Source organism: Protopterus annectens, chromosome 2.part2 (genome assembly GCF_019279795.1).
Source record: "Protopterus annectens isolate FY-2018-M chromosome 2.part2, PAN1.0, whole genome shotgun sequence".
Taxonomy (NCBI): Eukaryota; Metazoa; Chordata; order Ceratodontiformes; family Protopteridae; genus Protopterus; species Protopterus annectens.
The window spans coordinates 263189144-263261232 of NC_056730.1; positions in this window are offsets into that span (position 1 = coordinate 263189144).

Here is a 72089-nt window from a genome sequence, read left to right on the forward strand (position 1 = left end):
TTGTTTACATATACTGAATGGTGGTAAAAGCTGTTTAGCACTGCTTTATATTGCTTAACACATGGCAATCATGCCTCAGGTGGTGCTGCAGGGCTGCCTATGTCGGATGCACATACTACACTCCCTATACATGTTTGAAAACAGGTAGTGTCGAGTTAGGCATCCCTTTTACAATATGTGCGTGTCAGAGAGAGGTATCATTTCCAGAGTTCCTACTGAGCCAGTGTATGTGCTATGCGTTGCCTCTTTGCCAAGGCCAAAGCATACTGAGCACGCCTCCTTCTGCCTACTGGGGCAGGCTCAGGTTGTTCCTCCACTGAGTCACACTCTGCCTGTGATGGCCTTGGCAAAAGTGGGGGGCTGTTTCACCCTGGCCTATGCTGCTCCTGCTGCAGCTGTTTTTGCAGGATCATATTATGTAGCATAGCACATACCATGACAATTTGGGTACATGTAATTGGTGAGTACTGCAAGGCTCCACCAGATGTAGAGAGATGCAACTACATAAGAGAGATGCAACTATATAGCCAAACTGGAGGCTGAACTCTCTCAACTCAGGACTGGCAAGACCAGACAGGGGGAGAAGGTAACCACACACACAACAAACCCAGTCACACATAGACCTACCCCAACTGCAAATCAAGCACATAATAACACAAAAACATACTCGGAGGCTCTATTAAAAAACTTACCAAAACAACAGAGGCTCCCAAAGCAGACACCCAAAAATCCACCACCTCAAAACATAACACATACTTCAATAAATTGGTGTGTCAATAAATCACAGCCCTTAAGGCCAAACACTATGCCTGATACACTAGTGATAGGTGACTCTATAGTCAGACACACTGATGTCCCACTTACCAGGCTGAGCAAGGAGAGGGTAACGGTAAGCTGCCTATTGGGGGCTAGGATCCGCCATATAACACACGCACTCAGGTCACTCAAAAGCATGTATAAATATGACTCCGTCATTGTCCATGCCGGCGTGAATGACCTGAGACGTACCTCCTTGGACTACATGAAAAGAGACATTGAGGAGCTCTCTGATTATGTAGCCCAGGCTGGTATGACCCTGACCCTGAGCAGCATCCTGCCCTCACCAAGAATGATGCCACAATACAAAGACAAGATGATCAGCTTTAATAATTGGCTCAATTACTGGTGTCATTCTAGGGGGATCCAATGTCTGTCTGCTTGGGATGACATGCTGGACAAGCCACACTGCTTCGCAAGGGATGGCTTGCACCTGTCACCACTGGGCTTCCGGATATAGGCTAAGGCTCTTGCCACCCCCATAGTGCCTTTTTTAGGCAAGGCTCAAAAGACAAACCCACCTCCTTAGAAAACAAAAATGGAAAAAAATTAAGGGTAATGCTGCTCAACGCCAGAAGTCTAAATCTCAAGATGCAGGCTCTCGAAGCACTCCTCAGTATGGAGAACATCAATGTCTGCGCTGTAACCGAGACCTGGTTCAAGGCTCCTGAGAGCACCCCAGTGCTACCAGGCTTTACCTCGTATCATGCTTTTCGGCCCCAAAACCCGGGCTGAACCACAAAGGGAGGGGGAGTGTCCATATTCATCAAGGATACCCACACCTCTAGGTTAGTGGCAACTCATGAAGCATCGGAGACCATCCAGGTGCAGCTAACCATAGGCAAAACTGCGATACAACTGGCTGCATGTTACAGACCATCCTCCCAATCTCAAGAACCCCACTCAGCCTTCCTGAAGACATTGGAAGATATGAATGTCTCACCAAATACCATCATATTGGGAGACTTCAACTACCCTAACATAGACTGGGTGCACTATTCTAGCCCTAACACCCTAGCCCAAAGGTTCCTGGAATTCATAAACTCAAATGCAATGGAACAGCTAGTCACCTCTCCCACAAGAGGGGATAATATACTAGACCTGATCATCACAAACATGGGGACAAAATGCTCCACACCGGAAGTATTGCCCTCACTTGTGAGATCTGACCACAAACTAATCACCCTGGATATACATTTACCACCTCCACCCCCAGCACAAAAGACTACAGTGAGAAACTTCTCAAAAGCCGACTTTACACTTCTCAAGACTGAGATGGTATCATTTAAGCCCTCAGGGCCAATGGAAACCACATCCCACAATGCTGAATCCTACACAAATGCATTCTACGGACATCTCCAAGAATGCATGGATTGTGCAATCCCAAATAAAACCAAGACCCTCTCCACCAAAGGAAAGCGTCCTGTCTGTTGGACCCCAGCCATAAACAAATTGTATAACAAAAGGAGGAAGCTACTGCAAGACAGAGCAAAATCCCATAAAGGGAAGGAATCTCTGATAAGCACTAGTAGAAAGCTACGTTCTCGCATAAAAATATCCAAGGCCAACTTTGAGAGAAAAATTGCCAAGGACACTAAAGATAACCACAAGGCATTCTTCAGTTATGTTAGAAACCTGGGCGGAAACACTCAGATATGCTCAGAGTTAGTACACAACAACAAAAAATTTACCGAACCCACAGATATTGCCAACATTCTGGCAGACAGGTTCAGTGCAAATTTCTCCCCTCCCTCACCTCCAAAAGAAGAAATACTCATCCCAGCTGAATGTAACCTCCCTGTCATCTCTGATGTCCAGATGAGAACCGCCCTCAGCAAAGCAAAAAACACAGAATCTATGGGACCTGATGGTATCCCCGGCTGCGTGATACGTGAACTCCAAGAGGAGCTAAACCCGCATATAAAAATGTTATTTAACCTTAGCCTTACTACAGGATATGTACCTGAACACTGGTGTACAGCAACAGTGGTACCACTCCACAAGGGAGGCTCCACTGCAGACCCTGGGAACTACCGCCCCATAAGCTTGACCAGCCTAGTTTGTAAAGCTATGGAAAGAATTATTATGGAACTCATAAACAATGACATTGGGGACATACAGACACTTGATCCCACCCAGTTCGGCTTTGTAAAAGGCAGATCCTGCCGTTTGAACCTGGTTGACTTTTTCGAAACAGTCACTAGAGCCATTGATGAGGGCAAGGCAGTCCATACAGCCTACCTGGACTTGGCTAAAGCCTTCGACACAATACCCCACTCGGGGATCATAGAAAAGCTAAACAGCTTAAAAGTAAATCCATATGCCACAAGATGGGTTGCAAACTGGCTAAAGAACAGAACCTATAAAGTCAAGATTGTGGGAGCCATGTCAGACTCAAAGCCAGTCACAAGTGGTGTCCCACAGGGCTCTGTCCTGGGACCCCTCTTGTTCGGCATTTACTTCTCAGATGTGAAAGCAAACATGGGAGGGTTGTGGCTGACAAAGTTCACAGATGACTGCAAACTAGGTGCCATAGTCGATACACCAGCTGACACATACATCCTACAGAAAGGCCTCACCGAAACGGACAACTGGTTCCGGAATCACGGCCTTAAACTGAATGCCAAGAAATGTATAGTCATCCCCTTTGGGAAAAACAAAATACCCACAAATTATCACATAGACAGTAACCCACTGAGTACCGAAAAAGTAATCAGAGACCTGGGGACCCAAGTTGATAGTGACCTCTCCTTTGACACCCACGTTGCCAAAGTGGTTAGAAAGACTTTCTACCTTGCCCACCTTATCATGAAGGGGTTCACATCCAGATTAAAGGAGGTCATCGTGCTCCTGTACTCCTCCCTTATCAGGCCCATGATTGAGTACAATGCCCCATTTGGTATGTACCTCATCCGGCACTTACAACAGCCGGAGAGACCCCAGAAGTACCTCACCAAGAGGATCAAGGATTTCCAACATATGTCATATGCTGCCAGGCTAAAGAAACTCCAGCTCTATTCAGTAGCATACCGCCTGCTCAGAGGTGATCTGTGCCTGACATACAAGGCCATGTCCAACCAGGAATTGATGGACATGCTCCACCTCAAAAAAATCAAAATCCATAAGAACCACGAGAGCCAAAGATTTAAACCTCAGTACAAACATGAATAGAACATGCTGGAGGGACAGATTCATAACTCAGAGGCTTCCCATACTCTGGCACAAAATCCCAGTCCATGTTAGGCAGAGCCCCTCACTGACTCTCTTCAAGAGAAATCTTGACGAGTGGATGGGAGATCGTAGGTTTACCCCGGGGGTCACCCGTGTATCGCTACTTAACAGAGGCACAGTAAACTAATTTTAATAAGTAAGGGGGTCTTCAATGTGTCACTACTAGACAAAGGCACAGTATTCTAAATTTATTCTATACACCTTAGTACCACTACATGGGGTGGCGAAAGCCACATCTCTAGGGCTAGGCTTGCAAATGCCTCAGGACAGATAGCATAGTATTAAACTATGAAACTACTAAACTATGAAACTATGAAACTATGTGTCCAGGCACTGGAACCATGACTTGAGCAGCCCAAACACATGCTCGATTACATTTCGTGTTTGTGCGTGTGCCTCATTATAGCGTTCTTGTTCAGGTGTGTGTGCATTTCTGATGGGTGCCATCAGCCACAGCTCCAGTGCATAGCCAGCATCCCCCACTAGGTGACCATGAGGTATGTCCCCACTGGCAAATGTCTGGTACAGCTGTGTCAGATGCCAGATATGGGAATCATGGTAGCTTCCAGAGCAGCCAGCACACACATTCAGTATTATGCCCTGGGCATCACACACAACCTGGCAGTTGATGGAGGGGAAGCCCTTGCGGTTAAAGTAGACCCTACCCCGCTCACCAGCTGGTGTTTTGATGCATGTGTGCATGCAGTCTATTGCACCCACTACCTCAGGGTATTCCGCTATTTGCTGGAAGAGACGCATATTGCTGGCCAATACCTCATGGGAATTGGGGAAATATACATGATCACTGACATGTGCTGACATGGCATCCAGGAACTGGTTCAGTACCCTGGATACAGATGCCTGTGATATCCCCATCATATCACCAGTTGGTCTCTGGAAGGTACCTGTTGCTAATATTCTTAGGCCAACACATATCTTGGTTTCGACTAGGATGGGTTCCCCTCTGTTGGTTCTGTGTGTGAGGCGTGGCCTGCACAGCTCAACAATTTGCTGCATGAGGTCTCTGTCCACTCTATAGTGCTCCACTATCTCCAGCTCATGTAACCCCTGATAGGTTACCCTGGGCCTGTACACTCTTCTCTGTCTCCTCACTGTGGGTTGTCCAGCAGCATTCGCAATGTCACCACCCTCAGCATGTTGCATATGTCGCCTTATAACAGAAATGGCAGCCCCTAACATTTCTTTGTCTCAATAAAGCTTTTTCAGTTTTCACTTCTATTAGCTTACTGCAATGTTGCAGTGTCTCTCAGAGAAACATAGTGGAATGTTGTTTGCAGAGTTTTAAGTGCTGGGCTGGGCTAGGCTAGTGTACTGCCTGTATAATTGCCTGATTCTAATTGTTTTAACCTGCTAGCTCTGCTAGTACTCCCTGGTTAAATTCCTACTATTAATTGTGCTTCCTTTTCCCTTTCTGTTTCCTCAGGGGGGCAGCGCTGCGCACACAAGTGCAAACACACGCACACCAGCTCACACACGCGCGCACATGCTTACATAGACTAAAACTTGCTTATTCTTGCTAAAACGCACGCACACAGGTGCAAACGCACTTACACAACTTTAAACAACCTTAGACATGCTTACTCCGGCTTAAACGCGCGCACACAGGTGCACACACGCTCACACAGTCTTACTCGGATATACAGGCGCACACCCACGTGCAGACACATTGCAAACACTTCTACAAGAAACTTTAGTGTTATCCACGGCATACACCTTCAATTTCTTGCCTTTAGCTAGGGTACCTGTTGACACACTTCTTCCAGTGATGAGTAACTGACAGCACACACATGCCACTCTGTTCCAATGAGCTTCACTTCTTTCATACATATCCCCCTCGTGATGTCATATATCTTCTACTCTGATACTCCCCTTATAATACTCCTACACTCCACTGACTGTACTCATTTGCTATGTAAACTTGGGATTCACTATCCTTACCCTCATTTCCATAGGATTGCTTAATATTGCTTGATTACATCACTTAGACTGAGCTTCCCCGCTTAGCAACCTCTACTCGGTAGCCATGTTGTATTCGGCCTGCCATTCCCTTGCATTGTAAATTAAGAATTACAATAAAATCAACATTTGTGGATTTTAATTGTTGGTTTTCTGGTTTTTAGAGTGCAGCGCATTTGCACGGTGCTGCGCTATGCTTAAACATCGGCGATCGAGATAAAAAAAAAAAGATTCTTTTATTTTTATTTTGCATCAGTGAACATTGCCAGTGGCCATATTTTTGGTCAGTGGCATGCTTCCTCAACTGGATGCATCCTTTTTTTGGAGCTGTCACGGCTCCGTTTTGCTATTTGCAGAACCGTATTCAGTTGTCAACGGAGTATATTTCTGCAAATAACACTACTCTTACTCGGACAGGTTCAGGTTTCCTGAATCACAAATTTGCCTCATTTGCATAGCTTTCACCTGCAATTGAGGTAATTTGCATATACTAGCCCTGTCCGTGTAAGACTCGTTTTAGGAGCTCTGTTGCATGCCCCTACGAGCAGTTCCTGGATCGCTCGGTGGACATGTCGGTTGCATGGAGTCTTACTCTACTCTTAGACTCCATGCAAGCCTTCGTGAATCCAGCCCACTGTATTATTGTGGTTCACAATTGCACCTTAAGGTGTGAAACATGTCAGAAATGTATCCCAGTGAATAATGTTAACACATCAGACACTAATATGACTCTATTTGCATGAGGATATGTGCAGAATTACAGATACACCTAATTATATGGTGTGGAGTGTACATCTTTAGTGCTTCCCGCATGGACCCATGTGTATCCACAGCAGTGAGGACAAATGAGTACAATGCTTGGCAGGTTTTGCCTTCATGCAAACTGACCGATTCAGAAAAAATGTTGAGTTGAGGCTTATTTTGATTAATCTTCACAACCATCCAGGTGAAACTGCATGATATAATTGCAATGGAAGACACTGACCCTCATGGATCGACAGGAGAACTCATGGAACAGAAATGACTGAACTTGCAACAGCTATTCCTGAGGGGAATTGTTAATATAAAAAACAGCTTTGCTCAGATCAGATAAGTGCTACTTTTTACAAGTACACTTTGACATGCATGTTTACATTTAACTGCAGTTGTATTTGTTGGAATAATTTGAAGCAGTTTGTCACTACTTGTAGGGGTTTTGCGAAGGTGTATTAAGAGGTGACTGGAAGGGTAAAGCAGATATTGGGCTAAAGGATTGTTAAGCATAATCAGAGGAACATCCATCAACACATACTCAAGCACCATATGAAACTTTCTGACTGTCCGTGTGATGCACCCTTTCACTACAAGATGCCTGTTGTATATTTTATGAATATATGTAATTTGCAAAGATCTTTACAATCATGACAGAGAACTGTCATGTCACCTTTTAGTTACAATGTTAGAAGTATTGCTTTGTGGGTTGCATTTGTTCAATAAACTTACGTGGCTGACATTACCTAAAATAATGTGGATACTGATATATCACTGTCAGACACACAAACATTATGCCATATAGACAAGGGGTAATCTGGTGGTGTAAGGGTTTTGCAGGACCACTCAAGTACAAGGCTGTTAGTTTCACTGTTTTCCCATACTTAAAATGCAGTATCTAAAAATCTGTGGAAGCAGAAATGCACAATAGACTCTGATGAAAAGACAACATGTAAGGCAATATTCTCTGATTTGAAGAATGGGGTGCTGCACCAGGCCCACTGTATCCATGGGAGACAAATGCTGTCAAAAAGTTATAAGGATCATGCTTAGCAAAATGTGGTGGCAGACATTAATGTGGTCTGTAGCCATGACCATAGTTATGAGTAGTGAGCCACAGAATCACTGACAAAAAATATGCTGCCAAACTAAGACCTGACCACCTGCCATGGGAAAGTAGATCAATAGGCGGTAGGCTATTGAATGAGCCACTTCTCAAAGAGATGGAGGAGTTTCTTGCCTCTATCAGAAGCAAAGCCATATCCATCTGGTTTCCCAGTGAGGAGCTGGATGTTGGGGCAGAGAGCGAGTGGCTAACAAGACAATCTACTGGAGATGTCCCTAGAATTAGACCTCTTTATGTGTAAGATTAATTGTATGTACTCTGAACCCTTTAGTCACTGTCTAGGTTATAAAAAAAGCTGTCTGATTTATGATATACATGAATATCAGGGATTCCCCTCTATGTCCATCTATAACAATGCACCTGTCATAGCCAATATATTTGGTATCACAACTCACCACTGAGACCAATAGTTGATGCCACTAGGAGTAAAACATTTTTTATTGCTATATTCCTGGATGGCTTATTGAAAAAGTGTTAGTATATTGTCACGTGTGTGTAAACATTTGTGGCAATTTTTGAGGAATATTAGTAAGATTTCTTTTTTAGCACCGTACATTTTTTGTTATTATAGATGCACAAAATTTGTATTTACTGATTCCTCATGAGGTGGGCCTCAGTTGAGTGAAAGAACAGTTATGTATTTTGGGTGATTTAAATGAGGACAGGATATATGTGGCATCTGTGTTGAAGAAGATGGTGTTAAAACATAATTGTATCCATTCTGAAGGACATAACTTATAAGTAAAACACAGGTGCAGCTATGGGGGCAGCATGTGCCCCCACTTTTTTGAATTTATTCATGGCAGGTTGGTAATGTAAATATGTTTTCAATAGTATTTATAACTGACATATTTATCGTTTGGAGAGAAATGGTGGAAAAGTTGGCTGAATTTATTAATTGCATAAATCACACAGAAACCTTATAAAAAATTACCCTTTTCTTCTAATAAAATAATGTATTTGGATGTTGAGTTAAGCAAGGATATGGATATATATAGAGAGATATCAAACATCCATAGGAAGCCAACATTTGCTAATACCTATTTACATTTTTTCCAGCTGGCATCCCACATATCAAAAGATGGCTGTGGTGAAAGGCCATCTGGTTAGGTTGGCTAGGATGGTATTGGAATTGGATATCAACCTGGATGAGTGTCAGATTGTTTTACATATATTTAAGCAGAGGCAATATCTTGACATTCTTTATTATTAGGAATAAGGGAAGAAGTGATAGTTGAGAGTTAATGTTTTTTATGTGCATTTGCTGAGAGACAACAATGGTCAATTTGAAATGGCAATTGGAGGTGAGGATGGGGATAAAGGAAAGCACAGTGGTAGCATTGTTGCCTCACAGCAAGAGGTTCTCCAGTTCAATTCCTGGCTGGGGAGCCTTCTGTGCGAAGTCTGAATATCCTCCCTGTGTTCGTGTGGGTTTTCTCTGGGTACTTCGGTTTCATCCCATGTACAAAGACATGCATCTGGAGCATTTCTCCCCGGGCCTCCACTGAAAATTCACTTTGTTCCAAGTCGGACTTTCCTGGTAAACAAATGTTAAATACATTAAATAAATAAGTTTTGGAAATGACAACAAATTATGCATTACTACTTATACTTTAGATAGCACAGCATTAATTAGAAATATTCAAAAGAACTGGGATGTATTCAAAATAGAGAATGGTACTATGGAAAAGGTTGTTGTAGAATGCTGTTCAGTATTCAAAAATATGGATGTTTTAAACAGTTATTGAAAACAAAAAAAAAAAGATAAATTACAGGTTTCAACTGTATTACAGGACTTAGAAAAGTAGGCATGTTCAAATGTGGGAAATGTAATCACTGCCCCTATATCAATAAAGGCAAGCATTTTAATAGTATTGGGTCATTTTTCCTGTGATTTAGTACAAGTGTTATATGTGACAAATTCAAAAAATTGTCCTGAATTTTATATTGGAAAATCTTTATGCAAATTAAAGGAAAGAAATTACAAACACGTGCAGGACATTAAGAAGAAAAGCACCACAAATGCTTTGAAAAGCATATACAAAATAATACTGATCTTGGTTTTGTTTTTACAGTTGTTGAACAAGTGTGTCAAGATGATTTTTTTTTTTTTATAAAGGAGCATTTGGATAGAAGAGAATTAGTATGGCAATTACAGCTGAATGCTTTAAATCATCCTGGGCTCAGTGATACATGTTCCATTTCATCTATTTTGAAATTTAAACATTTTAGGTAAAGGTGTAGGCTAGAAGTCTATATAAATACATATATAAAATGTTCACTTTTTTTGTTTTTTAGATATTTTCATTTTAAATACTTTTAAACTTTGCATAATCAATTGAATGATTAATTAACTGTTTTATGACGTGTTAAGAAGGAATGGCATTTATTCATATTGTATTGTTGTTTTAATTGTTTTGATGAAGTTTCATGAAAAGTTTGCTGGAATGAAAGTGCTTAACTTGTAATAAAGTATCTTAGAGTTTTATAAATATTTGTCCAGGTCCTTGCGAGTTATGGAGATATTTGTGATTATTTAGTTTATAATTTGTACGTTTTTCATGTTCAGTGGTTTCCCTTCACTTACCATATATGTCACATTACTTCCTGGTTATTTGCCAACTGTGGCCATTCAATGGATTTCTTTTCATGAAAGTTGTTGTTTGCTATTGGTTCCATTCAATATTTTTCACACTGAGCTGAATGGAGGAGGGGCACTGACCACAACTCTGACCTGTGATATATAATAATAAGTATCCTGTTTTATTGCTTATTTTTACTAGTTATTGCTTATTCTTACCATTTATTGCACCTTTTTATTGTCTGCTGCCTATTTTTTATTGCAATTTTTATTGTCTGCTGGCTGCTTTTTACTGCATTTTATTGCTATAAAATAATCTGCACTGTTGTACTGCAGTTGGCTGTCTTATTTTTTGTAAAGCTTTTTTAGCTAATTTTCATTGTGAGGAAGGTATTAATTGGAAATCTCCTCCATTTGTTAAGCATCTTTTGTTGTTCTGATTTTCCTGCCAAGGAGTGTATCATATAACTGATTTTTTTGTAGTTAAAAGCATTCTCTAGAGTCTCCTTGCTCCCTTTTCTGTTTATAACTTTCATTTAGTGTCTCACTGCTGTTTTCTGCTGTAATAAACATTTTTGTCGTGTTTCCTGCCTAAAATAGTGTAGCTAGTAGCTGTAGCACAGTTTCCCACCCTCCCTCTCTATTGTTGTCTTGTTCTTAAACTTGGTGGCTTTGCAGTTGCCCACCCCTATGTAAATTTGATCTGGGACACTCCTCCCAGTCCAGTCTCATTAGCTCATTATACTTAATACAGAAAGGACATTTGGGAAGGCCATCTCCCTTAGTTTATTAACTTTGAATTATCATCTGTTCCTCCTTTCTCTCTTCCCACCCTACAAAAAAAATGTCTGCTGCTTGTACAGTATTTGTGTTTCCTACTCTATTACTTCATCTTACTTTTCCAGCTACTTATTCTCTATAACTGTTCCATTTCATCTTTTCTCCTGCATTTATTACTGCTTGTTTTTAGCCTGTTTAAATTGTGTTATTCTAAGCCTCTTAGTTTTGGTTTAAGCACTTGGGCTTTAGGCCTACTCCTTAGCTCTCCCTGGCCTCTCTCCCTCAGATTCTGACAAATATGGATGGACAATTTCCTATGGTTTCTACTGCCAGCCTTGTTGATATGGGCATCCTGAGACAGTGTAGCAACTACCTCATGTACACAAACAACCATCTACTATTACCACATAGGATCAAAATTTGTGAGAGAAGCAATTACATTAAGAACCTAGAGTCTATGTTCTCTCCCTCACAAGCCAGTATATCTGGCACTGAGAAGGTTATCAACACCATCTCTACACCTCAAACTCCACCCACAACTACACAACAAACACCCACATGCCCACATATGTGGAGGTTCTCAACAAATACATACCCAAACAAAGGAGACCTCAGAAGCAAGAAAATACACGCAAACTCCACAACCTTCCACACCACATACCATGCATACTCCACACACCAGTGACTTGCAACCACAAAGGCCTAAGAATAAACCCAACATATTAGTCATAGGAGACTCCTTTGTGAAACACACAGATGTGCCTCTCACCAAGCTGGATAAGGAGAAAGTCATGGTTAGTATTCTGTCAGGTGCCAGAATCTGACGTATCACACATGCACTCAGCTCTATCAACAGCAGGTACTGTTATGACTCTGTCATAGTCCATGTTGGGGTGAATGACTTGAGATGTACGTCCCTGGACTATATAAAGAGAGACATGATTGAGCTCGCTGAATATGTGCCCCTGGCAGGTATGTCCCTAGCCTTAAGCAGCATTCTACTGTTACCTAGAACGATGCCTCAATACAAACAGAAAATGATTGACTTTAACAACTGACTTAGTTTCTGATATCATTCCAGGGGGATCCAGTATCTGGCAGCCTGGAAAGATATGATCAACAGACCACAGTGCTTTGCTAGAGATGTCCTGCATCTGTCTCACTTGGGTTTTAGGCTTCTGGAAACAGCCCTTGCCTCCGCCATAGTGCCTTTTTTAGGAAAAGTCCTGAGGTCGATAAACCCAACATAAAAATTTCAACAAAACGCAAATTAAAGGTCATGCTGCTAAATGCTAGGAGTCTAAAATTGAAACTGCACTCATTGCAAGCATTCCTAACCCTGGAAGATGCTGACATTTGTGCAGTCACAGAAACCTGGTTCAAAGCACAGAGAGCACCCTAGCCATATAGGTTAGTCATCCTATCATACATTCAGACCCCAAACTGTGGACAGCAAAGCCAAAGGAGGTGGAGTTTCAATATATATATATTAAAGATACACACACCTCCAGGCTGGTCAAACAGTATGACACACAGGAGACACTCCAGGTGCATTTAACCATGGACAAGAACCCTATTCAAATCATAGCTACAGGCCCCCAAATTTGACTCAAGATGCCCACTCTACCAATCTAGACCTCGTTGAATCTATCAAGATTAAACCCTTTACCCTGATCTTGGGAGACTTTAACTACACAACCATAGACTGGAAAAACTACTCATGCCAGAATGCAAATGCCCAAAGATTCCTTAATTTTATCAATGCAAATGCCTTGGAACAGCTTGTCAATACTGCCACATGAGGTGATAATATCTTGGACTTGGTATTAACTGACATGATTAACCACTGCAGCACCCCTACAGTTTCATCCTCCCTGGTAAGATCTGACCATAAGGCTGTCACTTTCAAAGTCAGCATCTCCCCTGATCCCCCTCTAGCAAGTGTCAAACAAAAAAACTTCTTCAAAGCCAATTACAACTTACTGATGGATGGTATAAACAGCTTCACAGCACCTTCTCCCAGTTGGAACTGGCACCAATGTCCAAATCTACACCAAAGTACTATACAAGCACTTATATAGATGCATGGAATCAGGAATACCTGACGGGACAAAATCATCATCTGCAAGGAAGCGTAAATCTTTCTGGTGGACATCTGCAATAAATAAACTATATAACAAAAGGAAAAAATTCCTGTCCTGAATCAAGAAGGAGCAGGTGCCCAATTGGAAGCAATCTCTCCTTAGCCTGAACAAGCAAGTAAGAGCACTAGTGAAATCTTCTAAAGCCAACTTTGAGTCCAAATTGGCCACATCTGCTAGAGACAATCATAAGGCCTTCTTCATATATGTCTGCAGTCTCAAAGGAAGCACCCAGATCTGTTCAGAACTGGTGGTCACTGGCACCACATACACAAATGCTATAGATATAGCCAATCTACTGGCTGACAGATTCCGTGAAAACTTCACCCCTCTGTCCTCCCCCTCATCAGTAAATCAGGACATCCCCAGTACCTGCCCCCCCCCTTATCTCTAGGGAACAGGTTATCACTGCCCTCTCAAAGGCAAAAAATACAACCTCCATGTGACCCGCTAACATCCTAGACTGAATCCTACATGAACTCAGGCATGAACTTGCAGCACCATTAGGCACACTATTCAACCAAAGCTTGAGTATTGTCTTTGTCACACCCGACTAGAGGACATCCACTATCATCCCTTTACACAAAGGTGTTGCATCCACTGATCCAGGAAATTATAGACCCATCAGCATAACAAGCCTGATCTACAAGGCCATGGAATGGATTATCATGGACCTTATTAAAAGGGACATTGGCAACCTCCAAACACTTGACCTCACACTGTTTGGCTTTGTCAAGGGGAGGTCATGTTTGTTAAATCTGGTCAACTTTTTTGAGACAGTCACCAAAGCCATGGACAAGGGGAAGATGGTGCACACCACCTACATTGAACTGGCAAAACCTTCAATACTATTCCCCACTCAAGCAGAATAGATAAACTCTCTCAACTAGGCATCAATCCATGTTATCAGATGGGTAGCAAACTCGCTCACTGATAGAACCCACTTAATCAAAATAGTGGAAGCCACCTCAGGTAGTAGACCAGTAATGAGTGACGTACCCCAGGGATCAGTCTTGGGTCCTCTGTTATTTTGGATATACTTCTCTGAGGTGCAGGCTAAACCCAGTGGGCTATGGCTGACCAGGTTTGCAGATGACAGCAAGCTGGGTGTGGTCATCAATTCCCCAAGTGATGTGGATGTCCTCGAAGACGGTCTCAACAAAACAAATGACTGGGGACAGAAACATGGCATCAAGCTGAATGCCAAAAAATGTATCATCATCATCATCATCATCATCCGCTTTGGGGAGAGTGATGTCCTCATGTATTATCACATTAATAAAAACATCCTAAGCATTTAATTAGTCATGAGGGATTTGGGCACCCAGGTTGATAGCAACCTTTTGACCACCATGTTGCTATTGTTGTATGGAAAGCTTTCTACATGGTTCACCTCCTAAGTAAGGGTATCTCATCCAGGGACAAGGAGGTCATAACATCCCTGTATTCTTCCCTTATAAGGCCAATTATTGAGTACAACACCCCCTTTGGCATGTATCTCACAAAGCACATGCAGCAGTTGGAGAGACCACTGAGGTTCCTCACCAGAAGAATCCAGGGCCTCAAACATCTACCCTACACAGATAGGCTAAAAGCACTGCCCCTCCTACTCAGTTTCATACAGACTTCTCAGAGGTGACCTCTGTCTTACATACAAAGCAATCTCAGATCCCACCTTAATGGGACTGCTGCATATCTGCAAGTCAAGCTCCACTTGAGTAACCTGCACGTGTGACCTCAAACTAGTCCGTAACATCAATAGGACTTGTTGGTGGGACAGTTTTGTGTCCCAGAGACTCATCCATCTGTGGAATAGACTCCCTGTCCATATCAGTTAGAATACCTCATTATCCCTTTTCAAGCACAACATGGCAACTAGATGGGAAACAGAAAATACACCCCCGCGATTCCACGTGTGTCCCTGCTGGACAGAGGCTTTGGGTGCTGACTTGTCTAAACATGGGCTAAACTCTTGACTAGGCTTATAAGAGCCTCAGGGCCAATAGCCTAGTAAGTGTGCATGATCCTATGATCCTATGAACCATTCTGTATTTAGCAGTTCAGGTTTTTAAAATTCAGTAGCCAAACACAGACCCATGTCGGTCAGCCACCTCAGCTTATGATATGTGTGTGTTTCTAATTTCACACTGTCTGGGAGTGGCATCTTGTCATACACATTTCCTTACTATGATATTGAATAGTCTTCAGAATCCATCTACTATTACATTAACCATTAGCCATTTTCAATATACTAATGGCAGTATTTATACATATTGCAATCATATTGCTGTAATTCTAAATCATGTTCTTATTCCTCACTAAAAATGCTTAATTAGAAAGTTTTACCTTTCAGACATATTACATGCTATAGATATTCACTATACAAATAATAGTTGTATATTCCAGTCAATTTATAGCTGTTAGATCTACTTAATTTGCATAAAACTGAAAACTCTAAATCATAAATGGATTTTTATACATATACAAAACTTATATAAATCCATTTATGATTTGGAGTTTGCATTTACATGCAAATTAGATAGCTATTAACTTCTGTATTGTATGCTATTAACTTCTGTATCTGTAATTATTTTTTCTGTTTTGTGAATTTATTTTACAGGCCTCTACTTATAAAAAGCAGCTCATTCAAATGAACTACCTTGGTTAAAAAATGCAAATAAATATAAAACAGTATTTAATAATAAAATGACTAAAGAACAACTTTAATAAAACTCTATATATATATTCCCAGCAGAATTCACCGGGGATTCTAATAATGTTGTGTTCTTGTCAGCCTTTGTTGTTCTATTATTTTATATTTGCAAGTATTGTTAAATCAATGGTTCCAAGAAAATCTTAAGCACTTTTTACATAAGATGAATACTATTGTGTCTTACATAGGAGACTCTCGTATTCCTCACAATACAGTTCTTGAAGGAGAAGAAGGTTTCCAAACATTTTTGTATCTCAGAGGCAAAATTAACCAAAAATGTCCATCCAGTGGTTTCAGCCAAGGGAAAGTACTATCTACAGTAGCTTTGCAATTGTATTTATATAACCCTTCTGTTATAATTATTTTAGTCTCTATTTATTCACTTTGCTCGTAAAGATCAAACTCACTATACAGTGTAGGCAGGAAGTGGAATTCATTCGGACTCTTCCCTTAAACAAACAGTGTGCCCAGACTTTATGTAATAAGCATGATGCCATATTGGTTCAGTGGTTTATAAATGCTACTGTGAAGGTGTATGTTTTCAAAATTATTACAAAATCATTTTGAAAACATGCACATTCACAGTACCATAATATGAAGGATTTTTCTTATTTTAACCCTCATCAATTTTCATCCAGAAATTAAGTTCTTTCCCATTTGCAAATGTACATCACAAATATGATTTGGAATATACCTGGAGCCTTGTATGTGTTCTGCTAAGTCATTAATTCATCTGAACATTACTATTTTCACAGAATATGGTCTTTTTTCACTGCAGAATAAATCCTGGTGTTGTCAATGAACAAATGTGATTGCAAAACTATAATATTTTCTCATATTCAAACATTGTTCCTTGATAGCCAGAATGGCACTTATCTGTTTGATATTTGATGGGAAATTTTAAAATCAATGTTATGAAGTGTCCTCATTGGTATGGTGAAACGTGAAAAAAGCACAAAAATGAAAATATTACTTCCTTACCAAATACAACTTATTTGCTAGACAGTGCCTTAAAAATACTTTCAAACATAAATATTATTACTTATATATGGATTGGCATCAATTTAAATTACAGATAGATTGATTCAAAGTCCTTCCCAGACCCGCAAAAATTAGAGCTAAATATGCAGAATAGTTTGCTATTCCATCTAACGTACCAAGCATTTACTCAAAATCAATGTTTAAAATAATATTGCTTCAACTGAAATTAATGGAACATACACAAGATATTTGCCTGTTTTTTGTGATACTCTGTGGAAATATATTTCTGTACTAGCCCATATATAGGCATTCATAAACTTATATAATTTCTAGTACATTTTACCCAACAGAACACAAAAATTAATTTGTTTAAGTTATGAGTTTTATTTTCCACTTGAAATTTAAGTATCAGTTTGCATTCATATTACTTAAATAATGAATCTATATTAAGTGTTATGGTACATTTGGCAAATTTTAAATTAATTCAAGTGAATATTTATCTTGACACAAATATTGGACATTATAATTTTTAAAAGTTATGGTGGAATAATATGGTGTCAAAGCAAATCCTTTTAATGTCCAATGTTAAAGGTGGGCTTAAACTTCTGAAACATATACTGGACATACGTATGCCTATAGCAGTGTGCATAATGTCTTCCATGTTACAGAATACTTCTGCATACTGTAATTGCATAGCCAAGTACTATATACCAAGTATAAAACATTTTACTTCACCTCAACTCATGTACTTGGGTATTGATCTCTGGTCATGACAATGCATGCTTCTCTGTACCTGCAGTGAATTTGTGACAGCCATAATTCTCTGCAGCAGAATTTCAGTTTAGTATTGTCCTCATCTTAATGTACCAGAGGGAAATGTCTCTCCGCCCAACAGACAGATCCCCAATATTTCATGCCCCTACAAAACATCATATATATTATCTAATTCACTCTTCTCATTTTGGTTCCTGTAGCAGCTCATTTCTGTTCTATTTGATTAGGCTGCTTAAGCATTACATCAAAATGTTGTCAAATATCTATCAGTTGATTCTTAATTGGCCGTGTGTCTTCCCACTATTCCAACAGATTTTCCATCTCATCTCTTTCTACAAACATACGATGTATGAGGAAAACTTCAAATGGACATGTTAAGTTACACAGTTCAATTTAAATGGCTTATGCAATTTTAATAACCTCCTTAGCAGCTGATGTCATCAGTCATTTATTCATTTTTGACATAGGGAATGAAACACAATTAACCCCTCCCAACTTCCATGTCACCACATCTCCCTCATACCTCTCCAGTTTTCAGATGTCTTCTCTCTTCTGCAACACTGAGAGGTGACAGCCATTATTCTACAAATTAAAATTCAATTTTGATGCTTTAATACTGTTTTTGACTGATATTTATTTATTTGACCATCTGGATTAACTTGATGAAGTAGCTCTCTTCCAGCACCATGCATGCACTCTTTCAAGACCTGGGCATAGTTTTTTTAAGGTTTACTCCCAGACTGCAACATTGCACTGCAGTAATGCTCTTTGTCTTTATGAATGAGAGAGGTGTGATGGTATCAGATTTCCTTAAGTGAAGTTTTACACAGAAACTAAGTTTCACTTTAATTCTGTTTCAGTACAGTTGCATGGAACAGAGTTTCCATGAGGTATGTGATGCTGTTTTATATTTATGTATATGTTAATTGTACTACTGTCATTTATAAGAGTTGTATACAATTAGTGAGTTTTGTATGTTTTCTTGATTTTATTACACATTTTTCCTGTATTCTAACTGGCTGACTTTTTTCATTGTAAGTAGTGTTTCTGAATTTATGAAAAACATTTCAGTTTTTTATTTACACACTCATTAGTTTAGCATTTGGCCTAGGAGACCATACTATGTTGGCTTGTTTGTTGTGGATTTTATGTATTTCTAAGCTTCTAAGCTACTTCCGTTTAATTTTTCCACTTGAAGTGAACAGGAAAGATTGGAAGATTTTTTTTTTAATTAGTATTTCATTGCTATTTCATGGTGTTCTAAGACTGATTTATTCACACACACACACACACACACACACACACACACACACACACACACACATATATATATATATATATATATATATATATATATATTATGCTTATTTTTTCTGTTTGATCTTCTTTATTATCATCTGTGAAAGAAATTGATGCATTTCTTATGATTTATCTATTTGTTTTTTGCCTGCGTATTTGTTCACATTTGCAAACAAGGATAAAAAAATGACCCAAATGAAACTTTTTCAGACCTAGACCAGAAGTATTCTCGAATTATATGACTTGATCAAAGCCACACATTTGAGTGCAATGATACAATCAGACTAATTTTTGAATGATGAAAAGCATTTATATTTTTTGGGGGCCCTTAGCTGAAGATAGATAGATAGATAGATAGATAGATAGATAGATAGATAGATAGATAGATCGATAGATAGATAGATAGATAGATAGATAGATAGATAGATAGATAGATAGATAGTGTATTAACTGGTATATATATATTACTTCCCCTAGCTATTCCCCTCCTTCCCAATTATTCTTCCACTGGTCTTACTGTCTGTATCTGATATTTTTCTTTAACCATCTAATTCACCTTCTGTCTAGTTTTTCTCTTAATTTAATACACTGTATAACATATTTGTTATCTTACCACACTGAGGAATATACTTAAATATCCCTATTCCACAGCATCACTATACCAAAGCTTATGCTTATTTTAATGTCATCTTGCATTAGTTATCATATAGTACTATTTATATAAACTCTCCTGGCAACAGTTGCAATTAAATACCAAATACATAAATACAGTGGTCTGATTGAAAAAAAAAACGTTATGCCACCAACCATACTCAGAAAGGGACAACAGAAGAAAACATCACAAAATGTGTACAGTCACGCAATACTGATACACTACATACTATACAAATAATATAATTACAATATTTTTTAAATCTAATTATACAAATGCAAAAGGTTGACATTAAAGCGCACCTGAATACTTAATGATATATTGCCACAGAAGTATTGCAATGAGGATTTTAATTTGAAAACACAGTCAACCCGGATAACCAAAATATTTGTTCTTATTTTCAGAAGAGAGATGCTCCTTTATTTTTTATATATTTATTTTTGGAAAGTTAGAAGAGGTTGTTGTTCATGTCCAGTGTTAGGTTATTCCAGCATGTGGGTGCAAAATCAATGATTTTTCCTGCTGCTGATCTGAATGGAGGTCTTTTAAGTCAGAGTGCTTCCTTATTAGTGTATTTAGGGAGTACACAGAGCTTTTCACTGCTAATTTGGAAGAAAGTGGTTGGAATTTGTGTTAAATGATTAGTCTGAGTAGAAAGATGGATAAGTGAAAGATGTCTAATGCTGTTTCAGGAAACCACTTAGGCTTTACAAGAAGGCAATGAGGTGGTCTTGCTTCTAAATTATCTAAAAAGCACTGGATTCTACATATAGTGGTTTGTATTAGTGGAGCAGTTTAGGGCAATGACCAGCAGAGCATACTCTAGTTGTTGAATTAATATATTTTTGGTAACAAACATCCTAGTCTCTACCGATATGTTACGTAATAGCAAGAGTTTTGTTTTTTTTTGTGAGAAGTTTATTGGTTGTAAGTTCAGTCTGATGAGCACATTATAGTAATGGATCTAAGATTAATCCAAGGCATATGTGCTGTGAGTCTTGTGAGATAGGAACTCATTGTGGGCTTGTTATAGTTATTTAGGAAGATTTATTTTTTGAGTTGATAATAACCTGATTTTTTTAATAATCCAGTGGCATTGTGTAGTAAAACTCTCCTGTATATTAGGTAACTAAGGAGGAGCATGTTTGTCTGAAATTAGAACGGGCAAGTCATCTGAGCACATGACTACACCACAGGTGGAGAGATCTTGGGTTAAGTAGGTTAGGGAGAGGTTGAAAAGAACTTGACCATGATCAGAATGGTGTGGACACCTGATGAGAATTCCTTTATTTGATGTCTGAGCTGCAGTTTACTTGAAAGGTTTGATTATGTAGGAAATTAGAGAATGGCTGTAGTATACTGGGTTCAAGTTTAGCCCTTCTAACTTTTTTGATTATTATATTGCAATTAATAGTACAGAATGCATTGGCCATATCAATGAAAAGAACACTTTAGAAAGGCTGTTGCTCATTCTGGCATATATGGCATTAGTAACAGTATAGAGATCATGTTTGGCCACAGCAGTAACTGTTTTAGAGTAAAAGGGGTAGCTGCCCTGGGCACAGTTCCAAAGGGATAGGAGTGCAAAATATCTAGAAGATTTAATGATTTTAAATGAAGAAGCAAGAATCTTACAGGAGTTTCTTTCTCTCTCTTTTTTTTTTTTTTTGGTCCTCAACCCCAGAATTTTTTTTTTTTTGGTTTTAAACTGTTTAACTTTTGGTAGGTGGGGCTCCAGTCTGGAAAACTACTATGTCTTTGGTTCATAGGTTCATAGGTTGGTACTAGGCTATCAGCCCTAGGGCCTATACAAGCCTAGCCATAACAATTCCCTGGCTATTTCTTCCCACATTATTTACTTTATTATTGATTGTGGTTCTCTTTCTTTCTTTCTTTCTTTCTTTCTTTCTTTCTTTCTTTCTTTCTTTCTTTCTTTCTTTCTTTCTATCCATATTGCATTGGATTACCCATTTTCAGCAGATGCCCACAGAGAAAAATCTCCATATATAGAGAAATAGCAATTTACAAACACATTTTGGACAATAATGTATAGTAATTATTTAACACAGTAAAATATAAAAGTGTACTGTAAATATAGCACAGTTTGAAAGCTAGTAGATTATTTCCTAGTTTAAAATAATAAAATGCAGTAGGTATGTGTTCATTTGAGTCATTACTTAGTTGCTTCACAGTGCAAAAAAAACATCTCACAGTTAGACTTCTGAGTTGCTTTGACATGGCTATATGTAGAATAGATGGTAGTTTGCAGCAAAAAGAGTAATTGTTACTATAACTTAAGTTACAGTTGTTGGTGTTAATATACTGTGAGTGAAATAAAGAAAAAGAAGAAGCAGAGACATTCAATAGCTTATTTATAAGGAAATGAATTGAGTAAACAGTTAGAATCAGGGTGTAGTTTAATGATTATTTGCAAGCAGACAAAATTTATGAATATGCTCTATTAATTACTGGTATATTAGTTTTTCCATGATTTGGGGTAAAATGCAAATATTTAAGATTGAGTTATAGTAATTGAGTAGACAGTGTTTAAGAGAGATTGGTGGAGTTATTATATGACTATGTTTAGACATGGTTTAGCAGTCCCGTTGATAGAGAAAGGCTGCAAATTTGAGAAACTGCTTTCAATATAAAGGGTTGCCATTATAAGGAAGGTAGAATGTAGTCTGCCACTTTTCGAGATGAATCTTATTACATGTTTGTCCAACAGCTTAGTCGGTAGCACTGTTTTATTGGGGTGTTTTTAAAGTAAATATTTTTAATAATGCTAGTCAAAAATTATAGGGCTTAAGGTAAATGTAGTGTTGGGCTAATTATGTAAGTATGGTGTAAATTTTGAGAGATGTGAGACTTTGAATAAGTCCCCTCAAATTACCTGTGGTATGATCTCAATTATTCTTATTAGGAGTAAAATATAATTATCGACCACGGAATGGGGAAGGTCAATATATAACCAAATGGGATAGGTTATTTTGAACACAAAAAGGACAACTGGATAGGTTTAAAATGGTCCGCAAGGGCAGTTAGCCTAATACTTACCTATGAAACTATGAAAAGAGAGGTAACTGTGGATGGACAAGAATGCAATGTGAAATTTGTTATTCTATAAACATAGGTCTCTCGTGGCTCTCCAGAAGAGATGAGAGGAAGTCAGGTCAATCTGCTTGTTTCTGTGATGTGCAGCTTTTGAAATCTTGTTGAGTATTCTATGTGACTTTTCTTAAACTGATGAAGAAGTTATGTAAGTTATTGTTCAGATAACCACAAGGAATGCATAGATGGAGAGACAGGCAGTAGCACCTTTGAGTCCACAATACTGAAATCAATGATGCCTCAGTTCACTGATTTGAACTCATGAGAATGCAACCCAAGAGGAAATCTTATGTATTTTGCAGTCAGAAAAGATCGCTACACCCCCCAGATATACCAGTCAGCACAGTTGTAAAACACAATAAAAAGGAGAAATTGCAAACCGGAAGGAATCAGTGTTGTCATGCACTTAGAGACTGCAGTGGTGGCAGTTTCCTATGCAAAATGGCAATTAGAGAGTTCAGCACTGTGACTTGAACTCAAAATAAATGAGATCATATAATATTCCTGTTTTTCCTTTACTTTCCAAAGGCAAAATCCAGTTGTTGTTGTTGTTGTTTGTCTTTCGGTTTTTCCCAGTTAGGAGTCACCACAGCGGAACTCCTAATTGACTGGTTGATGATTGATGATTGGCAGTTGGTTTTTATGGTGTTGAGTTGCCAGCCAGACACCTAACCTTCAACGAAGGCATGCCCATTCAACACATGTCTTTCGAACACCCACTTGACCGTGGGGAGGAAAGGCAAAATCCAGTATTTTCTTTAATTTCAAATTCTCAGGGGCTTCCAGTTAATCTCATATTAAAAAAGTTTTAATTAACTGTATGCAACTCCACAAAAGTCGGCATTAGAAACTTATTTTCTTTAATATTTACCTTGCCATTCAAATGTAAAACCAATGCATCCACGCTTAACCCCACATCTTCCAGGTTTGGCTGTATATTTTTTTCTGTCCTCAGGTAATAAATTTCACTGCCTCACACAAATTTCTCATTACTGAACTATGATGAGCATCTGGACTGCAAAACCATTCAGTTCAAGTTTTGAAAATGAAGAAATTTAATGTATTTAGTTATCCTTGAATTATAAATCCAAGTGCATTGCACAGAATGAATCATATTTTTATCATTATTAAAGATTGTTTACATTTTGCCTGTGAATAATTAGCTAATTAACCAATCTAATTTTGTGATAAACTGCAGCTGTTTTTAAGACTTCTTGTTTAAAGAAATGATAACATATAAGAAAAATCCCCAAGATAAATTAAATGTACTGGATGTTTCTTTTTCTTCTACTAAGACAGAAAACCATGATTTTTTTTTATGATGAGGTTTATATGTTTTGCTGCAGTTAGTAGTCACATATGCATCCAAATGAGTTAAGCATGTCAGAAACTTCAGGTCCAGATCATGTAAATAAATTAGTGGTCCATTGTATGAGATAGATTTGGCTAGCAGCTTCACAGCTGCAGTTTTTGATTATGATAGGATTCAGTGATTCGGAAATTTTTCTCCCTAGTTAGAACAAATGACTATGTAAATCTCAAAGGAATACATATCGTTTGCAGGAAGATTTCCCAACAGAAGTGCTGATCATCCTGAACATTGCATCTTTTCAGCATTTCTGGACCCTAGAGGTAATGAATGGCCTGAGCATTTCTCTCCTAACAACAGTTTCCCTTTAGTATACCATTTTCTTTTCACCAACTTTTCTTTGCATAGTGTTAAGATTTTTATGCTGAACAAACATGAGTATCTATATACAGAAAAAATGTTAAGTTGAAAATAATGCTTTGGTTTTGAGCATGATCTATGTGTTTTTTTTTAATATTTAGGTTTTTTTTGGAAATTGGATACTTGCAATTTTACTTTTGGTACATTCATTTATTTTAATTATTCTTTAAGGTTAGGTGAGCAACTATGTAGCACGGTAGCTTAATTTAAATGATGAATATTTAAATAGTTATTACAAATTCTTTTTACTAACTTCATACAGAATTTCCTAATGCAATAATTCCTGCTAGGTTCATCAACCCATTTTTAATGCTGACCTAGAATGCTTGGTATTGGTACTCATGTCAAAGATTATGCAAGTGCATTCTGAAGGAATTAAAATCACTCTTTATAAGTGTTGCTCATTCATAGTGTGCTGCCATGCAATTAAGTTTTACTGCCTGCCATTCACATACTACTGATTTAGAGAGAGAGATTATGAATATTCAGTAACCTCAAACAAATACATATTTTATGTAAAATATCACTTTTTTCCATTATTTGCATTACTTACCTTAACAGAGTCATTCGTTAAAATGCCAATCCCAGTGAATCATATCTCTGAGCTAAACACTGCTGTATACTTTCAATATGTAAATATTTACTAATGTAAGAAAATACTCATTCCCAAGAATCAAATTCCTAAAGAGATGCTCTGAGTGTAAATCTGCTCTGATTCTGAAAGACCTGCTCTCAGTGGAAGTTATTTACTTCAGTATAAAGCCTGTCTATAAAGATGCTTACTATGGGACCAGATTCCAAAACACCTGCTCTCAGCCTGCTCTTAGTATAAGTGCTCACTTATAGTGAGATCAAGTTCTTGGGAATCAGGGCTTAAATGTTTTAGTGGACTGATTTGGGAATACTTGTGTGAAATTAAGACATATTGTTAACAAAAAAGAAGGCATTCCTGAAATAAGAAAAGGATGAGTGACAAGGTCACACAGACAATCCAATCAATAAAAACTGACAGAAAAATCTAGCAAAGCTAGATTTTCCACTGTGTGACTCCTTAAAACTTCAGATATATGCAAATAACTCCTTTACGACATAAGATGTTTCAACTATATGGCGGTTCTGAATGTCCATGACTTTTTCCTTCTGAAATATGTTATGGACAAACTCAAGCCAAAAAAAGGAAACCTCATTAACTGTGAAAATGCAAATGTAAGCCTTCTTATGGCCTCATCGGCACAGCGTACGGGGGCTGTTGGGCTAATTTTGGAAATATATGATTGGTGTACCCAGGTGATGTTCATAACCATAAGGGTATCTGCAAAATATCCACACTAACAAACTAAAACAATGAGTAACAAAGTCACAGACAAACCAAAAAATTATTAAAAGTAAAATCTAGCTAAGCTATATTTTTCACTGTGTGACTCCTTAAAACCTCTTGTATTAGAAGTAATATGGGATATATGCAAATGACCCCTTTAGGGCATTTCAGCTATATGGCAGTTTTGAATGCCCATGACTTTTTCCTTTTTAAGTCTGTCATGGACAAATTCAGGCCAATAAAGCCAAACCCCAATAGCCATGGACCTTCTTATGGCCATGTCAGCACAGCATAAGTGGACTGTTTGCCTAACCTTAGGAAACACAGAGTTGTCGTACCCAACTGATGTTCATAACCATTAGGGTGTTTACAAAATATCCCAACTAACAAACTAAAACAATGAATAACAAGGTAACACAGGCACACCAATCAGTATAAGAAAAAGAGAACATACACATATATATATATATATATATATATATATATATATATATATATTTTTTTTTTTTTTTTAAATTAAAGGACAACATTGCTTTAGGTATGTGTCACATTTTCCAAGATTTCAAAATAATCGCAAAAACAAAGTACCACAGAACATGTTGAAATAAGTTACTGCAGATATACTTGCTAACTGCTTAATAGTTTGTAGATTTGCCATTTAAATCACAAACAAGTGTCACCATTTATCTAACTGAAGAAAAAAAGGAAACATCAGGCTTCTTTTTAATCTTTTCGGTTTGTCAGTGTTCACTGATACTTAATTCCTTTTCTTCTTTTAATATTCAGTTAATATTGTTGTCTTCCACATTCCATGGACTTTTTCATCTCCTTCTTTAGGATAATTGTCTGTTATTAAATTTTCTGGTGTCATTTGTCCTCTACCACCTGCCTCTCTTTACTTCTCTCTACCTACTGTTCACTGAGGATGGGCACAGACTCATAATATTATTTTTCAGGTAAGGACTGAACATTGTGATTATTTGCCTTTACTTAAAGCATTCCTGAACATTTGAGTCATACATTGGGGAATCTGATGACTACAGTACCATGATACACTTTCATGCCAATTAATATATTTTTTTCAGGGATATTATTAATAAAAAGTAACATCAACTTTATAAACCTTTTATAAAATACTTAGGAGAAAAGTGACTTTATCTCTTGGTGAGGTCATTCACTGTGTATAATTTATCAGTGGTCTTTACCACTGAGATGAGACTGATATAGATCCAATGTGATCAGTGATCTATCCCAGTGCTACCACAGGGACTGCAGGGAATACATCCATAGATTTGAATGGATACATCCCTTTGCAAATGACCGAGGGATAAGTTGACCTGATGTCAGAGTAAATAAAATCACATCTTTAAGAAATGATTAACAAAAAAGCAGACACAATAATAATGAATTAATGAAAAGGAAAACTCATTGGGCTGGTGCAGACACCACATGCATTGGTGCACAAGGTAAACTGTTATGGAACACTTTAAGCTTAATTTTTGCATTCAATGCACAGTTTGATCAAATGACATTTGTGGTGTAACAAAGTATTCTGTATATTGACAGAAAAGCAATTCCAATGGTGAAAATGCTGATGAAAGTATTTTTCAATTTCAATGCTATATATGTCCGCGTGCATGTGTACGTGTGTGTGTGTGTGTGTGTGTGTGTGTGTGTTTGTGTGTTTGTGTGTACATGTTTATGAGTGAGTGTGTGTGTGTGTGTGTGTGTGTGTGTGTGTGTGTATATGTGTGTGTGTATAAATATATTTGTCTATATAAGTATGTATGCAGGTATGTATGTATCTATCTATCTATGCATCTATCCATCTGTATGTCTGGCTATTTGTCTATCTACTAATAAAAACATTTAAATCTATCAGTTTTAAACAACTGGTAGAATGGCATTTGGTGAATCTCAGAATACAGAAACAAAGTTAATTTTTTTGAATTAAAATTAGTAGTAACCCTTATACAAGGCAAAATAACTTTATAATATATCTACAGAGCACAAATCCGTAATGCCCATCCCACATTATGGGATTTGTTCCATTCTTAATTAAACATATTTTCCCATGGTAGTATAATTGTGTATTAAGCTGAAAAGCCTAGAGACATTGAAAAACTGCTAGCACACTAACAGAAAACGCACAGGCAAAGAGTCTTTCTGTTAGTGTGCTAGCACACTAATAGAAAATGCAGAGGCAATGAGTATTTCTATTGTTAGGGGCTGGAATAATGGTAAAGGAACATCACACTCCCCTCAGGAATCCAGCACCCCCCTCAGGAATAAGGCCCTCCCCTCAGCAATGCCCTCAGAAACACACCACTCCCCTGAGGAATCCAGCCCACCACTCAGGAATGCAGCAGACCCTACAGGAATACAGCACTACCCACAGGAACACAGCCACCACCCAAGAATACAATAATTACCTCAGGAAGACAGCCATCCCTTCAGGAACACACCCTCCACTCAGGAATAAAGCACTTCTCTCAAGAACACATAATTCACATCAGGGACACAGGCCACACCTCAGCAATACAGCACTCCCGCCAGGAAAACATCACTCCCCTCAGGAACACATCAATCCCCACAGGAATACAATGCTCCACTCAGGAAAAAAGTACTCCCCTCAGGAATACAGCCCTCCCTCAGGAATACAGAACCCCCTCAGGAATACAGTAATCCACAAAGGAACACAGTATTCCCCTAAGGAATACAGCACTCCCCTTACGAATACAACACACCCCTCAGGGATACAGCACTCCCATCAGGAACACAACACACCCCTCAGGAACACAGCCCTGCCCTTAGGAACACACAACTCCCCTCAAGAATACAGCACTCCCCTCAGGAACACAGTCCTCCCCTCTGGAATACAGCACTCCCATCAGGAACACAGCACTCCTTGCAGGAATACATTCTTCCCCTCAAGAACACATACTCTTGTAAGGAATACAGCCCTCTCTCAGGAATGCATCACTCCTCTCAGGAATACAACACTCCCCTCAAGACAACAACACACCCATCAGACATACAGCACTCGCCTCAGGAATACAGCACACAGCTCAGGAACACAGCACTCCCCTCAGGGTCACAGGACTCATCTCAGGAATTTAGCAGTCCCCTCAGGAACACAGCACTCCCATCAGGAATACAGCACTCCTATCAGGAACACAGTACTCACCTCAAGAATACAGCACTCTCTTCAGGAATACAGCACTACAATCAGGAATACAGCACTCCCCTCAGGAACACAACACACCCCTCGTGAACACAGCACTCCACTCTGGACTACAGCACTAACCTCAGAATGCAGAACTTCCCACAGGAGCATAGCACTCCCCTCAGAATACAGCACTCCCATCAGGAATACAGCACTCCCATCAGGAACACAGTACTCACCTCAAGAATACAGCACTCCCTTCAGGAATACAGCACTACAATCAGGAATACAGCACTCCCCTCAGGAATTTAGCAGTCCCCTCAGGAACACAGCACTCCCATCAGGAATACAGCATTCCCTCATGAATACAGCACTCCCCTCAGGAACACAGCCCTCCACTCAGGAATACAGCACTCCCATCAGGAACACAGTACTCACCTCAAGAATACAGCACTCTCTTCAGGAATACAGCACTACAATCAGGAATACAGCACTCCCCTCAGGAATTTAGCAGTCCCCTCAGGAACACAGCACTCCCATCAGGAATACAGCATTCCCTCATGAATACAGCACTCCCCTCAGGAACACAGCCCTCCACTCAGGAATACAGCACTCCCATCAGGAACACAGTACTCACCTCAAGAATACAGCACTCTCTTCAGGAATACAGCACTACAATCAGGAATACAGCACTCCCCTCAGGAACACAACACACCCCTAATGAACACAGCACTCCTCTCTGGAATACAGCACTAACCTCAGGAATGCAGAACTTCCCACAGGAGCATAGCTCTCCCCTCAGAATACAGCACTCCCATCAGAAATACAGCCCTCCTCTCAGGAAAACAACCTCCCCTCAGGAATACAGCACTTACTTCAGGAATACAGCACTCCCCTAAGGAACGCAGCAGCATCCTCTAGAAAACAACACTCCCCTCAAGAATACAACACACCTCTCAGGAATACAACATTCAACTCAGGGACACATTACTTTTCTCAGGAGTACAGCACTGCTCTCTTGAATGCAGCACTCCCCACAGGAACACATCCCTCCTGTCAGGAACACATACTTCTCTCAGGAATACAGCAATTCCCTCAGGAACACAGCACCCCCCAAGGGAAAACAGTACTCCCTGAGAAAATACAGCATACCCCTCAGGGATACAGCACCCCTCTCAGGAATGCAACACATCCATGAGGGACACGGCACTCCCCACACAGACACATGACTCCCCTCAGGAACAAAGTACTCCCATCAGTAATACAGTACTGCCCTCAAGGACAAAGAACTCCGCTCTAGAATACAACCTTCTACTCAGGAACACAGTACTCCCCTCATGAATACAGCCCTCCATCAGGAACACAGCACTGCCCTCAGGAATACACCACTCCCCTCAGGAAAACAGCACTCCCCTCAAGAATACAAAACACCACTCAGGAAAACAGCACTCCTCTCAGGGACACAGGACTCATCTCAGGAATTCAGCACTCCCCTCAGGAATACAGGCCTCCCCTACGGAATACAGCACTTCCCTCAAATAAAAACACACCCCCACAGGAAAACAGCACTCCCCTCGGGAATACAGCACTCCCCTCATGAACACAGCAATCCTCTCAGGAATACAGCACTCCATTCAAGAAAAAAGTACTTCCCTCAGGAATACAGCCCTCCCTCAAAAACACAGCACCCCCTCAGGAATACAATAATCCCCATAGGAACACAGCACTCCACTCAGAAACACATCCCTCCCCTCAGAAATACAGCACTGCCCTCAGGGACATGTGACTCCCCTTATGAATACAGCACTCCCCTCAGGAAAACAACACTCCCTTCAGGAATGCAGCACTCCCCTAATGAATAGAACTCCCATTCAGGAACACAGCCCTCCCCTCAGGAATACAGCACTCCCTCAGCAACACAGCACTCCCAGCATGAATACAGTCTTCCCCTCAGGAACACATAGTCCTCTAAGGAATACAGCCCTCTCACAGGAACACATCACTCCTCTCAGGAATACAGCACTCCCCTCAGGAACACAGCACTCCCCTAAGGAATACAACATTCCCCTCAGGAAAAAAACACACCCATCAGACATACAGTACTCCCCACAACAATATAAAATGCCCTTCAGGTATACAGCACTCCACTTAGGAACACACCCCTCCCATCAGGAACACAAAACACCCCTCAGGAACGCAACACTCCCCTCAGGAATATAGCACTCCACTCAGGAGCACAGCACACCCCTCAGGAATACAACAATTCCCTCAGGAATTCAACACTCAACTCGGGAATACAGCCCTCTCCACTGGAATACAGCCCTCCCTTAGGAAAACAGCACACCCCTGAGGAATACAGCCAACCCCTCAGGAATACAGCACTACCCTCAGGAACACAGCACGCCCATCAGAAATACAGCCCTGCCCTCAAGAACACGGTACTCCTCTCTAGAATACAGCCCTCCAATCAAGGAACACAGTACTCCCATAAGGAATACATCACTCCCTCAGGATACAAGGACACAGTACTCCCCTCTAGAATACAACCCTCCCTCAGGACTACAGTACAGCCCTCAGAAATACACCACTCCTCTCAGGAACACAGCACTCCCCTAAGGAATACAGGACTCACCCTCAAGAATGAAACACACCTCTCACGAAAACATCGCTCTCTTCAGGAGTACAACACACCACTCAGAAACACAGCACTTCCCTCAGAGACACAGGGCTCATCTCAGGAATTCAGCACTCCCTTCAGGAACACAGCACTCCCATAAGGAATACAACAATCCCCTCAAGAATACAACACACCCCACAAGAATACAGCACTCCCCTCAGGTATATAACACATACCCAGGAATACAGCAATCTCTCAGGGACACAGGACTTCCCTCAGGAATACAGCACCCCCCTCAGGAAAATGTACTCCCCTCAGGAATACAGGTCTCGTTCAGGAGCACAGCACCCTCTCAGGAATACAGCAATCCCAATAGTAACACAGTATTCCACTAAGGAATACAACATTCCCCTCAAGAATGCAACACACCCCTCATTGATACAGCACTCCACTCAGGAACACAACATACCCCTCACGAATACAGCACTCCTCTCTGGAATACAGCACTATACCCAGGAATGCAACACTTACTCAGAAGTAGAGCACACCCCTCAGAATACAGCACTCCCATCAGGAATACAACCTTCCTCTCAGGAAAACAGCCTCCCCTCAGGAATACAGCACTATCCTCAGGAATACAGCACTCCAATATGGAACACAGTACAGAACTCCTTTCAGGATCACAGCACCCACCTCAGGATACAAACCTTCCCTCAAGAACACAGCACTCCCTTCAGATACACTACCCTCCACTCAGGAATACAGCACTCCCTGCAGGAATAATCCTATTCCCCCAGGAATACAGAACTACTCTCAGGAATACAGCCTTCCCTCAGGAACACAGCACCACACTCAGGAATACAGCACTCCTCTCAAGAATACAACACACCACTTAGAGATACAGCACACCCCTCAAGAATACAACACACCTGTTGAGAATAAAGCACTCCCCTCAGGGACACATTACTCCCCTCAGGAACACAGCACTCCCAGCAGGAACACAGTCCTCCAGTCAGGAACACATACTCCCATCAGGAATACAGATATCCCCAAAGGAACACAGCACTCCCCAAAGGAAAGCAGTGCTCCCCAAAAGAATACAGAGCATCCCTCGGGATTCAGCACTCCTCTCAGGAATACAACACATCCCTCAGGGAAATGGCAATTCCCTCATGGACACATGACTCCCCTCAGGAATATGGCACTCCCCTCAGAAACACAGCATTACCATGAGGAATATAGCATGCCCATCAGGAATACAGCACTCCTTCAGGAACACACCCCTCCTCTCAAGAACACAGCACACCCCTCAGGAACACAGCATTCCCTTGAAGAATACATCACTCACTACCCTCAAGAGCATAACACTCCACTCATGGATACAACCCTTTCCTCATGAGTACAGCACACACCTCAGGAATATTACACTCCCCTCAGGAATACAACACTCCCTGCATGAATAAAGCACTCCCCTTAGGAACACAGATCTCTGTTCGGGTACACAGCCCTTACCTCAGGAATACAGTCCTCTCCTCAGGAACACAGCACTCCCATCTTGAATACAGCACACCCCTCAGAAATACAACACACCCCTCTGGCAAAAAACACTGCCCTCAGGAATCCAGTATTCTCCTCAGGACTACAGCCATCCCCTCTAGAATACAGCCTTCCCTTAGGAACACAGCACCTCCCTGAGGAATATAACCCTCACTTCAAGAATAATGCACTCCCCTCAGAACACAACCCTCCCCTCAGGAATCCAGAACTCCCATCAGGAATGCAGCACTCCCCTCAGGAATACAGCACTCCCCTCAGAACACAACCCTCCCCTCAAGAATACAGACCTCATCTCAGCAACACAGCACTCCTCTCATGAATACAACACACCACTCATGAATAAAGCTCCCCCTTCATGAACACAGCAAACCCATCAGGGACAGGAATCCACTCAGTAATACAGCCCTCCCCCCTGGAGCAAAGCACTTACTCTGGAATCTAGCTGTCCCTCATGAATACGGCACTCCCCTCAAGAACAAATCTTCCCATCAGGAATACAGTGCTTCCCTCAAGAAAACAACACCCCATCAGGAATATAGCACTCTCCTCAGAAATATAAAATGCCCCTCAGGAATACAGCCCTCCACTCAGGTACACAGTCCTCCCCTCAGGAATACAGCACTCCACTTAGGAGCACATCCCCCCACTCAGGATACAGCACTCCCCTCAGGAACACAGCACTCCCTAAGGAATACAGCACTCCCCTCAGGAATACAGAAAACCATTCAGGAATACAGCACTACCCTCAGGAAAACAGCACCTGACTCACAAACACAGCAATCCTTTCAGGAACACAGCCCTCAACTCAGGAATACAGCACACCCTTCCGGAAAACAGCCCTCCCCTCAGGAACACAGCAATCTCCTCAGGATCACATTGATACTTTCAAGAATACAGAACTCCCCTCAGGAACACAACACTCCCCTCAGGCATACAGCACTCCCCTCAGGAACACAGTACTCCCCTCAAGAATGCAGCACTCCTTTCAGGATCACAGCAGTCCCCTCGGGAGTATAGGCCTCCCCTCAAGAACACAGCATTCCCCTCAGGTAAACAGCCTTTAATAATGCCCTCCCCTCAGGAACACAGAACTACCCTCAGGAATACAGTCTTCCTTCAGGAACACAGCAACACACTCAGGAATACAGCTCTCCTCTAAAGAATACAACACACCCCTCAGGTATACAGCACACACCTCAAGAATACAACACAACTCTCAGGAATGCAGCACTCCTCTGAGGAAAACAGCATTCCCTATGGAATACAGCACTCACCTCAGGAATACAGAACTCCATTCAGGAATACAGAACTACTCTCAGGAATACAGCACCTGGCTCAGGAATACAGCCATCCTTTCAGGAAAACAGCTCTCAACTCAGGAACACAGCACTCCCCTCAGGAATACAGCACTCCTTTCAGAATCACAGCTCTTCCCTCAGGAGTGCAGACCTCCCCTCAAGAAAACAGCACTCCTCTCATGTAAACAGCCCGCCCCTCAGGAACACAGCACTCCCTGCAGTAATAATGCCCTCCCCTCAGGAACACAGAATTACCCTCAATAATACAGCCTTCCCTCAGGAACACAGCAAGAAATACAGCACTCTTCTCAAGAATACAACACGGTCCTCAGAGATACAGTACACCCCTCAAGAATACAACACAACTCTCAGGAATACAGTACTCCCCTCAGGGACACATTACTCCCCTTTGGAATACAGCACCCCCCCCCTCATGAATACAGCACTCCACACAGAAACACAGTCCTCCAGTTAGGAACACATGCTCCCCTTAGCAATACAACACTAACTTCAGGAACACAGCACTCCTCAAAGGAAAACAGTACTCCCAAAAGAATACAGCACACCACTCAGGGATAAAGCACTCCTCTCAGGAATATAACAGACCCCTCATGGACATGGCACTCCCCTCAAGGACACATGACTCCCCTCAGGAACACAGAAATCCCTCAGGAATACAGCATTCCCTCAAGAATACAGCAATCCTCTCAGGAACACAACACATGCAACACTCCCATCAGGAATACAGCAATCCCCTCAGTAACACACCCTTCCCCTTAGTAATACACTGCTTCCATTCAAATGACAAATTCATCACCATAACAGGTTCAAGCAAGATGAATCTGAGGGTATTGCTACTCAATGCTAGAAGTCTAAACCTCAAAATACAGTCACTTGAGGCACTCCTTAAAATGGAGAACATCAACATCTGTGCAGTGACAGAGATCTGGTTCAAGGCTCCAGAGAGTACCCCTGCATTACCAAGCTAAAATCCATACCACAACTTTCGGCCACCTAACCTAGACGAAAACACTAAAGGTGAAGGCATGTCCATATTTATTAAGGATATCCACACCTCCAGGCTAGTTTCTCAGTATAATGCATCTGAGATTATCCAAGTGCAACTAACTCTGGGCAAGACCGCAATCCAAATTGTAGCTTGCTACAGATCTCCCACGATGCCCCAGAATTCCCAATCCTCATTTCTTGATATACTGGAAAATATTAGGGTACAAACTAACACCCTAATAATGGGTGATTTCAACTACCCCACCATTAACTGGGAAAACTACTCATGTACCAACTCTTGTGCTCAATGTTTTCTGGAATTCATAAATTCCAATGCCTTGGATCAATTTATCCACACCCCCACCAGGGGCAGCAATATCCTAGACCTGGTTGTTACCAACATGGGCAACCGGTGCTCCACACCAGAGGTCAATTCCTCTTTGGTCAGATCCGACCACAAGCTAATCACACTAGACATCCACATCCCTCCCCCACCCCCATTAGGGAAACCACAGTAAAAAATTTCTCCAAAGCCAACTTCACGCTTCTTAAGACAGAAGTGGCAAACTTCACGACACCCATGCTGATGGACAATAGAGGTATGACTGCTGAATCCTACTAAAATGCACTTTATAAGCACTTACACGAGTGCATAAATCGTGCAATCCCTAACAGAACCAAGATGCTATCCTCCAAAAAAAGGAAGCCAATCTGGTGGTCCCCTGCCATAAACAAACTCTACAACAGAAGAAAGAAACTGTTGCAAAAAAGAGTAAAATCCCATGATTGGAGAAACTCCCTGGTCAGCCTCAGTAAGAAGCTGAGATCCCTCATAAAATCCTCCAAAGCTAGTTACAAAAACAAAATGACTCTAAAGACAACCACAAAACATTCTATAGCTATGTCAAGAATCTCAATGGCAACATTTAGATCTGCTCGGAGTTACAGCACAATGGCACTAAATATACAGAACCAACTGATATTGCCAACATCCTGGCACATAGGTTCAGTGCTACCTTTACCCCCCTGTCATCCCCTAAAGGGCCCATCTCAATACCAGAAGAATGAAAAGTTCCTGTAATCATGGCTGCACAGGTAAAAAACACACTATCCAAAGCCAAGAACACAGCATCCATGGGACCTGACAACATCCCAGGCTGTGTTCTACATGAACAACAGAATGAACTGGCACCTCACCTAAGTACCATGTTCAATCATAGCCTCACCTCAGGCTATGTGCCCACTGAATGGAGCACGGCAATGGTTATCCCACTCAACAAAGGGAGAGCCACCACAAACCCCAGAAACTACTGCCCTATTAGCCTAACGAGCCTGATCTGCAAAGCTATGGAACGTATCATCATGGAACTTATAAACAATGACATTGGCAATCTCCAAACTCAGGACCCCACCCAGTTCAGGTTTGTAAAAGGCAGAGCATGTCTCCTAAACCTGATAGACTTCTTTGAAGCAGTCACCAAAGCTGTAGATGAGGGTAAGATGGTTCACACAGCCTGTCTAGATCTTGCCAAGGCCTTCAACACTATCCTCTGGAATTATAGATAAACTCACTAAACTAGGTATAAATCCCTATGTCACAAGATGGGTTGCCAACTGGCTCACTGACAGAACCCACACTGTGAAAGTAGCAGACTCCAAATCCAACTTCAGAGCAGTGACAAGTGGAGTACCACAGGGTTCAGTCCTGGGTCCTCTCCTGTTTGGTATCTACTTCTCTGAAGTACAGGCTAACACAGAAGGTCTTTGGCTAATGAAGTTCACAGATGACTGCAAACTAGGAGCCATAATTGAAACTCTTAACAATGTGGACATACTACAAAAGGGCCTCACTGAGACTGATACCTGGTGTCAAAGCCATGGCCTCAAGCTCAATGCCAAAAAGTGCATTGTCATCCCTTTTGGTAAAAACTCTGTACCCATGAACTATCACATAGGCGGTAGTCTACTTAACACCTAAAGTGTGATAAGAGACCTTGGGCCACAGATGGACAGTAGTCTCTCCTTTGCTAATCACATCGCCACAGTAGTCAGGAAATCCTTCTACATGGCACACCTCATCACAAAAGATTTCTCATCCAGGAAAAAAAAGAGGTCATTGTTCCTCTCTACACCTCACTTATTAGACCCATTATAGAGTACAATGCCCCTTTTGGTATGTACCTCACAAGACATCTACAACAACTGGAAAGGCTGCAGAAATACCCCACAAAGAGGATTACCGGCCTCAAACAGATGCCCTATGCAGACCATCTCAAAAAACTGCAGCTTTACTCCATCGCATATCACCTACTCATAGATGATCTCTGCCTAACACACTAAGCTATGTCAAACTCAGAGCTTTTAGACATGCTCCACTTAAAGAAATCCCAATCCCTACAAGCTAAATGCTCTATCCTTGTCACCACAATAAACAGAATATGCTGGAGGGATAGATTCCTGTCTCAGAGACTTCCCATACTCTGGAGCAAACTACCTATCTATATCAAACAAAGCTCCTCATTAGCACTCTTCAAGAAAAATCTTGATGACTGGATGGGAGATAGGAAATTCACCTCGGGGATCACTTCTGTGGCTCTGCTCAATAGTGGCACAAGGACATAATTTTCTTGTGTGGGGAAAGCCAGGGTACCTTTTGGCTAGGCTTATATAAGCCCTAGGGCCAATAGGCTAGTTCCTACCTATAAACCTATGAACCTAAGAAAACAGCACTCCCATCAAGAATGCAGCACTCTCCTTAGCAATACAACACACCCCTTATAAATACATCACTCCCCTCAGGAATATAGCACTCCTCTCAGGAAGACAGCACCCAACTCAGGAACACAGCCATCCCCTGAGGAACACAACCCCTCCTTCAGGAACACAGCACTCCCCTCAAGAATACAGCCCTCCTGTCAGGTACACAGTCCTCCCTCAGAATAAAGCACACTCTTCAGGAACACAGCACTCACCTAAGGAATACAGCATTCCCCTCAGGAATACAGCACTCCCATCAGGAATACAGCACTCCCATCTGGAATACAGCACACCCTTTAGGAATGCAGCACTTTTCTCAAGACGACACCCTTCCCTTCAGGAACACAACACACCCTTCAGGAGCATAGCACTCCTCTCAGGAACACAGCATCCCACTCAGGAACAAAGCCATACTATCAGGAACACAGCCCTCAACTAAGGAATACAGCACTCTGCTCAAGAATGCAGCCGCCCCATCAGGAACATAGCACTCCCCTCAGGATCACAGCAATCCCCTCAAGAATACAGACCTCCCCTCAGGAACAGAGCACTTTCCTCAGGAACTCAGCATTCCCCCTCAGAAACACCACTCCCCTCAGAATATAGCACTCCCATCAGGAATACAGCCCTCCTCTCAGGAAAACAACCTCCACTCAGGAATACACTTCCCTTAGGAATACAGTGCTCCTTTCAGGATCACAGCACTCCCTTCAGGATTTCAGACCTCCTCTCAAGAACACAGCACTCCCCTTAGGTACACAGCACTCCCCTCATGAACACAGTACTCCCTGAAGCAAGAATGCCCTCCTCTCAGGAACACAGAACTACCCTTAGGAATACAGCCTTCCCTTAGGAACACTGCACCACCCTCAGGAATACAGCACTCCTCTCAAGAACACAACACACGCTTCAGGGTTACAGCACACCCATCAAGAATAAAACACACCCCTCAGGAATACAGCACTCCCCCCAGGGACACAATACTCCCCTCAGGAATACAGCATTCCCCTCATGAAAGCAGCACTCCCTACAGGAACACAATCCTCCAGTCAGAAACACATACTCCCCTCAAGAATGCAGCAATCCCCTCAGGAACACAGCACTCCCTAAAGGAAAACAGTACTTCCCGAAAGAATACAGCACACCCCAAGGGGATACAGCACTCCTTTCAGGAATATAAGACACCCCTCAGGAACACGACAATCCCCTCACAAACACATGACTTCCGTCAGGAACACAGAACTCCCTTAGGAAAACAGCACTTCCTCATGAATGCAGCACTCCCCTCAGGAGCACAGCCCTCCTCTCAGGAACACAGCACACCCTTCAGGAACACAGCACTCCCTTGAGGAATACAGCACTCACTTCCCTCAGGAGCAGACCACTCCACTCATGGATACATCCCTCCCCTCATGAGTACAGCACACTCTTCTGAAATACAGCAATCCCCTTAAAATACAACACTCCTCGCAGGAACAAAGTACTCACCACAGGAACACAGCACTCCATTCAGGTACACAGCCCTTCCATCAGGAATACAGTCCTCCCCTGAGGAACACAACTCTCCCATCTGGAATACAGCACACTCCTCAGCAATACAACATCCCCTCTGGAAAACAACACTCCCCTCAGGAATACAGCATGCCCCTCTGGAATACAGCCATCCCTTAGGAACACAGCACTCCCCTGAGGAAAAGAGTCTTTCCCTCAAGAATAAAGCACTCCTCTCAGAAAACAGCCATCCCATCAGGAATCCAGCACTCCCTTCAGAAATACATCACTACCCTCAGGTACACAGTAGTTCCCTCAAGAATACAGCACTCCCATTTGTAAATACAGCCTTCTCCTCAAGAACACAGCCCTCCACTCAAGGAATACAACATAGCCTTCAGGAATACAGCACTCCCCTCAGGAACACAGACCTCCCCTGAAGAATACAGACCTTCCCTCAAGACCACAGTACTCCCCTCAAGAATACAACACACCCCTCAGGAATACAACACTCCCTTCAGGAACACAGCAAACCCCTCAGGGATAGGAATCCTCTCAGGAATACTGCCCTCCCCGCTGGAGTATAGCAATTACCCTTGAGTGCAGCATTCCATCATGAATACAGCACTCCCCTCAGGAACACACCCTTTCACTCAGGAATATAGCACTTACATCAAGAAAACAGCACTCCCATCAGGAATAAAGTACTCTCCTCAGAAATACATCATGGCCCTCAGGAATACAACACTCCCCCTCAGGAACACAACACACTCCTCAGGAACACAACACTCACCTTAGGAATGCAGCACTCCCATCAGGAATACAGCCCTCTCCTCAGGTACACAGTCAATCCCTCAGTAATATAGCACTCCCTCCAGGAGCACAGCCCTCCCCTCAAGAACACAGCACTCCCCTCAGGAATACAGCACTCCCATCAGGAATACATCACTCCCATCAGGAACACAGCAGTCTCCTCAGGAATACAGCACTCCCCTCAGGAACACAGCACTCCCTTCAGAATCACAGCAATCCCCTCAATAATACAGACCTCCCCTCAGAAACACAGCACTCTCCTCATGAATACAGCACTCCCCTAAGGAATGCCGCACTCCCCTCAAGAATACAATATACCCCTCAGGAATATAACACACCCTTCAGGAACACAGCACTCCCCTTAGCGATGCATAACTCCTTTCAGGAACATAAAACTCCCTCAGGAATACAGCCCTCCTCATGAATACAACATGCTCCTCAGGAACACAGCCCTCCCATCACGAATACAGCATTCTCCTATGGAATATAGCACTCCCATCAGGAATAAAGCCCTCCCCTCAGGTACACAGTACCAACTTCAGGAATACAGCACTCCCCTCACTAACAAAGTATTCCCCCTCAAGAATGCAGTACTCCCCTCAGTATCACAGCAATCCCAGCAGGAATACAGACCTTAACACACAAGAACACAGCAGTCCCCTCAGGAGTGCAGAATTCCCCTCTGGAATACAGCCCTTCCTCAGGAACACACCAATACCCTCAGAAATACAGCATTCCCTTCAAGAACACAGCACTCCCCTAAGGAATACAGCACTCCCCTCAAGATTACAACACACCACTCAGAAATACAGCTCTCCCCTCGGGAATACAACACACCCCTCAGGAACACAGCACTCCCCTCAGGGACACAGAACTTCTCTCATAAATACAACCCTCCCCTGAGGAATACAGCACTCCCCTCAGGAACAAAGCTCTTCCCTCAGGAATACAGCACTCCCATCAGGAACACAGCACTTCCCTCAGGAATACAGAACTCTTCTCAGGAATACAGCACTCCCCTCAGGAACACAGCACCCTACTTAGGAACACAGCCCTCTCCTCAGGAACACAGCCATCAACTCAGAAATACAGCACTCCCCACAGGATTACAGCCCTCCCCTAAAGAACACAGCACTCTCGTCAGGATCACATCAATCCTTTCAAGAATACAGACCTCCCCTCAGGAACACAGCACTTTCCTCAGGAACACAGCACTCCCCACAGAAATCACACACCTGTCAGGAACAAACTACTCCTGTCAGGAATACAGTGCTCTTTTCTGGATCACAGCACTCCCCTCAGGAGTAGAGACCTCCACTCAAGAACACAGCATTCTCCACAGGTACACAGCTCTCCCCTCAGGAACACAGCACTCCCTGCAGTAATAATGCCCTCCCCTCAGGAACACAGAACTACCCTCAGGAATACAGCCTTCCCTCAAGAATACAGCACCACACTCAGAAATACAGCACTCTTCTCAAGAATACAACACACCCCTCAAGGATACAGTGCACACCTCAGGAATACAGCACTCCCCTCAGGGACACATTACTCCCCTCAGGAATACAGCAATCCCCAAAGGAACACAGTACCCCAGCCAGGAACACATACTCTCCTCAGGAATACAATGATCCCCTCAGGAACACAGCACTCCCCAAAGGAAAACAGTACTTCTAAAAGAATACAGCAAACCCATCAGGGATACAGCACTCCTCTCAGGAATATAACAGACCCCTCAGGGACACGGCACTCCCTCAAGGACACATGACTCCCCTTAGGAACACAGAACTTCCTCAGGAATACACCATTCCCTCATGTATAAAGCAATCCACTCAGGAACACAACACATGCAGCACTCCCATCAGGAATAAAGCACTCCCATTAGGAACACATCCTTCCCCTCACTAATACAGTGCTTCCATCAAGGAAAACAGCAATCCCATCAAGAATACAGCACTTCTCCTCAGAAAAACAACACATCGCTCATGAATATGGCACTCCCCTCAGGATCACAGCAATCCTTTCAAGAATACAGACTTCCCCTCAGGAACACAGCACTCCCCTCAGGAACACAGAACTCCCTCAGGAATACAGCACTCCCCTCATGAATACAGCAATCCCCCCAGGAACACAACACACTCCTCAGGAACACAACACAACACTCTCCTTAGAAATGCAGCACTCCCATTAGGAATAAAACATGCCTGCCCCTCAGGAATACAGCACTCCCCTCAGGAACACAACACACCCCTCAGGAACACAGTACTCCCCTCAGGAATACAACAATCCCTTCAGGATCACAGCACTCCTCTCAGGAAAACAGACATCCCCAAAAGAACAAAGCACTCCCCTCAGGTACACATCCCTCCCCTCAGGAACATAGCACTCCCTGCAGGAATAATGCCCTCTCCTCAGAAACACAGAACTACCGTCAGGAATATCGCCTTTCCTCAGGAACACAGCAGCACCCTCTGGAATACAACACTCCCCTCAAGAATACAACACACCCCTCAAGCATACAGCAATCCCCTCAAGAATACAACACACCTCTCAGGAATACAGCACTCCTCTTAGGAATGCAACACACCCCTCAATGACACGGCTCTTCTCTCAGGGACACATGACTCCCTTCAGGAAAAAAGTATTCTCATTAGGAATAAAGCCCTGCTCTCAAGGACACAGTACTCTCCTCCAGAATAAAACCCTCCAGTCAGGAACACAGTACTCCCCTCAAGAATACAACCCTCCCTTGGGAACACAGTACTGCCCTCAGGAATACACCATAACCCTCAGGAACACTGCACTCTCCTAAGGAATACAGCACTCCACTCAAGAATACAACACACCAATCAGGAACACAGCACTCTCCTCAGGAATACAACACACCACTCAGAAACACAGCACTTCTTTCAGAGACACAGGACTCCTCTCAGGAATTCAGCACTCCCCTCAGGAAACCCAGCACTCCCATAAGGAATACAGCACTCCCCTCAAGAAGACAAAACACCCAGCAGAAAAACACCACTCTTCTCAGGAATATAACACCCACTCAGAAACACAGCACTCCCCTCAGGGACACATGACATCCCCCAGGAATACAGCACTCCCCCTCACAAAAAAAGGACTCCACTCAGGAATACAGACCTCCTTCAGGAACAAAGCACCCTCTCAGGAATACAGCAATCCACATAGGAACACAGTACTACCCTAAGGAATACAGCACTCACCTCAAGAATATTACACCCTCGTCAGGGATACAGCATTCCCCTCAGCACACAACACACCCCTCAGGAAAGCAGCACTCCTCTCTGGAATACAGCACTACACCCAGGAATGCAGCACTTACCTCAGGAACAGAGCACTCCCCTCAGAATACAGGACTCACTCCCATCAGGAATACAACCTTCTTCTCAGTAAAAAAGCCTCTCCTCAGGAATACAACACTTCGCATAGGAATACAGCACTCCCCTATGGAACACAGTACTTCCCTCAGGAGTAGTGCACTCCTTTCAGGATTACAGCAGTCCCCTCTGGATGCAGGCCTCCCCTCATGAACACAACACTCCCCTCAGGTACACAGCTCTCCCCTCAGGAACACTGCACACCCTGCAAGAATAATCCCCTTCCCTCAAGAACACAAAACTACCCTCAGGAATATAGCCTTCCCTCAGAAACACAGCACAACAATTAGGAATACAGCGCTCTTCTCAAGAATAGAAGCACACCCCTCAGGGATACAGCACACCACTCAAGAATACAACACACCTCTCAAGAATACAGCACTCCCCTCATGAGCACATTACTCCCCTCAGGAATACAGGACTCCCAGCTGGAACACAGTCCTCCAGTCAGGAACACATACTCCCATCAGGAATACAGCAATCCACCCAGGATCACTGCACTCCCCAAAGGAAAGCAGTTCTCCCCGAAAGAATACAGCACATCCTCTCAGGAATACAACACACCCTTCAGGGAAATGGCAATTCCCTCACTGACATATGACACACCTCAGGAATACAGCACTCCCCTCAGAAACACAGGATTCCATTCAGAAATATAGCAAACCCCTCAGGAATACAGCACTCCCTCAGGAACACATGCCTCCTCTCAGGAACACAGCACACCCTTCAAGAATACAACACTCCTTTGAGGAATACAGCACTCACTCCCCTCAGGAGCACAACACTCCACTCAGAGATACAGCCCTCCACTCATGAGTACAGCACACTCCTCAGGAATATAACACTCCCCTCAGGAATACAACACTCCCTGCATGAATATAGCACTCCCCACAGGAACACAGCACTTCATTTGGGTACACAGCCCTCCCCTCAGGAATACAGTCCTCCTTTCAAGAACACAACACTCCCATCTTGAATACAGCACACCCCTCAGCAATACAACACACCTCTCTGGAAAACAACACTGCTCTCAGAAATACAGCATTCTCCTCAGGAATACAGCATTCTCCTTAGGAATACAGCCCTCACCTCTGGAAGACAGTCCTCCATTAGGAACATAGTACCGCCATGAGGAATAGAGCCCTCCCCTCAAGAATAATGCACTCCCCTCAGAATACAGCCCTCCCCTCAGGAATCCAAAACTCCCGTCATAAATGCAGCACTCCTCTCAGGAACACAGCCCTCCTTTCAAGAATACAGACCTCCCCTCAGGAACACAGAACTCCCCTCAAGAATACCACACACCCCTCAGGAATACAACACCCCCTTCAGGATCACAGCAAACAACTCAGGGACAGGAATCCACTAATAAATACAGCCTTCCCATCTGTAGCAAAGCACTTATTCAGGAATCCAGCATTCCCTCATGAATACAGCACTCCCCCCAGGAACACACCTTCCCCTCAGGAATACAGTGCGTCCATCAAGAAAACAACACTCCCATCAGGAATGCAGCACTCTCCTAAGGAATACAAAATGCCCCTTAGGAATACAGCCATCCACTCAGGTACACAGTCCTCCCCTCAGGAATACAGCACACCCCTCAGGAATACAGCACTCTTGTCAGGAGCACAGCTCTCCCCTCAGGATACAGCAGTCCACTTAGGAACACAGCAGTCCCTAAAGAATATCGCACTCCCCTCAGGAACACAGCACTCCCTTCAGGAATACAGTACTCCCTTCAGCAACACAACACCCCACTCAGGAACACAGACATCCTCTCAGGAACCCAGCCCATAACTAAGGAATACAGCACTCCCCTCAGGAAAACAGCACTCCCTCTCAGGAATACTGCACTCCTCTCTGGAATACAGCACTCCCTTCATGAATATAGCACTCCCTACAGGAACAAAGTCCTCCAGTCAGGAACACATACTCCCCTCAGGAATACAGCAATCCCCTCAGAAACACATCACTCCCCAAAGGAAAACAGTACTTCCAGTAAAGAATACAGCAAACTCCTTGGGGATACAGCACTTCTCTCAGGAATACAACACACCCCTAAAAGACATGGCACTCCCCTCACAGGCACAAGACTCTCCTCAGGAGCACAAAACTCCCTCAGGAATACAGCACTCCATCATGAATGAAGCACTCCCCTCAGGAGCATAGTCATCCCCTCAGGAATATGCCACTCTCCTCAGGAACACAGCATTCCCTCAGGAATAAAGCACGGTCATCAGGAATATGGCACTCACTCAGGGACACACCCCTCCTCTCAGGAACACAACATACCCCTCATGAAAACAGCACTTCCTTGAGGAATACAGCACTCACTCCCATCAGGAGCACAACACTGCACTCATGGATGCAGCCCTTCCCTCATGAGTACAGCACACCCTTTAGGAATACAACACTCCCCTCATGAATACAACACTCTCCACAGGAATAAAGCAGTCACCACAGGAACACATCACTCTCTTTGGGTACACAGCCCTCCCCTAAGGAATACAGTCCTCCCTTCAGAAACACACCTGTGCCATCTGGAAGATAGCACACCCCTCAGCAATACAACACACCCCTCTGGAGAACAACACTAACCTCAGGAATACAGCAGGCCCCTCTGGAATACAGCCCTCCCTTAGGAACACAGCACTACCCCTGAGGAAAAGAGGCCTCCCCTCAAAAATAAAGCATCATCTGAGAAGACAGCCCTCCCATGATGAATCCAGCACTCCCTTCAGGAATGCATCACTCCCTTAAGGTACGCAGCAATCCCCTCAAGAATACAGCACTCCCATCCATAATACAGTCCTCCGCTCAAGAACACAGCCCTCCACTCAGGAGTACAACCCACCCTTCAGGAATACAGCACTCCCCTCAGGAACACAGCCCTCCCCTGAAGAATACAGAACCTCCCTCAGGACCACAGCACTCCCCTCAAAAACACAACACACAACTCAGGAATACAACACCCCATTCAGGAACACAACAAACCCCTCAGGGACTGGAATCCTCTCAGGAATACTGCCCTCCCCACTGGAGTATAGCAATTACCCTGGAATGCAGCATTCTATCATGAATACAGCACTAGCCTCAGGAACATACCCTTCCGCTCAGGAATACAGCACTTCCATCAAGAAAACAGAACTCCCATCAGGAATACAGCACTCTCTTCAGGAATACAAATGGCACTTTAGGAATGCAGCACTCTCCTCAGGAACAAAACACACTCCTCAGGAACACAGCACTCACCTTAGGAATGCAGCTCTCCCATCAGGATTACAGCACACCCATCAGAAATACAGCCTACCTCTCAGGTACACAGTCACCCCTCAGGAATATAGCACTCCCTTCAGGAACACAGCCCTGCCCTCAGGATACTGCACTCCCCTCAGGAGCACAGCCCTCCCCTCAGGAACACAGCACTCCCCTCAGGAATACAGAACTCCCCCCAGGAACACAGCAACCCACTCAGGAACACAACCATCCTTTCAGGAACACAGACCTCCTCTCAGGAATACAGCGCTCCCCTCAGGAACACAGCACTCCACTCAGGATCATGGCAATACCCTCAAGAATAGAGACCTCCCCTCAGGAACACAGCACTCCCCTAAGGAATGCAGCACTCCCCTCAAGAATACAATACACCCCTCAGGAATATAACACACCCTTCAGGAACACATCACTCCCCTCAGGGACACATGGCTCCCTTCAGGAACACAAAACTCCCTCAGGAATACAGCACTCCACACATGAACACAATACGCTCCTCAGGAACACAGCTCTCCCATCACAAATACAGCACTCTCCTCTGGAATATAACATGCCCCTCAGGATTACAGCACTCCCTCAGAATACAACACACCCATCAGGAACATAGCACTCCCCTCAGGAATGCAGCACTCCCATCAGGAATAAAACCCTCCTCTCAGGTACACAGTACTCCCCTCCAGAATGCAGTACTCCGCTCAGTATCACAGCAATCACATCAGGAATACAGACCTCAACACAGGAACTCAGCAGTCCCCTCAGGAGCACAGTACTCCCCTCTGGAATACAGCCCTCATTCAGGAACACACCAATCCCCTCAGGAACACAGCATTCCTTCAGGAACACAGAACTCCCCTAAAGAATACAGTACTCCCATGAAGAATAAAACACACCCCTCAGAAATACAGCACTCTCCTCAGGAATACAACACACCCTTCAGGAACACAGCACTCCCCTCAGGGACACATAACTTCTCTCAGGAATACAACCCTCCCCTCAGGAATACAGCACTCCCCTCAGGAAACCAGATCTTCCCTCAGGAATACGACACTCCCATTAGGAACACAGCACTCCCCTCAGGAATACTGCACTCTCCTCAGGAATACAGCTCTCCCCTCAGGAACACAGCATCCCACTTAGGAACACCACCCTCACCTTAGGAACACAGCCATCAACTCAGAAATGCAGCACTCCCCACAGGAATACAGCCCTTCCCTAAAGAACAAAGCACTCCCGTTAAGATCACATCGATCCTTTCAAGAATACATGCCTCCCCTCAGGAACACAGCACTTTCCTCAGGAACACAGCACTCCCCTCAGAAATACACACTCCCGTCAGCAACAAATTACTCCCCTCAGGAATGCAGCACTCCTTTCAGGATCACAGCACTCCCCTCAGGAGTAGAGACCTCCCCTCAAGAACACAGCACTTCCCTCAGGTACACAGCCCTCCTCTCAGGAACACAGCAATCCCTAGAGTAATAATGCCTCCCCTCGGGAACACAGAACTACCCTCAGGAATACAGCACCACATTCAGGAATACAGCACTCATCTCAAGAATACAACATACCCCTCAGGGATACAGCACACACCTCAAGAATACAACACACCTCTCAGGACTACAGCACTCCCCTCAGGGACACATTGCTCCCCTGAGGAATATAGCACTCTTCTCATGAATACAACACTCCCCAAAGGAACACAGTACTCCAGTCAGGAACACATACTCTTTTCAGGAATACAATGATCCACTGAGGAACCCAGCACTCCCCAAAAGAAAACAGTTCTTCTGAAAGAATGCAACACACCCCTCAGGGATACAGCACTCACTGAAGGACACATGACTCCGTCAGGAACACAGAACTCCCTCGGGAATACACCATTCTCTCATGAAAACAGCAATCCCCTCAGGAACGCAACTAATGCAGCACTCCCATCAGGAATACAGCACTCGCATTAGGAACACACCTTTCCCCTCACTAATACAGTGCTTCCATCAAGAAAACAGCACTCCCCCCAGGAACACAGCACTCCCCTCAGGATCACAGCAATCCTTTCAAGAATACAGACTTCCCCTCAGGAACACAACTCCCTCAGGAATACAGCACTCCCCTCAGGAACACACCCTTCCCCTTAGTAATACAGTGCTTCCATCAATAAAACAGCACTCCCATCAAGAATACAGCACTCTCCAAAGGGATACAACACACCCCTCAGGAATACAGCACTCCACACAGGAACAAAACGCAATCCTCAGGAACACAACACTCCTGAACTCATGAATGCAGCAATCCCATCAGGAATACAGCACTTATATCAGGAATACAGCCCTCCCCTCAGGTACACAGTCCTCCCCTCAGGATACAGCACTCCCCTCAGAAACACCACTCCCCTAACCAACACAGCACTCCCCTCAGGAATACAGCACTCCTGTCAGGAATACAGCACACCCTTCAGGAATACAGCACACCCCTAATGAATACAGCACTCCCCTCGGGAACACAGCCCTCCCTCAGGAACACAGCACTCCCAGCAGGAATACAGTCTTCCCCTCACGAACACATACTTTCCTAAGGAATACAGCCCTCTCTCAGGAATACAGCCCTCTCTCAGGAACACATCACTCCTCTCTGGAATACAGCATTCCCCTCAGGAACACATTACTCCCCTAAGGAATACAACAATCCCCACAAGAAAACAACACACCCATCAGACATACAGTACTCCCCTCAGCAGTACTGCATGCCCTTCAGGTATACAGCACTCAAAGTAGGAACACACACCCCCTATCAGGAACACAAAACTAAACTCAGGAACACAGCACTCCCCTCAGGAATACAGCACTCCCCTCAAGAACACAGCACACCCCTCAGGAATACAGCACTCACCTCAGGAATTTATCACTCAACTTGGGAATACAGCCCTCCCTTAGGAAAACAGCACTCCCATGAGGAATACAGCCATCTCCTCAGGAATACAGCACTACCCTCAGGAACATAGCACTCCCATGAGTAATACAGCTCTGACCTCAAGAACACAGTATTCCCCTCTAGAATACAGCCATCCAATCAGGAACACAGTACTCCACTCAGGAATACAGCCCTCCCTCAGGAACACAGCACTAACCTCAGAAACACAGCACTCCCCGAAGGAATAAAGCACTCCCCTCAAGAATACACCACACATCAGGAATACAGCACTCAACTCAGGAATACAGGACTCCTCTCAGGAACTCAGCACTCCCCTCAGGAACACAGCACTCACATTAGGAGTACGGCACTCCCATCAGGAACACAGGACTCAACTCAAGAATATAGCACTCTCCTCAGGAATATAGCACTCCACTCAGGAATACAGCACTACACTCATGAACACAACACACCCCTCAGTAACACAGCACTCCTCTCTGGAATACAGCACTACCCTCAGGATCATGCACTCATCTCAGAATACATCACTTCCATCAAGAATACCGCCCTTCTCTCAGGAAAACAACCTCCCCTCAGGAATACAGCACTTACTTCAGGAATACAGCACTCCCCTCAAGAGCACAGTACTCCCCTCAGGAATACAGCAATCCCTTCAGGATCACACCACTTGTCTCAGGAGTACAGACCCCCCCTTAAAGAACACAGCACTCCCCCTCAGGTGCACATCCCTCCCCTCAGGAACACAGCATTCTCTGAAGGAATAATGCCCTCTCCTCAAGAACACAGAACTACCCTCAGGAATACAGTCTTCCCTCAGTAACCACAATAAACAGAACATGATTGGAGGGATAGATTCCTGGATTCCTGTCCCAGAGACTTCCCATACTCTGGAACAGACTACCTATCTATGTCAAACAGAGATCCTCAATAGCACTCTACAAGAACAATCTTGATGATTGGATGGGTAATAGGAAATTTACCCCTGGGATCACTTCTGTGGTTCTGCTTGACAGGGGCACAGGAAAATAATTTCCTTGGGTGGCGAAAGCCAGGGTACCTTAAAGGCTAGGCTTGTATAGGCCCTAGGGCCAATAGCCTAGTACCTACCCATGAACCTATGAACACAGCACAAAACTCAGGAATACAAGCACTCTTCTCAAGAATAGAAACACACCCCCAGGAATACATCACACCCCTCAATAATGCAACACACCTCTCAAGAATACAGCACTCCCCTCAGGAATACAGGACTCCCAGCAGGAAAACAGTCCTTCAGTCAGGAACACATACTCCCCTCAGGAAAACAGCAATCCCCCCATGAACACTGCACTCCCCAAAGGAAAGCAGTACTCCCTGAAAGAATACAGCACATTGCTCAGGGATACAGCACTCCTCTCAGGAATGCAACACACCCATCAGGGACATGGCAATTCCCTCACAGACATATGATGCACCTCAGGAATACAGCTCTCCCCTCTGAAACACAACATTCCCCTCAGGAATAAAGCACGCCCCTCAGGAATACAGCACTCCATCAGGAACATACCCCTCCTCTCAAGAACACAGCATATGCCTCAGGAACACAGCAGTCCCTTGAGGAATACAGCACTCACTCCCCTCAGGAGCACAACACTCCACTCATAGATACAGCCCTCCACTCAAGATAACAGCACACTCCTCAGGAATATAACACTCCCCTCAGGAATACAACACTCCCTGCATGAATAAAGCACTTCCCACAGGAACACACTGCTCCCTTTGAGTACACAGCCTTCCCCTCAGGACTACAGTCTTTGTCCCAAGAACACAGCACTTCCATCTTGAATAAAGTGCACCCGTCAGCAATACAACACACCGCTCTGGAAAACAACACTGCCCTTAGGAATACATCATGCTCCACAGGAATACAGCATTCTCCTCAGGAATACAGCCCTCCCCTCTGGAAGACTGCCCTCCATTAGGAACACAGCACTGCCTTGAGGAATGGAGAACACAGCCATCCCCTCAGGAATCCAGAACTCCGATCAGGAATGCAGCATTCCCCTCAGGAACACAGCAGTTCCCTCAAGAATACAACACTCCTCTCAGGAATACAGCCCTCCTTCCAAGAATATAGGCCTTCCCTCAGGAACACAGCACTCCCCTCAAGAATACAACACACCCCTCAGGAATAAAACACCCCCTTCAGGAACACAGCAAACCACTCAAGGACAGGAATCCACTCATAAATACAGCCCTACCAATGGGAGCAAATCACTTAGTCTGGAATCCAGCATTCTCTCATGGAATACAGCACTCCCCTCAGGAACACTCCTCCCACCAGGAATACAGTGCTTCCCTCATGAAAACAACACTCCCATCAGGAATACAGCACTCTCCTCAGGAATACAAAATGCCCCTTAGGAATATGGACCTTCACACAGGTACACAGTCCTCCCCTTAGGAATACAGCACTCCCCTCAGGAGCACAGCCCTCCGCTCAGGATAAAGCACTCCCCTCAGGAACACAGCACTTCCTAAGTAATACAGCACTCCCCTCAGGAATACAGCACTCCCATCAGAACACAGCTCTCACCACAGGATGCAGCACTCCCCTCTGGAACAAAGCACTCCCTTCAGGAAAACAGAACTCCCCTCAGCAACACAACACCCCACTCAGGAACACAGCCATCCACTCAGGAACACAACCGCAATTTAGGAATATAGCACACCACTCAGGAACACAGAAATCCCATCAAAACACCCCTCAACTCAGGAATACAGCACTCCCCTCAGGAACACAGAACTCTCCCTCAGGAATACTGCACTCCTCTCTAGAATACAGCACTACCCTCAGGAATGTAGCACTTCCATCAGGAACACAGCACTCCCCTCAGAATACAGCACTCCCATCAGGAATAAAGCCCTTCTCTCAGGAAAACAACCTCCCCTCAGGAATACAACACTTCCCTCAGGAATACAGTGCTCCTTTCAAGATACAGCACTCCCCCCAGGAATTCAGACATACACTCAAGTACACAGCACTCCCCTCAGATACAAAGCACTCACGTCAGGAACACAGCATTCCCTGCAGCAAGAATGCTCTCCTCTCAGGAACACAGAACTACCCTCAGGAATACAGCCTTCCCATAGGAACACAGCACCACCCTCAGGACTACAGCACTCTTCTCAAGAATGCAACACATCTCTTATGGTACAGCACACCCATCAAGAATATGACACCCCTCTCAGGAATACAGCCCTCACTCAGGAACACAATACTCCCCTCAGGAATACAGCACTTCCCTCATGAATACAGCACTCCCTACAGGAACATAGTCCTCCAGTCAGGAACTCATATTGTCCTCAGGAATACAGCAACCCACTCAGGAACACATCACTCCCCAAAGGAAAGCAGTATTTCCCAAAAGAATACAGCACCCCCTTGGGGATACAGCACTCCTCTCTGTAATACAACACACCCCTCAGGGACACGGCACTCCCCTCACAGATACATGACTCCCCTCAGGAACACAGAACTCCCTCAGGAATACAGCACTCCCTCATGAATGCAGCACTCCCCTCAGGAGCATAGCCTTCCCCTCAGGAATATGGCACTCCTCTCAGGAATGCAGCATTCCCATCACGAATACAGTACGGCCCTCAGAAATACAACACTTCCACAGGAACATACCCCTCCTCTCAGGAACACAACACAATCCTCAGAAAACAGCACTCCTTTGAAGAATGCAGCACTCACTCCCCTCAGGAGCATAACCCTCCACTCATGGATACAGCCCTCCCCTCATGAGTGCAGCACACCCTTTAGGAATTCAACACTCCCCTCAAGAATACAAAACTCCCTGCAGGAATAAAGCACTCACCACAGAAACACATCACTCTCTTTGGGTACACAGCCCTCACCTCAGGAATACTGTCCTCCCCTCAGGAATACACCTGTCCCATCTGGAATACAGCACACCCCTCAGCAATACAACACACCCCTCTGGAAAACAGCACTACCCTCAGGAGTACAGCACTCCCATCAGGAACACAGCACTCTCCTCAGGAATACAGCACTCTCCTCAGGAATATAGCACTTCACTCAGAAATACAGCACTGCACTCATGAACACAACACACCCCTCAGTAACACAGCACTCCTCTCTGGAATACAGCACTACCCTCAGGATACAGCAATTCCCTCAAGATCACGCACTCACCTAAGAAAATAGCACTCCCATCAGGAATACAGCCTTCTTCTCCGGAAAGCAACCTCCTCTCAGGAATACAGCACATACTTCAGGAATACAGCACTCCCATCAGGAACACAGTACTCCCCTCTGGAATATAGCAATCCCTTCAGGATCACAGCACTCATCTCAGGAGTACAGACCTCCCCTAAAGAACACAGCATTCCTCTCAGGTACACAACTCTCCACTCAGGAACACAGCACTCCCTGAAGGAATAATGCCATCACCTCAGGAACACAGAACTAGTCTGAGGAATATAGCCTTTCCTCAGGAACACAGCAGCACCCTCAGGAATACAACACTCCCCTCAAGAATACAACACACCCCTCAGGCATACAGCACTCCTCTCAAGAATACAACACACCTCTCAGTGACATGGCGCTTCCCTCAGGGACACATGACTCCCCTCAGGAAAACAGCACTCCCATCAGGAATACAGCCCTGCTCTCAAGAACACAGTACTCCCCTCAAGAATACAACTCTCCACTCAGAAACACAGTACTCCCCTCAGGAATATATCCCTCCCTGAGGAACACAGTACTTCTTTCTGGAATACACCACTTCCCTCAGGAACACAGCACTCTCTAAAGGAATAAAGCACTCCACTCAAGAATACAACACACCCATCAGGAAAACAGCACTACCCTCAGGAATACAACACACCACTCAGAAACGCAGCACTCCCTTTTGAGACACAGGACTCCTCTCAGGAATTCAGCACTCCCCTTTGGAACACAGCATTCCCATAAGGAATACAGCAATCCCCTCAAGAATACAACACACCCTGCAGGAAAACAGCACTCCCCTCAGGAATACAACACACCACTCCAGAACACAGCACTCCCCTCAGGAACACAGGACGTTCATCAGGAATACAGCTGTCCCATCAAGAAAAAAGTACTCCACTCAGGAATACAGCCCTCCTTCAGGAACAAAGCACCCTCTCAGGAAAACAGCAATCCCCATAGGAACACAGTATTCCCCTAAGGAATACAGTACTCCTCTCAAGAATATTACACCGTCCTCAGGGATACAGCACCACCCTCAGGGCATAACACACCCCTCAGGAATACTGCACTCCTCTCTGGAATAAAGCACTACACCCAGGAATGCGGAGCTTACCTCAGGAACAGAGCACTGCCCTCACAATACAGGACTCCCATCAGGAATACAACCCTCCTTTCAGGAAAACAGCCTCCCCTCAGGAATACAGCACTTTGCTTTGGAATACAGCACTCCTCTATGGAACACAATACTCCCCTCAAGAGTACAGCACTACTTTCAGGATCACACCACTCCCCTCAGGAAACAGACCTCCCATCCTGAACACAGCACTCCCCTCAGGTACACAGCCCACCCCTCAGGAGCACAGCACTCCCTGCCTGCAAGAATCATCCCCTTCCCTCAGTAACACAGAAATATCCTCAGGAATACAGTCTTCCCTCGGGTACACAGCACCACACTCAGGAATACAGCACTCTTCTCAAGAATAGAAAAACACCCCTCTGGGATAAAGCACTCCTCTCAGGAATACAACACACCCTTCAGTAACACGGCTCTTCCCCCAGGGGCACATTACTCCTCTCAGGAATACAGGACTCCCAGCAGGAACACAGTCCTCCAGTCAGGAACACATAGTCCCCTCAGGAATACAGCAATCCCCCCAGTAACACTGCACTCCCCAAAGGAAAGAAGTACTCCCCAAAAGAATACAGCGCACTCCTCGGGGATACAGCACTCCTCTTAGGAATACAACACACCCCTCAGGGACATGGCAATTCCCTCACAGTCATATAACTCACTTCAAGAATACAGCACTCCCCTCAGAAACACAGCATTCCCCTGAGGAATATAGCATGCCCCTCAGGAATACAGCACTCCCTCAGGAACACACCTCTCCTCTAAAGAACACAGCAGACACCTCAAAAACAAAGCACTCCCTTGAGGAATACAGCACTCACTCCCCTCAGGAACACAACACTCCACTCATAGATACAGCCCCTAAAAAACACAGCAGTTTTCTCAGGAATACAGCACTCCTCTCAAGAACACAGCCCTCCTTTCAAGAATATAGACCACGCCTCAGGAACACAGCACTCCCCTCAAGAATACAACACACTCCTCAGGAATAGAACACCCCCTTCAGGAACAAAGCAAACAACTCAGGGACAGGAATCCACTCATAAATACAGTCCTCCCATCTGGAGCAAAGCACTTAGTCTGGAATCCAGCATTATCTCATGAATACAGCACTCCCCTCAGGAACACACCTTCCCCTCAGGAATATAGTACTTCCATCAAGAAAACAACACTCCCATCAGGAATACAGCACTCTCCTTGGGAATACAAAATGCCCCTTAGGAATACAGCCCTCTGCTCAGGTACACAGTCCTCCACACAGGAATACATCACTCCCCTCAGGAGCACATCCCTCCACTCAGGATAAAGCCCTCCACTCAGGAACACAGCACTCCCTAAGGAATTCAGCACTCCCCTCAGGAATACAGAACTCCCGTCAGGAGCACAGCTCTCCTCTCAGGATACAACACTCCCCTCAGGAACGCATCACTCCCTAAGGAATACAGCACTCCCCTCAGGAACACAGCACCCCCCTCAGGAATACAGAACTCTCCTCAGCAACACAGCACCCCACTATGGAACACAGCCATCCTCTCAGGAACACAGCCCTCAACTCAGGAATACAGCACACCAATCTGGAACACAGAAATTCCATCAGGAACACAGCCGTCAACTCAGGAATACAGCACTCCCCTTAGGAACACACCACCCCCCCCCCCTCAGGAATACTGCACTCCTCTCTGGGATACAGAACTACCCTCAGGAATGTAGCACTTCCATCAGGAAAACAGCACTCTCCTCAGAATACAGCACTCCCATCAGGAATTGAGCCCTCCTCTCAGGAAAACAACCTCCCCTCAGGAATACAACACTTCCCTCAGGAATACAATGCTCTTTTTAGGATTGCAGCACTCCACTCAGGAATTCAGACCTACACTCAAGAACCCAGCACTCCCATCAGGTACACAACACTCCCCTCAGATACACAGCACTCCCTGCAGCAATAATGCTCTCTCAGGAACACAGAACTACCCTTAGGAATACAGCCTTCCTGTAGGAACACAGCACCACCCTCAGGAATACAGCACTCTTCTCAAGAATGCAACATTCCCCTCAGGGATATACAGCACACGCCTCAAGAATATGACGCACCTCTCAGAAGAGTGCTCCTGAGAACACCCCTGCATTACCAGGCTACAATTCATACCACACCTTTCGGCCACCTAACCCAGAACGAAGCACTAAAGGCGGAGGCGTGTCCATATTCATTAAGGATAACCACACCTCCAGGCTAGTTGCACAGCATAATGCATCCGAGATTATCCAAGTGCAACTAACTCTGGGCAAGACTGCAATCCAAATTGTAGCTTGCTACAGACCCCCCACCATGCCCTAGGATTCCCATTCCTCATTTCTTGGTACACTGGAAAATATTAGGGTACAACCCAACACCCTAATAATGGGCGATTTCAACTACCCCAACATTAACTGGGAAAACTACTCATGTACCAACTCTTTTGCTCAACGTTTTCTAGGATTAATAAATTCCAACGCCTTGGATCAACTTATTCACAGCCCCACCAGGGGCGGCAATATCCTAGACCTGGTCATTACCAACATGGGAAACCGGTGGTCCACACCAGAGGTCAATTCCTCGTTGGTCAGATCCGACCACAAGCTAATCAGCCTAGACATCCACATCCCACCCCCAATTAGGGAAACCATTGTAAAAAACTTCTCCAAAGCCAACTTCACACTTCTTAAGACAGAAGTGGCAAACTTCATGACACCCATGCAGATGGACAATAGAGGTATGACTGCTGAATCCTACACAAATGCACTTTATAAGCACTTACACGAGTGCATGGATCATGCTATCCCTAATAGAACCAATGTGTTATCCTCCATAAAATGGAAGCCAATCTGGATGTCCTCTGCCATAAACAAACTCTACAACAGAAGAAAGAAACTGTTGCAAAAAAGAGTAAAATCTCATGACTGGAGGATCTCCCTGGTCAACCTCAGTAAGAAGCTGAGATCCATCATAAAATCCTCCAAAGCTAGTTACCAAAACAAAATTGCCACTGACTCTAAAGACAAACACAAATCATTCTATAGCTATGTCAAGAATCTCAATGGGAACACTCAGATCTGCTCTGAGTTACAGCACAATGGCACTAAATATACAGAACCAACTGATATTGCCAACTTCTTGGCAGATAGGTTCAGTGCTAGCTTTACCCCCCTCTCACCCCCTAGAGGGCCCATCTCTATACCAGAAGAATGCAAAGTTCTTATAATCACGGCTGCAGAGGTAAAAAACACACTCTCCAAAGCCAAGAACACAGCATCCATGGGACCTGACAATATCCCAGGCTGCGTTTTACACGAACTACAGAATGAACTGGCACCCTACCTAAGTACCATGTTCAATCATAGCCTCACCTCAGGCTTTGTAGCCACTGAATGGCGCACCATGACTGTTATCCCACTCCACAAAGGGGAAGCCACAACGGACCCCGGGAACTACCGCCTCATTAGCCTGACGAGCCTGGTCTGAAAGGCTATGGAACGTATCATCGTGGAACTCATAAACAAAGACATTGGTAATCTCCAAACTCTGGACCCTACCCAGTTTGGATTTGTAAAAGGCATCATGTCTCCTAAACCTGATTGACTTCTTTGAAGCAGTCACCAAAGCCAAGATGAGGGTAAAGTGGTTCACACAGCTTATCTAGATCTCGCCAAGGCTTTCGACACCATCCCTCACTCTGGAATTATAGATAAGCTCACTAAACTAGGTGTAAATCCCTATGTCACAAGATGGGTTGCCAACTGGCTCATGGACAGATCCCACACTGTGAAAGTAGTGGATTCCAAATCCGACTTCAGACCAGTGACAAGTGGAGTACCACAGGGTTCAGTCCTGGGTCCTCGCCTGTTTGGTATCTACTTCTTTGAAGTGCAGTCTAACACAGAAAGTCTTTAGCTAACAAAGTTTGCAGATGACTGCAAACTAGGAGCCATAATCGAAACTCTTAACGATGTGGACATACTACAAAAGGGCCTCACTGAGACAGATATCTGGTGTCAAAGCCATGGCCTGAAGCTCAATGCCAAAAAGTGTATTGTCATCCTCTTTGGTAAAAACTCTGTACCCATGAACTACCACATAGCTGGTAGTCTACTTAATGCCGAAAATGTGATGAGACCTTGGGACACAGGTGGACAGTAGTCTCTCCTTTGATAATCACATCGCCACAGTGGTCAGGAAATCCTTCTACATGGCTCATCTCTTCACAAAAGGATTCTCATCCAGAAAAAAAGAGGTCATTGTTCCCGTCTACTCATCACTCATTAGACCTATTATAGAGTACAACGCCCCTTTTGGTATGTACCTCACAAGACATCTACAACAACTGGAAAGGCCACAGAAATACCTCACAAAGAGAATTACTGGCATCAAACAGATACCCTATGCAGACCGTCTCAAAAAACTACAGCTTTACTCCATCGCATATCGCCTACTCAGGGGCGATCTCTGCCTAACATACAAAGCTATGTCAAACCCAGAGCTGTTGGACATGCTCCACTTAAAGAAATCCCAATCCCTCCGAGCTACACATTCTAGGGACCTAAACCTTGTCACCACAATAAACAGAACATGCTGGAGAGATAGATTCCTGTCACAGAGACTTCCCATACTCTGGAACAGACTACCTATCTATGTCAAACAGAGCTCCTCATTAGCACTCTTCAAGAAAAATCTTGATGATTGGATGGGAAATAGGAAATTCATACCAGGGATCACTTTTGTGGCTCTGCTCAACAGGGGCAGAGGAAAATAATTTTCTTGGGTGGCGAAAGTCAGGGTACATTTTTTGGCTAGGCTTATATAGGCCCTAGGGCCAATAGCCTAGTACCTACCTATGAACCTATGAACCTATGAATACAGCCCTCCCCTCAGGAACACATAACTCCCCTCAGGAAAACAGCACTCCCCTCATGAATACAGCACTCCCTAAAGGAACACAGTCCTCCAGTCAGGAAAACATACTCCCCTCAGGAAAACAGCAATAAGCTTAGGAACATATCACTCCCCAAAGGAAAAAAAATACTCCCCGAAAGAACACAGCACACCCCTTGGGGATAGAGCACTCATCTCCAGAATACAACACACCCCTCAAGGACATGGCAATTCCCTCACGGACATATGACGCACCTCAGGAATACAGCACTCCCCTCAACAACACAGCATTCACCTCAGGAATACAGCACGACCCTCAGGAATACAGCACTCCCTCAGAAACACACCCCTCCTCTCGGGAACACAACACACCCGTCAGGAACACAGTACTTTCTTGAAGAATACAGCACTCACTCCCCTCAGGAGCACAACACTCCACTCATGGATACAGCCCTCCCCTCATGAGTACAGCACATCCTTTAGGAATACAACACTACCCTCAAGAATACAACATTCCCTACAGGAATAAAGCACTCACCACAGGAACACATCACTCCCTTTGTGTACACAGCCCTACCCTTAGGAATCCAGTCCTCCCCTCAGAAATACACCTGTCCCATCTGGAATACATCATACCCCTCAGCAATACAACACACCCATCTGGAAAACAACACTGCCCTCAGGAATACAGCATGCCCCTCTGTAACACAGTCCTCCCTTAGGAACACAGCACTCCCCTGAGGAATAGAGGCTTTCCCTCAAGAATAAAGCACTCCCCCTCAGAAGATAGCCCTCCCATCAGGAATCGAGCACTCCCTTCAGGAATGCATCACTCCCCTCAGATATGCAGCAGTTCCCTAAAGAATACAGCACTCCCATCAGTAATACAGCCCTCCCCTCAAGAACACAGCCCTCAACTTAAGAATACAACACACCCTTTAGGAATACAGCACTCCCCTCAGGAACACAGCAATCCTTTCAACAATACAGACCTCCCCTCAGGAACACAGCACTTTCCTCAAGAACACATCACTCCCCACAGAAATACAGCACTCCCATCAAGAACAAATGAATCCCCTCAGGAATACAGCACTCCTTTCAGGATCACAGCACTCCCCTCAGGAATAGACACCTCCCCTCAAGAACACAGCACTCCCATCAGGAATACAGCACTCCCATAAGGAACACAGCACTCACCTCAAGAATACAGCACTCTCCTCATGAATAAAACAATCCACTCAGGAGTACAGCACTGCACTCATGAACACAACACACCCCTCAGTAGCACAGCACTCCTCTCTGGAATACAGCACAACCCTCAAACATGCAGCACTTCCCTCAGGAACATGCACTCATCTCAGAATACAGCACTCCCTTCAGAAATACAGCAACCCTTTCAGGATCACAGCACTCCTCTCAGGAGTACAGACCTCCCCTAAAAAACACAGCATCCCCCCTCAGGTACACATCCCTCTCCTCAGGAACACAGAACTCCCCTCAGGAATATAGACTTTCCTTGGGAAAACAGCACCACACTCAGGATTACAACACTCCCCTCAAGAATACAACACACCCCTCAGGCATACAGCACTCCCCTCAAGAATAAAACACACCCTTCAGGGATACAGCACTCCTCTCAAGAATACAACACATCCCTCAGCAACACGGCTCTTCCCTCAGGGACACATGACTACATTTAGGAAAACAGCACTCCCATCAGGAATACAGCCCTGCTCTCAATGACATAGTACTCCCCCCTAGAATACAACCCACCACTCAGGAACATAGCACTCCCCATAGGGAAACAGGACGTCCCTCAGGAATACAGCACTTCCCCTAATAAAAATGTACTCCACTCAGGAATACAGCCCTCATTCAAGAACAAAGCACCCTCTCAGGAATACAGCAATCCCCATAGGAGCACAGTTTTCCCCTAAGGAATACAACACTCCTTTCAAGAATACTACACCTTCCTTAGGGATACAGCACTCCACTCAGGACACAACACACTCCTCAGGAATACAGCACTCCTGTCTGGAATTCAGCACTACACCCAGGAATGCAGAACTTAACTCAGGAACAGAGTTCTTCCCTCAGAATACAGAACTCCCATAAGGAATACAGCCATCCTCTCAGGAAAATAGCCTCCCCTCAGGAATACAGCACTTTGTTTAGGAATACAGCACTCCCCTATGGAACACAGTACTCCCTTCAGGAGTACAGCACTCCTTTCAGGATCACAGCATGTCCCTCAGGATACAGACCTCCCCTCAAGAGCACAGCACTCCCCTCAGGTACACAGCCCTCCCCTCAGGAACACAGCACTCCCTGCAAGAATAATCCCTTTTCCTCAGGAACACAGAACTACCCTCAGGAATACTGCCTTCCCTCAGTAACAGCACCACACTCAGGAATACAGCACTCTTCTCAAGAATAGAAACACACCCCTCAGGGATAAAGCACACACCTCAAGAATAGAACACACCTCTCAAGAATACAGCACTCCCCTCAGGGTCACATTACTCCCCTCAGGAATACAGGACTCCCAGCAGGAACACAGTCCTCCAGTCAGGAACACATACTCCCCTCAGGATTGCACCAATTCCCCCAGGAACACTGCACTCTCCAAAGGAAGGCAGTACTCCCTGAAAGAATATAGCACACCCCTTGAAAATACAGCACTCCTCTCAGGAATACAACACACTCCTCAGGGACATTGCAATTCCCTCACGGATATGTGACTCACCTCAGAAATACAGCACTCCCCTCAGAAACACAGCATTCTCCTCAGGAATATAGCACACCCCTCAGGAATACAGCACTCCCTCAGGAACACACCCCACCTCTCAAAAACACAGTATAACCCTCATAAACACAGCACTCCCTTGAGGAATACAGAACTCACTCCCCTCAGGAGCACACCACTCCATGCATGGATAGAGCCCTCCTCTCATGAGTACAGCACACTCCTCAGGAATATAACACTCCCCTCAGGGATACAACACTCCCTGCAGGAATAAAGCACTCCACACAAGAATACAGCACTCCCTTCAGGTACACAACCCTACCCTCAGGAATACAGTCTTCCTCTCGAGAACACAGCCCTCTCATCTTGAATACAGCACACCCCTCAGCAATGCAACACACCCCTCTGGAAAACAACACTGCCATCAGGAATACAGCATGCTCCTCAGGAATACAGCATTCTCCTCAGGAATACAGCCCTCCCTTAGGAACACAGCACTACCCTGAGGAATAGAGCCCTCACCTCAAGAATAATGCATTCCCCTCAGAACACAGCCCTCCCCTCAGGAATCCAGAACTCCCATCAGGAATGCAGCACTCCTGTCAGAAACACAGCAGTTCCCTCAGGAATACAGAACTCCCCTCGGGAACACAGCCCTCCTTTCAAGAATACAGACCTCCTTTCAGGAACACAGCACTCCCCTCAAGAATACAACACACCCATCAGGAATGCAATAACCCCTTCAGGAACACAGCAAACCATTCAGAGACAGGAATCCACTCAGAAATACAGTCCTCTCATCTGAAGCAAAGCACGTAGTCTGGATTCCAACATTCCTTAATTAATACAGCACTCCTCTCAGGAACACACCTTCCCCTCAGGAATACAGTGCTTCCATCAAGAAAACAAAACTCCCATCAGGAATACAGCACTCTCTTCAGGAATACAAAATGCCCCTTAGGAATACAGCCATCCGCTCAGGTACACAGTCCTCCCCTCAGGAATACAGCACTCCCCTCAGGAGCACAGCCCTCTAGTCGGGATAAAGCACTCCCCTCAGGAACACAGCACTCCCTAAAAATACAGCACTCCCCTCAGGAATACAGCTTTCCCATCAGGATACAACACTCCCCTCAGGAACACAGCACTCCCTGAGAATACAGCACTCCCCTCAGGAACACAGCACTCCTTTCAGGAACTCAGCTCTCAACTCAGGAATACAGCACCCCACTAAGGAAAACAGAAATCCCCTCAGGAACAGAGCCCTCAACTCAGGAATACAGCACTCCCCTCAGGATCACAGCAATCCCCTCAAGAATACAGACCTCCCCTCGGGAACACAGCACCCCCCTCAAGAATACAGCACTCTCCTCAGGAATATAGCACTCCACTCAGGAATACAGCAATGCACTCATGAACACAACGCACCCCTCAGTAACACAGCACACCTCTCTGGAATATAGCACTACTCTCAGGAATGCAGCATTTCCCTCAGAATCACCCACTCATCTCAGAAAACAGCATTCCCAACAGGAATACAGCCCTCCTCTCAGGAAAACAATCTCCCCTCAGGAATACAGCACTTACTTCAGGAATACAGCACTCCCCTCAGGAACACAGTACTCCCATCAGGAATACAGCAATCTTTTCAGGATCACAGCATTTGCCTCAGGAGTAGAGACCTCCCCTAAAGAACACAGATTTCCTTTTATGTACACATCCCTCCCCTCTGGAACACAGCACTCCCTGAAGGAATAATGCTCTCTCTTCAGGAACACAGAACTACCCTCAGGAATATAGCCTTTCCTCGGAAAAACAGCAGCACCCTCAGGAATACAACACTCCTCTTAAGAATACAACACACCCCTCAGGCATACAGCACTCCCCTCAAGATTACAACACACTCATCAGGGATACAACACTTCTCTCAGGAATACAACACACCTCTCAGTGACACAGCTCATCGCTCAGGGACACATGACTCCCCTCAGGAAAACAGCACTCCTATCAGGAATACAGCCCTGCTCTCAAGGACACAGTACTCCCCTAAAGAATACAACTGTCCACTCAGGAACACAGTTCTCCCCTCAGGAATACCCTCCCTCAGGAACACAGTACTGCCCTCAGGAATACACCACTCCCCTCAGGAACACAGGACTCTAAAGGAATATAGCACTCCACTCAAGAATACAACACACCCATCAGGAAAACAGCACTACCCTCAGGAATACAACACACCACTCAGAAACTCAGCACTCCCTTCAGAGACACTGGAATCCTCTCAGGAATTCAGCACTCCCCTCAGGAACACAGCATTCTCTTAAGGAATACTGCACTCCCCTCAAGAATAAAATACACCCCACAGGAAAACAGCACTCCCCTCAGGAATACAACACACCACTCTGGAACACAGCACTCCCCTCAGGGACACAGGATGTCCCTCAAGAATACAGCACTCCCCTCACAAAAAAAGTACTCCACTCAGGAATATAGCCCTCCTTCAGGAACAAAGCACCCTCTCAGGAATACAGCAATCACCATAGGAGCACAGTATTCCCCTAAGGAATACAGCACTCCCTTCAAGAATATTACTCCCTCCTCAGGGATACAGCACTCCCATCAGGACACAACACACACCTCAGGAATACTGCACTCCTCTCTGGAATAAAGCACTACACCCAGAAATGCAGCACTTACCTCAGGAACAGAGAACTACCCTCACAATACAGAACTCCCATAAGGAATAAAACCCTCCTCTCAGGAATTCAGCCTTCCCTCAGGAACACAGCACCACACTCAGGAATACAGCACTCTTCTCAAGAATAGAAACACAAACCTCAGGGATACAGTACTCCTCTCAGGAATACAACACACCCCTCAGTGACACAGCTCTTCCCTCAGGGGCAAATTACTTCCTTCAGGAATACAGGACTTCCAGCAGGAACACAGTTCTCCGGTGAGGAACACACTCTCCTCAGAAATACAGAAATCCTCGCAGGAACACTGCAATCCCTAAAGGAAAGCAGTACTCCCCGAACAAATACAGCACACTCCTCAGGGATACAGCACTCCTCTCAGAAATACAACACACTCCTCAGGGACATGGCAATTCACTCACGAATATATGACTCATCTCAGGAATACAGCACTCCCCTCAGAAACTCAGCATTTTCCTCAGGAATATAGCACACCCCTCAGGAATACAGCACTCTCTCAGGAACACACCCCTCCTCTCAAGAACACAGTATACCCCACAAAAATACAGCACTCCCTTGAGGAATACAGAACACATGCCCCTCAGGAGCACACCACTCCACTCATGGATACAGCCCTCCTCTCATGAGTACAGCACACTCCTCAGGAATATAACACTCACCTCAGGAATGCAACACTACCTGTAGGAATAAAGCACTCCCCACAGAAACACAGCACTCCCTTCAGGTACACAGCCCTCCTCTCAAGAATAGTCCTCCTCTCAAGAACACAGCACTCCCATCTTAAATAAAGCACACCCCTCAGCAATATAACACACCCCTCTGGAAAACAACACTGCCCTCAGGAATACAGCATGCTCCTCATGAATACAGCATTCTCCTCAGGAATACAGCCCTTCCATCTGGAAGACAGCCCTCCCTTAGGAACACAGCACTGCCCTGAGGAATAGAGCCCTCACCTCAAGAATAATCCATTCCCCCTCAGAACACAGCCCTCCCCTAAGGAATCCAGAACTCCCATCAGGAGTGCAGCACTCTCAACAGGAACACAGCAGTTCCCTCAGGAATACAGAACGCCCCTCAGGAACACAGCCCTCCTTTCAAGAATACAGACTCCCCTAAGGAACACAGCACTCCTCTCAAGAATACAATACACCCATCAGGAATACAACACCCCCTTCAGGAACACAGCAAACCACTCAGGGACAAGATTCCACTCAGAAATGCAGCCCTCCCATCTGGAGCAAAGCACTTAGCCTGGAATCCAGCATTCCTTCATTAATGCAGCACTCTCCTCAGGACCACACCTTCCCCTCAGGAATACAGAGCTTCCATCAAGAAAACAACACTCCCATCAGGAATACAGCACTCTCTTCAGGAATACAAAATGCCCCTTAGGAATACAGCCATCCGTTCAAGTACACAGTCCTCCCCTCAGGAATATAGCAGTCTCCTCAGGAGCACAGCCCTCCACTCAGGATAAAGCACTCCCCTCAGGAACACAGTACTCCCTAAAAAATACAGCACTCCCCTCAGGAATACAGCACTCCCATCAGGAACCCAGCTCTCCCCTCAAGATTCAGCACTCCTATCAGGAACACAGCACTCCCTTCAGGAATACAGAACTCCCCTCAGGAACACAGCACCCCACTCAGGAACACAGCCATCCTTTCAGGAACACAGCTCTCAACTCAGGAATACAGCACCCCACTAAGGAACCCAGAAATCCCCTCAGGAACACAGCTCTCAACTCAGGAAAACAGCACTCCCCTTAGGATCACAGTAATCCCCTCAAGAATACAAACCTCCCCTCAGAAAAACAGCACTCCCCTTCAGAAATACTGCACTCCTCCCTGGAATACAGCACTACCCTCAGAAATGTAGCACTTTCATCAGGAACACAGCATTCCCCTCAGAATACAGCACTCCCATCAGGAATGGAGCCCTCCTCTCAGGAAAACAACCTCCCCTCAGGAATACTATACTTCCCTCTGGAATACAGTGCTCGTTTCAGGATCACAGCACTTCCCTAGGAGTTCAGACCTTCACTCAAGAACACAGCATTCTCCTCAGGTACACAGCACTCCCCTCAGGAACACAGCACTCCATGCAGCAATAATGCCCTCCTCTCAGGAACACAGAACTACCCTCAGGAATCCAGCCTCCCCTTAGGAACACAGCACACCCCTCAGGAATACAACACTGCTCTCAAAAATACAACATACCCCTCAGGGATACAGCACACCCCTCAAGAATATGACACACTTCTTAGGAATACAGCCCTCCCCTCATGGACACATCACTCACCTCAGGAACACAGCACTCCCCTCATGAATACAGCACTCCCTGCAGGAACATAGTCCTCCAGTCAGGAACACATACTCCCCTCAGGAATACAGCAATCCCTTCAGGAACACAGCACTCCCCAAAGGAAAACAGTACTTCCAGAAAGAGTACAGCACACCCCTTGGGGATACAGCACTCCTCTCAGGAATACAACACACCCCTCAGGGACACAGCAATCCCCTCACAGACACATGCCTCCCCTCAGGAACACAGAACTCCTTCTGGAATTCAGCAATCCCTCATGAATGCAGCACTCCCCTCAGGAGCACAGCCCTCCCCTCAGGAATATGACAATCCTTTCAGGAACACAGCAGTTCCCTCAGGAATACAGCACGACCCTCAGGAATACAGCACTCCCTCAGGAACACATCCTTCCACTCAGGAACACAACACACCCCTCAGGAACACAGCACTTCCTTGAAGAATACAGCACTCACTCCCCTCAGGAGCAAAACACTCCACTCATTGATACAGCCCTCCCCTCATGAGTACAGCACACCCTTTAGGAATACAACACTCCCCTCAAGAATACAACACTCCCCGCAGGAATAAAGCACTCACCACAGGAACACAGCACTCCCTTTGGATACACAGCCCTCCCCTCAGAAATACAGTCCTCCCCTCAGGAACACACGTGTCCCATCTGGAATACAGCAAATCCCCTCAGCAATACAACATACCCCTCTGGAAAACAACACTACCTTCAGGAATACAACATGTCCTTCTGGAATACAGCCCTCCCTTAGGAACACAGCACTCCATTGAGGAATAGAGGCCTCCCCTCAAAAATAAAGCACTCCCCTCAGAACACACCTCTCCCATCAGGAATCCAGCAGTACATTCAGGAATGCAGCACTCATCACATGTACACAGCAGTTCCCTCAAGAATACAGCACTCCCATCAGTAATACAGACCTCCCCTCAAGAACACAGCCCTCCACTCAGGAATACAACACACCCTTCAGGAATACAGCACTCCCCTCAGGAACATAGCCCTCCCCTGAAGAATACAGACCTTCCCTCCAGACCACAGCACTCCCTTCAGGAATACAGCACACCCCTCAGGAATACAACAGCCTTTTCAGGAACACAGCAAACCCCTCAGGGACAGGAATCCTCTCAGGAATACTGCCTTCCCCACTGGAGCATGGCAGTTACTCTGGAATGCAGCATTCAGTCATGAATACAACACTCCCCTCAGGAACACACCCTTCCCCTCAGGAATACAACACTTCCATCAAGAAAAAAGCACTCCCATGAGGAATACAGCACTCCCATCAGGAACACAACACCCATCTCAGGAACACAGCACTCCCCTTAGGAATGCAGCTCTGCCATCAAGAATACAGCACTCCCATCAGTAATACAGCCCACCCCTCAGATACACAGTCATCCTCTCAGGAATATAGCACTCCCCTCAGGAGCACAGCCCTCCACTCAGGATAAAACACTCCCCACAGGAACACAGCACTACCCTAAGGAATACTGCTCCCCCCTCAGGAATACAGCACTCCCGTCAGTAACACAGCACTCCCTTCAGGAATACAGCACACCGCTCAGAAATACAGCACTCCTCTCAGGAACACACCCCTCGCCTCTGGAACACAATACACCCCTCAGGAACACAGAACTCCCCTCAGAAATACAGCATTCCCCTCAGGAACACAGCAACCCACTCAGGAACACAACCATCCCCTCAGAAACACAGACCTCAGCTCAGGAATACAGCACTCCCCTCAGGAACACAGCACTCCTCTAAGGAATGCAACATTCCCCTAAAGAATACAACATACTCCTTAGGAATATAACACACCCTTCAGGAACACAGCACTCCCCTCAGGGAAACATGACTCCCCTATGGAACACAAAACCCGCTCAGGAATATAGCATTCCCCTCAGAACACAACACACCCATCAGGAACACAGCACTCCCCTCAGGAATACAGCACTCCCATCAGGAATATAACCTTCCCCTCAGGTACACAGTCCTCCCTTCATGAATACAGACCTCCCCTCAGAAACACAGTACTCCCTTCAAGAATGCAGTACTTCCCTCAGTATCACAGCAATCCCCGCAAGAATATAGCCCTTCTTATAGGAACACAGCAGTCCCCGCAGGAGCACAGTACTCCCATCTGGAATACAGCTCTCCCTCAGGAACACACCAATCCCCTCAGGAATACATCACTCCCCTCGGGAACATAGCACTCCCCTCAAGAATACAACACACCCCCTCAGAAATATAGCACTCCCATCACAAATACAACACATCCCCCTCAGGAACACAGCACTCCCCTTAGGGACACAGGACTTCTCTCAGGAATACAACACTCCAGTCAGGGGATCAGCACTCCCCTCAGGAATACAGCAATCCCCTCAGGAACACAGCTCCCACTGTGGAATACAGCACTCCCATCAGGAACACAGCACTCTCCTCAGGAATACAGCACTCTCTTCAGGAATACAGCAGTCCCCTCAGGAACACAGCACCCCACTCAGGAACACAGCCATCCACTCAAGAATACACCTTGCCCCTCAGGAACACAGCACTCCCCTCTGGAGTGTAGCACAACCCTCAGGAATACAGCACCCCACTCAGGAATACAACACTCCCATCAGGAATACAGCTCTCCCCTCAGGAATACAACAGTCTTCCACATGAATACAGCACTCCCCTCAGAATGGAACACTTCACTCAGGACCACAGCACTCCTCTCTGGAATACAGCCCTCCCCTCAGGAATACAATGCCTTCTGCAGGAATACAGCACTCCCCTTAGAAACTTAGCCCTCCCTTCAGGATTACAAAGCACCCCTCAGGAATACAGCACTCCCCTCAGGATCACAGCACTCCCCTCAGGATTACAGCACTCCACTCATGTTTTCCTGCAGTGTCTTTACAGGAACACAAACATGCATGTTTTCTGAATTCAAAATGTTTTGTTTTGCTAAGGATAGCTTCAAATGTGAGAGTGCAGCACACTGTTAGAATGATATCGCTGCTGGTAAAAAGGGATATAGGAACAGTTAAGGTTTTCTTTTCAAGTTCCATTTGAAGGTGCCCTGCTGCCCTGACAGTGCTTGAAAGAAATTTAATCAGTAGTCCTATTTACATTACATTAAATTTAACTTATTTAACTTATAGGTTTTCTGTATATCTTTAACTCTTTACATTTGCCATGCTCAAGAGATTGGTCTTATTAGTTTTGGGTCCCGGCCAGATGTTCCAAGCCATGCCCCAACAACAGCTGTACTGGATTTACTTCCTTTGCAAATAAGCCAGAAATAGATACATAAATAAAATATATATATATATATATATATATATATATATATATATATATATATATATATATATATATATATATAAAATAAAGAAAGATAAATCTACATAGTGAGTATATGGATGGATGAATGAATGAATAGAGGAAATATATATATATATATATAATGCACAGACCGATTCACACATACATAATAAGTTCATATGTTCATAGGTAGGTACTAGGCTATCTGCCCGAAGGCATTTATAAGCCTAGCCAGAATGTGTTGGCTTTTGCTGCCCCCTTAGATTAGTTCCCTGTGCCTCTGTCAAGTAGAGCCACTGAAGTGATCCCCAGGGTAAACTTTCTGTTTCCCATCCACTCGTCAAGGTTTCTTTTGAAGAGTGTTAACAAGGAGCTCTGCCTAATGAAGATTGGAATCTTGTTCCAAA